The sequence below is a fragment of the Pteropus medius genome, unplaced genomic scaffold (assembly GCF_902729225.1).
Source record: "Pteropus medius unplaced genomic scaffold, Ma_sr-lr_union100, whole genome shotgun sequence".
Classification (NCBI taxonomy): Eukaryota; Metazoa; Chordata; class Mammalia; order Chiroptera; family Pteropodidae; genus Pteropus; species Pteropus medius.
Genome location: NW_024340699.1, coordinates 1707619 through 1779707, shown reverse-complemented (window position 1 = coordinate 1779707; position 72089 = coordinate 1707619). Strand labels below are relative to the sequence as shown.

Genomic DNA, 72089 nt, shown 5'->3' with positions numbered 1-72089 from the left:
GCATTGGTTCAGGATGCTAGGGGTTCAAAGTCTGGATTATGAGGTGGGGCAAGGTGTTTAAGCTTCTTTGTGAAATCACGACAATGGGCATTCAGTGAATATTGCTGGAGTGCTGGCTAGCCTTGTGGGGTGTCTAGTGATGAGTAGAGCATAGGATATATCTTCAGGCAGTGGATCACGGGGTTGTACAGCGTGTCTCAAAGTGCAGGCCAGAGTCCCCACACCAGAATCACCTGCAGGTGTGTTAAAATGCAGGTTCCGGAGTCCCATTCCAAATGTGAATCACAGTCTCTGAGGATGAAGCCCAAGAACCTGAATTTTTTTCTTATATGCACATGAAGTATGAGAACTCCTTCCTCTGTTGGTGAACTAGACTCATCAAAATAGTCTGATGGGGCAGGTGTAGGTTATTCTTCCCCATCTTGGTTACCTGTATGCTCAGAGTCAAATTAGTGGCTCAACTGTAGCTGTGTGGTTTCATAGTGAGCAAATGATTAGGAATCCTATTCCTGGCTCCTCACATTAATTCTCTGTCTTTCACTCTTCTTGTCATCTTTTTTTTTTTTTTTTTTTACAGTAGAAAACTGTCCATTGGAGGAGAGTGCTACACACCTCCAGGTGAGGAAGCTGGCTCGAGCAAGGTAGCAAGTGCGTGTGGGTTCGGGTAAGGGCCCCCCTAGTCAGTTTACTGCCTAGGCATAAAAGCTCAATTTGGGGACAGGCAGGGTAAATAAATAAATGAATAAAAGCAGCTATTTATTGACATCCCCTAGTCAGTTACCAAAAGCTCACTGGGACAGGCAGGGTAAATAAATAAATGAATAAAAGCTGCTATTTATTAAGCACTTAGGCAGTAAGCTATGTGCATTATATCATATCTCATTTAATCTTCACAACAAACCTATGATCAATCACTATTAACCCCATTTTACAGATTTGGGAACAGGGTCTTAGAGAAGTCAAGTAACTTGCACAGCAGGTACTAGAATCCCCACCACTAACTCTAGATCCCACATTCTTAAACACCTACTACTTGTCCTTGGCATGGGTGAACAGTGGTAGTGATTTTCACATAGGACTGGCCCTGAGGCTGCAATCCGAGTGAAAAGGGGCGCCGGGGGCTTACCTTGAAGCTTCTTTTGCATAACTAGCATACTACTTTTACTTAGATTTTATGTTTCAATCAGTTTTTTTAATTTCTAAGATGCATTTATGAACACATTAATAAAATGTGCCTGTCTCGTCTTATTTTATGTATATATGCATGTATTTACGAGAGGTTACAGAAGGGGTCATCAGACGTGGTACAGCCACTGTAAATGAATTAGTGAAACTATTTCACGTCAACTTCATATTGTTTTCTGTTCAGTAATCTTTGTAGATTTGTTGGAATTTTTACAGAAAGAATCCCTCTCCCTAAGTTGATACATATTTTAATAAGTGTGTGTATCATATATAGTTGACCCTTGAGCAACAGCAGTTTGAACAGCGCAAATTCACTTATTTGCAGATTTTTTTTCAATACAATCGGCCCTGGGTATTTGCCTTTTTGGATCCAAAACAGTATTTTTCATCAGTGGTTGGGAATCTTCGCATGCAGAGGGCCAACTGCATGCATGGTTCTACACCATGTTATATAAGAAAGTCGAGCTTCCATGGATTTTGGTATTCACAGAGTTCTGAAACCAATCTCTTGCAGATTGGTTTCAACTGACAGCCAATTTTAGTTAAGTTTTTGGGGAGTCAAGTTATAGGACTGGGCAGGGGGAGCGTTGACACCCCTAACATCCCCCACCAACACACACATCACTCTGTTCAAGGGTCAACTATAATAACAAATATAGCAAACTGTGGAAAGGCCCCTCTTCCCCATCACCATCTAGCTATACTCCCCAGGGATGCCCATTGTCAAATGTTCACGTACGTACACACACACACACACACGCACACACGGTACCGTATAGCAAACATACAACGCAATCTACTTTGTTCACTTAACCATATACGTATCTTGTGTAACATGAGAACTTCCATTTCATTTGAAGCCTAGGAAGCAAGGTTTTGGACCGAGGAAATGAGAGAAGACGCTCAGAGCTGAAGGTAACGTCTCCACCCAAGCGAGAGCACAAGGTCGGATCACCAGTGGGACTGCCAGCTGGGTGGCTCCGCCCTCCCGCGTCTGGGACAAAGGGAGGGAGGAAGTATGCGGCTGGGAAGCTCCTCCGCTCTCGCCTGGGTTTTCCGTTTTCACCCCACTGAGATTGAAAGGAAAGTTAGCACAGAAATCTGCGCCCTCCTGAAACCCGGCCCGGCCGCAGGAACTTCCCCCGTGGCTGGAACCGGGAGCGGGGATGGAGAAGCCGCCACTCGGGTGAGCGCTGAGAGCCGGGTCGCACGCCGGGACCGCCTCACAGCAGCGCCCTCTGTCGGCGACTATGGGAATGGCCCGCATGTGTTGGCCTGTATTTGGTGTTCCTTATTCTGTGCAGACCGGATGGAGGTGTCCAACACCGGTGTACACCTTTGCACCCTTAGGAATGTTAAATTCTTTTGGGAATTCCTAGCTAATTCTTCTAATTCTACTCATCTGCGTAGAGTTCCTAGGGCTATAGGTGTGTGAGCAAATGAGTGTTAGGGTATACGCTGGGTGTCTAAGCGGGTAATGCCTTGGATTGTCTCTGGGTTGTGGCTTGGGTTGTCTCTGCTTGCCTGTGGAGATTTCACTTTCTGCTCTGTCTATGGGCTAGTATCTATAAGCGTCGGCCGTGTCTCTACACATTTGAATCTTATTAACAGTACACATATTTTTCATCCTCCCTAGGGCTGTGTCTGTATGAATGTGCAGGATTCAGTGAGGATGTGCAGGAGTGTCTGTGGGGGGCGGGGGTGTGCATGGAGGCACAATGGGTGGTAATATATTTCCGAAATCCATATGTGGGCAAGGGTGCCCCAGATATACTAAACCTTTTGTCCTTCATCTCATCCTCTGACTTAAGAAGAACCATAGATTTTGCATTGGGGCCCTCTAGCTTACAATTGCCCCATCCTGGCCTGAACTCAGCCTCCTGTGAGGCCTCAGCCTCCTTCGTGACCACTCCTTGGCCTGCCTTCTCCAATCTGCATAGCCCAGGGAAGCTGTCTACTGCTATCTCTAAGCACATTGGCCATGATGTCAACCCAAAGAAAAACAGTTGTCCATCTCCTTCCTTTTTCCCCACCCAAAAGTCATTTCCTCTTAGTTCATTACCTGGGATTTTGATGCTATGTTTCCTCAGCCTTATTGATACACACAGAAGGAAAAAAAAAAAAAAAAAGGAACTTCTTGAAATTCCCCCAGAAGGTTTTGAGAGTTGTTTTCAGTGTTGCAACTTGAAACAAGTCAGCTTCTAGTTTAAGTTTCTATCAGAAAGCTCGGTAGGAGTAGGGTATATAAGCTCCAGTAGCAGCAGCAGCAACAGATGAAGAAGAAACAACCGTTTCATACCCAGCAAACTCTGCAGCTCAGCCAGAAACAAGGTAAGCACTTCCCAAGCCCCTGCCACCCCTTCCCCAGGCCCGCACCACGTGTGTGCTCCCCCTGCACCTGGCTTCATGGAGTGAGTAGATTCCTAGAAGCACTCCTGGTGCTTTACCTGCTGGGACACTAGTGAAAAGTCAGTAATTTGGGGACTAATGTATAAAGTATTAATTTAGAAGCTCAATTAATAATAATTATACCAAGGTCTGTGAACAAATGCATAGTTATAGAAAAGTTTGTTTTATCTTGTTTAAAAATGGTATGCATATAAAAGTATGTTCCTCAGTATTAAAGCCCATCAATTAAAGGACTGTATAGATTTAAAGTGTTTCTTACCTTAGTATTATAAACTTTTTAAAAGCCTTTCATTCATTAGGTAATAATGAATTTAATAAATAATTGAATTCATCCTTTTATCTCATAATTGAATGTTACAGAAAATACTTGCTCTCATATTTGCGATGAGCTTACAAGTCAGTTGTGACAATCAATCAGAATAATAGCTGAGTTATCAGTTCTTTTGGATTAACTGACTTGGGCCCACTTAAAATATGGAAAGCAACTGCAATGTTTAAACCACTTTCTAAAGAATTTTTAAATCTGTAAGAAAAAAGATAATCTTCACTGTACTGGTGTCTTATACTTGCCCAGGTAAATTGCGTGCAATAATTTCCAGGTTAAAAAAATGATTGGGTTAAAATATCATTTGAACAAAGAGACTACCAAACTCTCGCTGATGGCCCACTTTTTTTCAAATAAGGAATTTCAAGATATTAGAAAGAATTTGGGCAGCCTCTTAGAGTTCGTTTTCCTGGGATCTGAAATTTTATGACTTTGGTACATTCATTCACTTTTCTAATAATTGATGAAATCCCTCTATGCTAGAGACTGGAACACTGAGTAGAACAAGACAGACATGATCCCTGCCACCGGAGATCTCAGCGTAGTGGGGAAGAAACCGTACATTAAAGAAACTATATGATCGCACTGGTAGGAAATGCTAGGAGAGGAATGGGGCTCCGTGGGAACGAATAGTCAGGAGTCCTGACTCAGTCTGGGCACCATGGTGGGTGGGTATTTTACATGAATTATTTCATTATCTCCTCACCACATTAAGATGTCCTTTTTACAGATTCAGAGGGTGAGGCTTAACAAGCGACTTGCCTGGAGTCACACAACTAATGACTTGGCAGAGCTGGGATGCCAGTGCTGGGCCTGCCTGGCTCCCACACAGGGGCCCTTTGCATGTGCTGCCCGTGCCTTCTGCGACTATGTCTTTTATTTTTATATAATAATTCTCTCCTCTAATTAAAAAGTAACAAAGAAATTAAAACTTGAAAAAGAGATGCCTAACCAAGTGCCATCATCACGCCCACGTTGGCCCCAGTGTTAGAGAGCCTTAACATGCCACAGGCCCCAGGCTCCCTGCATCCCTCATACAAGGGTTTTAAGAGTTTAGAAAACCTATGAAGTTAAATGAAAAAAATTTTTTCTTTAATCCTCAAGACTCTCAAACCTAGCATGCCGAGGAAATGCGGGCTGTGGGACACAGCTGGTCTAGCGGACCACAGAGTAACCACGTGTTGACTTCTTTCTGGTTTCATCTTAATCAAACCCAGGGGAAACGATCTTCACCCCTGCCAGTCTTCTGTGGTTTAAAATGTAGGTGATACTAAAATGAGAACCATCACCAGGTCTCCCATGATCCTAAAGTGACATTCACCTGAAATTCTCAAATGCATCTGAGGCCAAGAGAGGAAGTGCTGGGCACACAGCCAGTGGGGAAACCCCAGCATTAGGAGAGTGTAAAGGAATTGCCAGGAGATGCCAGGAATCTCTGTTGTCGCCCTCCCCAGAGCACCAGCATCTGGTTTTTACAGGCCTGTGTAACTGTACTACCTCTATGGCATTTCTCTACAGCCAGGAATGACTTCTTGTCTACCCATTGCATACGAAACAGAGATACACCAAATTTTTCCTTTATCTCTTCCTTCCCCAAGGTACAGCCTAACATGTTATTGGTTGCCTTCTATTACATCATCTCATTGCATTCTCCCAAACAACCCCGTGATATGAGTATTACGTCCATTTTATAGATGAGCAGATTTGAGACTCAGAGAGCGATTTGGCCAGCATCACACAACTAGGGAGTGGTGGAACCAGCACTGAAGCCCATAGCTGCTTGACTCCAAGCCTATGAGTGTACCAACTGGTATGCCGTGGCAACTAGTTCTTTGTCACAGCCATAGCCTGGACCAAACTGATAGACATGCCCCTGAAAATGCCATGCCGCCGTGACAGGACCGCTGACAGTGGACGGAGAGGCCTGACTTCTAGTGCCATCACCACCACTCACAACCTCTACAATCTAAGGGGATAAAGCACATGACAAGGTCCCCCTAGGATTAGCAGCAGTTCTGACAAAGCTGTGATTCGTCAGTATTCAGTCACCCCCATCAAGGGGTGCTCATTTTTAAGGTATTTGGCTGAAAATTTTGAGTCTCGTTCTTCATATAATTTAGACAGTGGTTTCTGAAATCACGTTGCTGCCCAACATGGGTGCTCTGAGAGAGGGATGGAGGTGTTTCAGACTGAAATTAAATAATAACTATCTCTACCTAATTCACAGGTAGGGTATAATTTTCACAGTCTGAAGATTTTCATAAATCTGGATTGAGCTGCAATATAAGACGGTGGCTGATTTATCACAAAATTGTGCATTTCATTACTTCATGGTGGATATGTTGATATTTTATGGTCTTCTCCCAGAGAACATCTTGATTTTCAGGGGCTCTGGAACCTGAGCATGGGTTAAACCAGTGGTTCTCAAAGTGCTGTCCCAGGACCAGCAATATCAGCTTTGCCAGGAAGCAGATCCTCGGGTCCTGCCCCCCAGACCTACTGAATCAGACACTCTGAGGGTAGGACTCAGCAGTCAGTGTTTTGGCAAGCCTTCCAAGTTATTCTGACATACACTCCAGTTTGAGAACCACTGGATTACATTATCTAGAAGGGAGTAGTCTTTATTTTGGGAGGAATTACAATCTAAACAAAGAGTGAAGCTAAATCCCTAGAACAAGGTCTGGCAACTAGGTCTTGCCAGAATTTGAAAGATTGCCTCTATATTACCTTCTCCTCCCCTACCCAAGTCTTTTAGCCCTGGGTGTCACTTCACATACTGTCTTGTGCTACAGTGATGCATGTGTGCAGCTTATCTTCCCAACGAGAGGGTAGGTAGTCATCACACTGACTTAATAAGTATTTGTTGAATGAAAGTATTTGCTCCTAAAAGGCAGAATCCAGGTAAAAACCTATGTTACTTCCAATGGCACCAGCTCAGTGTCCTTTACATAGAAAGTACCAAATAAACAACTGCTGAATGTTGATCCAGACAAGTCATGGTCCTCTGAACCTTAGGTTTCTCATCTTAAAAATAAGAGGATTTTATATCAGAAGGCTGGCCTTAGGTCTCTTTCAGCCTCAGATTGCCTATGGTTCTCTATTTGGAGATTTTCTTACCCTGTAATTTACTTAGTGTTAACCTGCCATGTAGAGAAGAAAGAGGAAAATAAAGATTAAATACAATGTGCACAGAATGTGAATATGGTTTCCAAATACTTATTGACATTTTCTCTCCTCTTTTCTCTCTTCTTTCTCTTTTCCTCTTTCTCCTCCTCTCTTTCTCTCGCCCCTGCAGATGCTTCAGCAGCAGTTGGTCCTCTCCTGTTTTTCCCTGGTTTTACTGGCATCACCCCTTGTGGCCATATGGGAACTGGAGAAAGATGGTAACCAGACACTCTTTATTCTCTCCAGAGGTCAGGTCTAGGCCAGGATTCTCAGGCAGCCTGGGGGAAACCAGACTGAAATGGGAAACCTCGCATTGGGGCTTCCTAGCGAGAGCTGTCACTGTGGGGAAACTGGCAGTTGCATGTCCTTTCACTGTTGAAGGTGTCTGTATTGCTTGGCTTTCACATTAGATGACAGAGAAGGAGCTTTTTCTGGAGTGTGGTGGGAAATGAGATATGGACTTTGCCAGTATTACTAAAAATCAATTGTATCATACAATCAAAAGACAAAGTGAGGGTTTAGAAAAGCATAGAGACTGTGCTCTGTCATTTCCCACTCTTCCACACGACATAGCCTCCTCACTTGGCACCGAGATGACTTGCCTCTGACCAAACACTTTGCGGAAAGCATAGCATTTAGACTCCCATGGACTTGGGTTCAAGGCTGGATCTGCCACTCACTGGTTATGTGGCCTTGAGCAGGGCCACCTCTGAGCTTGTGTTTCCTCAACTATAACCCGGAGATTACAAAGTGATACATACTACCTAGAGTATTAACTACATTAACTGATTGTTAGTTGTTCCTGAGACCCTCAGATGCTTCTCATTGAAGCCAACATAAGCGTGTCGATAATGCTGTCTTTCATTGTATAATAATACTTAATATTTATTGAGCTTAGTATCTCATTTAATTCTTACACCAACCATATGAAATAGGGACTGTTTGTACCCCATTTTACAGATGTTGAAAACAGAGGCAACAAAGATTAGATAACTTACCTAATTTCACATACTTGGTTAAGGGTGGAACAGGGACTTGATCTCATCTCTGTCTTTCTTCAAAGCCTGTGCACTTAAGTATTTGAAGAAGGATTTTACAAGGATGTGAAGCAGTTGTTTCCTATGTCCTTAGAGAACTGAGGGAGAAGAAACAGGAGTAAATTAAAAATAAAGACATTTTACCTGATGACCGGATGATAGTCAGGAGAGTACAGCACTGATATGAGTACCTAAAAGGGATTGGAACTATTCCTCCATTCTTAATAATTTGGGGAAAACAATAATGCAACCTTCCGCACTCTGCACCAGGAAGGTTGGAGCATTTTAGACCCTTCCTCGAGTAAAGGCAAAGGCCTAAGACAGATAACCATGCCAGATCCCTTCCAGCCCTGGGGTTTTTTTAGTAAGCTTGGGAACCTTGGCTCTCGCATGGTTAACCCTTAGCAACTTCTGAGTTGGTAAACCACAAAAATTCCAGGAAGTCACTGTGAGAAACCCCAAGAGGGCTTGTGACTTTGGAAATGAGATGAGGGGATGAAGCTGAGCCCTAGGTTCTGGATGCTCCTCATTGGGCTTCCACTTGCGGTTGGTTGTTTCACTGCCCTTGGGCAAGGGTCCTTTAGGGGTTATGACAGGGAGATAGCCATGCTGTTCAGTTGCCAGTGGGACAAAGAAAAACTGGAGAAAGCCGAAGATGTCATGTGGTTTTATGTCAGCTCAGCGGATCGGGTCCGAAGAGTTGGGCCCCAGATCCTCATCTACGTTATCCATTCAGGAGTTATAAATCCCTTTGATGTAAAATGAAAATTTTGTGTTCCATGATACTTTTCATTTGGATGCCAGTAATAAGAGCCACCGGTTACAGAGCATTTAAGGGCACTGTTGTTAAGCTCTTGTATGAATTAACTTGTATAATCCACATGTCAACCTTCTGAAGCAAGTACTAATAGGTTGTTCATTTTATTTATTTATTTACTTATTTATTATTATTATTATTTTTTTATGGTGACATCGTTTAATGAAATCCAATAAGTTTCATCTGTATACTTTAACCGTCAGGCATATATATATTTACACTATGTGTTCACCTCCCATAGTTAGATTTCTTTCTGTCACCACATATGTGACCCTCTTAACCGTGTCTACCTTCTCCCTCCCCGCTCCTCCATACCCTCTCGTAACCACTAGTCTATTGTCCATGTCCATGAGTTTCAGTGTGTTTGTCCTGTTCATTTTAGGTACGTATCCCACATAGGTTCTTCATTTTAAAGTGATGCCTTAAGTGATTCAATGTCTTGGCCAAGCCCACAGGCTAGTATAAGAGATAGAGCCGGACCTAAACCCAGACCTATATGACTCCAAAAGCCAGGAACTTAACCACTGTTAATACTCACAGCAGGCATCATAATTTTCCGAGAACATAAAAACACATCACTGGGCCCATCCCAGAGTTCCTGAGGGTTCAGCAACTGAGACTTTGCATTTCTAACAGATTCCCATGATGATCATGGTGTGAGAACCACTACATTGAACGATTCTATTTAATTAATAATTGATGCATGAATGGAGCTTCGAGGTGACATCTTCTTTGAAATACTATATACTAAGCCATCCCTCAAATGCCAGTTAAGATACAGGTATTGGAGCTCCAATGCAAAGCCAGGGAGACAGAAAGTCTGAGATACAGCTCTTGTGCTTCTAACTTGCCATAAACCTTGCTTAGCCTCTCGGTCTTAGTACCTTCCTCTATAAAATGGGAAGACTAAGACCTAATCAACTGCCTCATAAGGATGTAAATAGCTTTAAAAAAATAAGGAGAGAATGAAAAACTCCATTGGTGAGTTTCATGCAGTAGGAACTAAATCCTAAAATCCCCATGGAAAGTTGTAAGACGGTGTCTCTATGCAGTTGTCTGACACTTTGGCCTGTGAATAGCAACTGAGTTTATGGAGGTGGGCACTGTGCTAAGTGTTCCACGTGCTTTTATTCATTTAGTCCTCGCAGCCAAACCTACGACATAGATACTATTATTATTTTCATTTTACAGACGAGGTAACCGAGGCTCATGGTGATTAAGTACCTTTCTCCAAATTCTCCACCGAGCTAGTGGGGTCAGTCTTTCTTGACATTTCGTGCACAGCCTTATTCCCTATGAGCCTGAAATTGTGCTGAAAGTCTCTCATCTCCACCAGGCCTTCAGCAAATAGTCTTGTGCTGTTTGCATTTTTTCATTGTAACAAGGTCTTCCTCATCCGCCAGCTAATCAGAGGTTAATTACTAATTGCTCCCTGCTAGTTAATGAGTTGACAGCATCTATAAAATTCTTTGCTTCTTTCTTCCACTACTTTGAGCCCAAGTCGAGCCCAATACCCTGAGATCATCTCAGCAAGCCTCTGCTGTTATGAGCAAGGTTGTGCTTTGGCAGTGCAGATGCCCAGGTAGTTCAAAAAACACACAGTCCCAGACTTCACGGAGCTGACAGTCCAGTTCTCCACAATCTGTGCTCTCCAGTTTATGTTGTAGAGTTGGATTGGTACCCTGATGCCCCTGGAGAAATGGTGGTCCTCACCTGCGATACCCCTGAAGAAGAAGGCATCACCTGGACCTCAGACCAGAGCAGTGAGGTCTTAGGCTCTGGCAAAACCTTGACCATCCAAGTCAAAGAATTCGGAGATGCTGGCCAGTACACCTGTCACAAAGAGGGCAAGATTCTGAGCCAGTCTCTCCTGCTGCTTCACAAAAAGGAAGATGGCATTTGGTCCACTGATATTTTAAAGGACCAGAAAGGTAATTCCATCCCCTTGGATGATGTCAGTTTTCTCTTTTGCTCCATAAGAGATACAAAAATTAAAAAGTTTAAAGAAATGATTAATGTAGTTAATGAAGTAATCAAGTCCCTTACTGAAACTACCCAGAAGCTACATTTTTCTTTGCTTTTGTTTTCCTTTGCCAGATACTTTGGATTATCAACCATCAAAATCTCATGTTAAGAAAGTTTCATGATGAGCCTAGATGCTTTTCCTAAGCTTCTCTTTAAATAACGGTGATATTACTAAGAGACTAATAGAAGTTAACCAACATGTATAGTGCATAACTCAGCACTGGGGTGATAACCTTGAACAAAAATTTATACCTCCCTCCAGTGTGTTAGATGTGTTGTATGCTATACAGAGTCAGCATCCTATTGGGACACTCCCAGTCCTCGCTGAACTGCCTGTCAGGGAAGCAGCATCATTTTCCAAGGAAATAAAAGGAAGCTCTTTACTCTTTTACCATTTGGTGGCCTGTAATTAATCACAATCAAAATCTTTCTGGGGGGAGGAACCTAAATATTGATTTTTTTTTTTCCAAATCCAGAACCCAAAAATAAGACCTTTCTAAAATGTAAAGCAAAGAATTATTCTGGCCATTTCACCTGCTGGTGGCTGACTGCAATCAGTGCTGATTTGAAATTCAGTGTCAAAAGCAGCAGAGGGTAAGTGAAACCACTCTGGTTTCCCAGCATTTTGCTAGAACTACTATTTCATTAAGAAAATAAAGATGGCCTATCAGTTAGTGATAGGAGAGAAAACCAAGTGAACTTATTTTTTCAATGCCCCCATCACATGGACATTTAAGCTAATTGCCTGAACAAATCTATGCGTCAGAACAGGATATCACTGGGGCCTGGGAATAGCCCCTATTGTGTTTGAACTCATTCATCCAAATTGCCTGGCAATGCTTCCTTAAGGCTCATAGCACCGTGGGGAGGGGTAAAAGGAGAAATCGAAGCTACAAATGACTTGCCAAAATTGCACCTCAAAAAAACAGAAATAAGAGCTCTAGACCATAGACCTTGAAAGCCCTGAAGCCGACTCCAGAACTCCGCGAGGCCTGCAGAAATTTTTCCAGGACCCCTTCCACTGTTTTCTTCCACTGACACTACTCATTCTGAAGTTCACAGTTTGTCCAAGACACTTAGACTTTCCCTAAGAAGCCAGTTCCTGGATACAGGACCTATATTTTAGCCCCTCTATGTAACTTTCTCCACTCATTGTCTAAGTTCCCAACAATGTAGGATGATGGAGCCAACCCTAGGTGATCATCCCGGTCTTGCCGCTGTTTACCTGAGCAACTTTTGGGGTCTCACTTTTCCATCTTTAAAGTGAAAATGCTTACCATAGAAATGCTTAAACAAGTGCACGAAGATATAGATGCAAATCTTCATTGTGACATGTTTGGTAATCAGTGGGGAAAGGTCAAGTAAAGTGTGGTACGTTATACTCTGGCTTAATGTGTAGTCATCAAAATGAATAACCCAATCTATATGGTCTGTCTTGGAGCACTCCCCATAATATGTTCAGACAGGGAAAAGATGGTTATAAAACCATATGTATATCATTTGATCCTATTTCATAAAAAATAAAATCTATGTGTGTTTCTATAGACAAAATATGTGTGTATGCATATATACATGTGGATATGTGATTGCTTTGAATATTCATAGAAAAAGTCTGGTAAGATACAAGATATGAATAATATTTGTATTCAGGAAGTGAAGTTGGAGTTAAAAGGAGGATTAGGGTTCAAGAGGCACACATAGTTCCTTTAGTTTTTTATAATTAGCATGTATTGATTTTGTTATTAAAATGGGAAAAACAAAATAAACATTTTAATGAGATGTAACCAGAGGCTCTGGATCTCAAATTTTCCAGATTCATTTCGGCCAGAAGTATGTAAGTGCAGAGCTGTTTCTAAACATTTGCACTACCTCTGAAGCCAATCGTGTTCTCATGGGAAAGGCAGTTTCTTATTCCTGATAGGAACTCTCTAGAAATGTGTGACACAGGATATGTCTGTCTTTGACTTCAGCTCCTCTGACCCCCGAGGGGTGACGTGTGGAGCAGCGACACTCTCAGCAGAGAGGGTCAGAGTGGACAACAGGGAGTATAAGAAGTACACAGTGGCGTGTCAAGAGGGCAGTTCGTGCCCCGCCGCTGAGGAGAGCCTGCCCATTGAGGTCTTGGTGGATGCTGTTCACAAGCTCAAGTATGAAAACTACTCTAGCAGCTTCTTCATCAGGGACATCAGTGAGTTTGCTTTATTATATGTGCTTAATAAAGATAGATACCATTTGTCACCTGTTCACAGTGCTCCGTGCATTGGAGTAAAGGATTTACATACATTATCTAATTTATTTTGCGCGCTCCAGAAAGTACAATGTAGGTACTATTATCTGCATTTTAAGGAAGAGGAAATTTAGTCTTTTTTTAAAAAAAAAAGTTAAACAACTTGTCCCATTTCACAGCTAGCAATTCAGACCCAGATCTGCCCCACTTTAAAAAGCAGGCTCTTGGCTACACTTCTTTTCTGCTGCCCAGGCAGCTTCCACGATGAATCTAGGAGCATCCCTTTAAGTATAATATTCCTATTCAGAACCAGAGCTTCTCTACCAATTGCAGTTATTCCCAACCAATCTTTCTCTAGCATTCGAAAAGAGATTTATTTATTGGAATATAATTCCCTCCAAAATGGACACCAATTTTTTTTAATTGGTAGATGGAGATTTTTGTCATTTTCCATTTCCTTTACTATTTATCCACTGAACATGCATCATGAAATAATTTGTGAGAGAAGCACAGAACTGGCTCTAGCAATGTGTGAAGAGGCTGACCTTGGTGGGTTAGGGGAAGATAGAGTCTAGTTCACGTAGGGTGGCCAGGAAAAGTCTCTTTGAGGAAGTAACATTTAGCTGAGTCCTAAAGGAAAGATGTCAGTCATGTCAAGAACAGAGGGAAGAATATTTGTGAAACATCTGCTAAGAGCCATGGTCTTTGGAGCGGTGCTGGGCTTAGGAGCTAAGCGCATTGCTTAGAATGTCTCCCTCCCCTCATCTAGAAGATGCTACGTTACTTGAGGACAGTCTTCGTGACATTCACTGCTGTACTGTCCATGCATAGTTTAATGGCTGACACATCATGATTGCTGGCGCATAATTATTTAATGAATGATCATAGAGACCATGTGACTATAACTGCTACAAGACAAATCAGTGCCAGACACCATGAAAAGACAAAAGAAAAGAACACTAAGTGGAAAATCTCTCACATCCTCAGCAAGAGGCTCAGCTCGAGTCTAGGTTTGGTGCAAAGAGCAGGGTGACCACAGAGAAGGTGGTCCTTCACCGACAACCCAGATATGAGAGTCTTGTTATCTCTAAGAACTTTCTTCTGAGCACTACGTAGACTTGGTTCCACCGCCAAGGCCCATCTGATTGTGCAATGATAAGAAGGACGCTGAATCCCAGGTTCAGCCTTAAAGGATGTGGCAACTGGTGAGGGCTGCCTTCCACAGGCACCAGTGTGAGCCTCACCAGTAGCAAGGGTGCCTCACATCTGCCAATCAGATGCTCAGAGAAGTTAAGTAACGATGGACTCACAGCTGGTCAAAGGTGAAAGTGGGATCAAAGCCAGAACTACCTTACTCCAAAGACCTTACTCCAAAGACTAGGAAAATAAAGGCTGTTTCTTATTTTCAACAGTCAAACCAGACCCACCCAAGAACCTGCAGCTAAAGCCATTAAAGAATTCCCGGCATGTGGAGGTCAGCTGGGAGTACCCCGACACCTGGAGCACCCCACATTCCTACTTCTCCCTGACATTTTCTCTTCAGGTCCAGGGCAAGAACAAGAGAGAAAAGGTAAGATTCGGGTGCCATATATTCTGTGGTCAGGTTTATGCAGACCTACATCAAGAAGAAAATAAATGATAATAATAACAGCTAATTTTTATTTAGTACTTTCTCTATGCCTGAAACTGTGCTAAGGGTTATATATGTATGTCTTACTTAATCCCACAGTAACTCCACAGAGACAGGCAGTGTTATTATCACCACTGTGAAGACAGTGAAGCTCAGAGAGGTTAAATGATTTGCCCAACGTCACCCAGCTAGGAAGTGACAGAACCAGGACATAAACTCAGACTACCAGACACAAAGACCATACACCTTCATTATGGCTGACCATTAATTCTTGGACTCAGAATTGGTCCTAATAGAATTGGGCTCCAGGAACCTAAAATTATTGTTTTGACTGAATGAATATAATGGATGATAGAACATTTATGCTGTCTCATCCAAAATGGATAACTCTCAGCTGTTACACATATTGTGAAATTATTTTATCAAACAGAATGTAAGTATTTACATAGGCTATGATGATGACTTTCCAATTTTCTTGCCCTGCATCAATAATCCCAAGATCTCAGAGGCACTTTTATTGAGCCCCAGCCTCCTTGGACCCCAGTTTGAAAATCACTGGACAAATTTAGCATCTGGTAGAAACTCTAATTCGGTCACTCTCTAAGAATTTTTTTTGCGGGAGTGAGGACTATTCTGGAGTCAATTTTACCTAAATATTATTTAAAATCTTGATGTGTATCTTTCCTACTTAAGATCTATATCATTAATAGTGCTTTCTACACCATTAGAGATTTTGTTAAGAGTTTTACATGATTATCACCTTTGACTTTTACAACTCGATGAGGCAGGCATTAGTACCATTCCTCTTTTATAAATGGGAAAACTGAGACACAGAGAACCTGAGACATTTTCCTGTGGTCACACAGCTAATAAGTAGTAACGCCTGGATTTGAACACAAGTTTGTCTGATGAAAGGATGAGAGTATGGTATTTCTGAATATCCAGGGGACAACTAGAGCAAATCGGTCCCAGTCCCACCAACAGCCTAGTACTCCAGTGATTGCACATGAGAACTTCAAGCAAGGCAGCTCGGCTAGAAAGATGAAAGCTGGACCAATTTCACCCTTAGGCCTTGCTCAGTCGAAAAGCTGCATCTATTTAGAGCTTCTGTCAGTAGGTGGCACAAGTTCTACACACTCCCCTGTGAATTGCAAGCATGATACCCTAAAACCTGAGTATGCTTGTTTTGAGAGATGTGATCTGCAGATATATGTCCAGCCTACCTTCTGACTGCATTGCCAAAGATTTCCCTCTTCTTTGCAGAAAGATAGACTCTTCGTGGATCAGACCTCAGCCAAGGTAGCGTGCCACAAGGATGCCATGATCCGCGTGCAAGCTCGGGACCGCTACTATAGCTCATCCTGGAGTGAATGGGCATCGGTGTCCTGCAGTTAGGTGAGCAGGCCACGAGATCCAGCCCAGACCTGCAGGGCAATGGTGGGGTTCGGTGAAGGAGAGGAAAGAGGGGATGGGGTGCCTGGCACAGCTACCATAGTCAGAAACATACATTTGTTCATTAGCAGATATTTATTTGATGCCCACATTGTTCCAGCCACTGTTCTGGGCTCAGGGATACTGCAGTAAGAAGAACATGTATAGGTCCTGCCCTTCTAGAGGCAAAGGCAAAGAAGAGAGAGAGGTAGCCAAGAGTGAGAGCATGAATGGCTTACAAGCTGTTTCTAGGAATTAGAACCCTATGAGAGGAGTTACTGGGGGGCCATTGAAAGGCTTTCAGCAGGAAATGTCATCATCAGATATTTTAAGAAAACTCTTAAGAGTCTCTGGTGAGCAAGGCACCAGTCAAACCCTAGGCCACATAAGGAAGAGCTGGACCCTTCTGACACAGAACCCCCAAAACCCAATTGCCTGGATAATGAGTCGTGTGAAATAAGAAGAGTTTGTGGCCACATTTCTGATCCTCACAGACTTTGGGCATTCTTTTTCAGGTTCTACTCCCAGAATGAAATCTTGGAAGAAAAGTGGAAAATATGTAAAAGTTTTAAAAGACATGATCTAATAGACCCCAAAAAGATATTTTCTACGTAATTAGCTTTTTTTTAGGATCATAGTGATGTCTTTGCTGTATTTTTATACTTAAATTCTAAATACCCATTGAAACAATCAGCTAATTTATTTATAGAGTTTCCAACTTGCAAGTGCTATTTAAGTAATTTATGTATTTATTTATTATTTAATGTTTTTGTGCCAAGATATATGTTTTACACTCTCATGACCTGATCCATAAGGAATGGGCCCTATTATGCAAAATGTGAATTTATATGTTATTTATACTGACAACTTTTCAACCGAGGCTGCCAGGGCATCGGTTTTATGACAACCAGTAAGAACACAATGTTCTGATGCCAGCATCATAATATGTTTATGATAGATGAGAACACAAGAGATAATTAAATAGACATGGAGACAGGAACCCACTTGAGGAGATGTTAGTTCCCATATCCATGAAGATTCCTTGAAGTGGTGCTGGTAATCCAGGGCCGCCTGCACTTCTAAGCAAGTTTAATCGTTGGATGCTTGTATTTAGAAAGGGCTAAAAAAAAATTTTTTTTAAAAGATTAAAATTGAAGTTCGGCTTCAGCCTCTGTGGCACTCCCTGCCCCATCTATCTGTAAGACATAGGAGAGTGACATAGAGACCTCATAAGTGTCTGGGAAGTAAAAAGATCGTACGATTCAAGAGGGAAGACAAGTGTAGTTATGGCTAAGGACATAAAATTGTCAGAATTGCCAGTTGCTCCTTAATAGCCACTCAAGAAAAGCAGACAGATACGTAGAAATGATCAACAATCACTTACTGGTCAGCATGAGTGAACCTGACAAGCAGACATGACCGGAAAGTGCCGAAACATCGAGGTGCTACTATTAAGTAATGAATGTGCTTTCTGTGAAGTGATTCCATTGGTTTTCTGTTTACTTATTTATTTTTACATTCTGATGATGAATTAATAAAAATGTAACGTTTCTTTGCAGTAATATTTTGGGCTTTCTCAGCTAACTCGGGTCTCCTGTTCTCACATTTACCAGGACTGCCTTTTTTCCCCTCCCATTTAAGAATTATTGCCCTTCCTTGAAGCGATTTCACGTCCAGTTTCGCAGAGTTGCTCTTTCCTTTTATAGGATTCCCAAAGTCAGTGTCTTGCTGAGCTTAGGGACTGTCCCTGTGATCTGACCATGGGGGATTCTGCGAGAACACAGGGGTTGGAAGCTCTCGCTTCTTTCATATTCTATCCTGGAATCACACTCCTAGTTTCCTAAGCATCATGAAATAAAACTCCAACCCATGAAAGCCATGGTCCAGCTTGTGTTTACAGAGGATTTGCCATGTGTCTAGACATATTCTAGCCTTTGGGGTTGAGGAGTTCCAAACAGTCCTCCGTCCTGGCATTACTTATAACACAGAGATGAAAAGTTAACTTTAATACCACTAACTGCCAAAACATTCCGTATATATGGCAGCCTGGGGTGAGAACGAAGGCGAATGGTCAGTGTAACCTGGAGTCGACCCAGAAAGGCTTGATAGAGAAGGGGAGGTGCCCACTTTGGGCTCAGCGGGCAGGGCCTGCTCCTTCCCCTTTGGTGCCTCCCAGGCAAAGAGCAAGTGGTGGGATTAGAAAGAATGGAATGCATTCTCTGCTATCTTCAAAAGCCAAGTGTGCACATCAGAGCTTCCTTGTAATGGCAAGGTAATTACAACAGGGATATCTGTTTACATTCCTTATTTTAAGTGTCCCTTGGAGCCCTTGTTGTCCTCTGCTCCTAACAAGAAATGGGTGGAAGTGTCTGTCATCCTAATCCAACATTTGAAATATATCATCTCGTGTTTATAAGCCCACACTTGATAGCGAATATTCGGTTAATAACAACTACTTGTCCTCCTGCTGGGTCTTTCATCTAGAGATATCAAAACAAGTAATGGGAGTTTGATGAACAATGTTAACCAAGAAAGAAATAATCACATTTTGTAAGTACAGAGAACTGGGGACCTTTCCCAATACTTGCAGCCAGCCTGGGGCAGTGCTCAGATGTTCTGGACCCCACCATGCCCAGTGACTTCTGGACCTCTTAGCATTTTGTTTAATTTCAGTACATGCATTGGAGAGCTTTTCTCTTTGAAAAATATTCCCCAGGACCATCCTTTTTATTGGGAATCTGGCCACTACAAAATGTATCAAATGTCCTAGCAAAAGAGCTCAGGACTGGGAACCAGGAGGCTAGGCTGTAGCCGGGCCAGCCCTGCTGTGACCTTCAGCACTAAATACAACTTGCTGGTTGTCAATCGGTACTGACTCCCAACTTCCTTCTCCCCTAAAGCTCCTCCTCAACTCTAAGGTAGGCAGACTAAGTTATCACTTTTCCAGCCACCCTTCTACCCAGCAAGGCCATGAGGCCCAGTTCTGGCCAATGACGTAAGACAATTCTGCTAGCGGTTTTCCAAATAAAAGACAGCCATGGCTAGCATTGCCCTTTCCTTCCTGCCTTCTCTCTTGAGCAGATAAAATTTAAAAAGTCTCAGAGTATATCTTGTGACCAGGATGAAAGTCATTGTGCTAAGACTGTAAAGATAGAAAGACTTGGTGACTCTAGTGACGTTATCAAGGAATTGAATCAACCCCTGTAACTACCTACCCCCAGATTTCTTATGTTAGAAAAACAGACCCTTATTTGTGGGTTTTTTTTTTTTAATTGTGGCAAAATAACACATAACACAGAATTTACCACTTCAACCATCTTTAGGTGTAGAGCTCAGAGACATTAACTACATTCACATGGTTATGCAACCATCATCATTGTCCATCATCCATCTCCAGAACTTTCTCTTCTTCCCAAATAGACTCTGTATCCATTAAACAATAACTCCCTTATATTTATTTTTTAAAACATAAATTGAATAAACCTAAAAGTAAATAAAGACATTATCCTAAACAATCAGATCACCAGCCAAGTCAGAAAAAAGGAGCCAGGCCAGCAAAGGGAGGAATTGGCATCAGAAAACCTGGCTCTGCCCCTTACAGCTGGCACGACCTTCGGGAAGCCTTAGAGCACTCAATTTCCAACGATGCTTGTGGGGGCCTGGTGATGGCCTGCTTCCCTGGCAGAGAGGAGTCACGGCCAGGAAACCTGTTCCAAGGGCAGCCTGAGCATCAGCAGGACTTGTCTGGAGAGGAAGGGGTCTTGGGCAAGCAGCTCCCATGGAAAAGACCCCTCATTCACTCAACAGATATTTTTTTGAGCTACTGCTCTGTCCCTAGCACCACCCTCAATTTTCTAGATAGAGAAGTGAAAAAGACCTTGCCTCACAAGGTTTCCAGTCTCCAAAGGACAAAATGCTTCAAATTCTAAACACTGGAGAGTTAAGGGCACTGTAAAATGAGATAGTCAGTTCAATGTAATTGGCATAGCACTTGGCCCTCAGTAAGCACCCAATGAATAGTAGCTATATGCACTGACTAACGAGCTCTGTGATCTTGAGCAAATTACGTAAACACTTCAAGCCTCAGTGTTCTCATCTGAAAGATAGGATAATAACAGTACCTACCTCACAGAGAAGTTGTGAGGGGTAGATGGAATAACACTTAGAAAGTGCTTAGAAAAATGCCTAATTCATAGAAAATCCTCAGTCGAAGCTTATTGTTAATAATCTTATTACATTACTTATAACCAGAAAGAAGCATAATTCTGGACCGTGTGCTTTTGGGGGGTGGAGGGAACGGAGGGGCTGTTGTTAGGAGGTCCTGATACTTCTAAGAACTGGTTTGGGATGGAGGGAGTGTTAACCAGCCAATGAGGAAGAAAGAGGTGGCTCAGTCAGATGAGATTTAAAAGCCTGCTCAGTGGAGAATCCCTTTCTTATAAATAAATTTGCAGAAACATCGCCATGTCGGGGATACCAAGATGTGATAAACCTAGTTCCTGCCTTCAGGGATGTACAGTCTGGTGAGAGAGAGGAGTGGGGCAAATGTGGTGAATATATTAAAATATAGCCTGGCTGAAATAAAAGTACGGGCACCCCAAGTATTTCCTTCTACGAAGGTTTCCAGCTCCCAGGAAGAGCCCTTTCATTCCCTTTCACCTTCCTGGATGCAGAAACCTACCAATTCACCTTACCTATAAATCAAACTTTAATCATCTGTTTCATTCCAACATGGTCCCTCTTCCAGAACAGAATTTGTGAGCAAAATGTATTTGGACAAGACTTTTTCCAGAGGGTCATATTATACCAAGGAAATGAATTCCCTCTCTCAAGCTCATAAAAGGCAAAAATAAAATCAGCATTCTCGCTGACGGCAGAGGAAAGCACGCGCTTAGACTGACACCCCTCCCTCTGCAGGATGTGCGCTCGAGGGAGCTGATTTACATTTACCTTCACGCAAGTCTGGGTTCCGGAGGCGCGGGGGTCCTGGCAGCCCGCCACGCCGGACGCCGCAGCCTCTCCTCGGGTGGATGCCAGTGTGCGGTGGGCTGCAGGGCTCTGCAGCTACTCGCTAATCTCCCTGTCTCCTTTTACAAGGTGCATGAACAGTCTCTCCCCTGCCCTTGGCACAGCCCACCTGGCGTCTTCTCTGGCTGTTTGTAGAAGGGCCGTTGCTAACCTGCCCGTGGGAGTTTCCAGAGGACTAACTGAGCATCATGCCAGTGACCTTGGGGTTTGGAAGACAGGGAAAGTGAGGAAACAAATCTTGGACAAACTACAATGTCCAGTGAGCTTCCTCCTTCCTATACCCACCACCTAGCACACATACAGGTGAAATGGAGCTCAAATGGCAGCAAGCAATGCATGGGAGGAGTCCAGTGCCTAGGGATGCACCAGGCCCTGGAGTAAAGAGACCTGGGCTCAAATCCCTACTCCTCACTTACCAGCTACATGCCCTTAGGTGATTCCTTAATCTCTGTGCCTGAGAGTCCTCACCTTTAAAATAAGTACTCTATTACCTCCCAGGTGCCGTCATTTCTCAGGGATGCTGTGAGGGTTTAAGGAGACCGGCCTCACAGCACAGCACCGGGCACCTCGTAAACCCACTGCAAATGTTAGTTGCAGCTGCTGTTTTTCTAAGGTCAGACCAAAAAGGAGAGGCAATCCTAATCCCACTGGAAATGAAGGCTGGTTTGGAACACGTACATAAGCCTTCTAGTTCTAAGAAATCTATGTCCTCCTGCCCAACAGTGTTCTCCTGGGTATACTGCCAGCACACCGCAGTGACATCGCCCCAAATCACTGTACCCAGAGCAATGCTCCATTTCAGTAAACCATTGCATGCTCAACCTTATGAAATATTCTCCAGCCATGGCTTTCCCCTTTCTCTGAAATCTCTCCTTTTTGCACTTTTGTGATCCTTAGAGGCTAACCAGACTAGTTGTCCCCAACTTGTTAGAGCTAGGATCCCTTTGTCTAAATGGAAATTTTAATTGACGTCCCCAACATACATCGGGACTGAAGAGGGTAATGGCCGAAGGGGCTTTACTTATATCTGCAATGTTCTAATTCCTGGCAAGAAGAATAGTATATTTCCTGCATAATTAAAAATTAATTTTTCATAAAGTCTTATATGTACAGCAGACAAAAGCAGGGCTGCTCTGGCTGAAGCCTCCCATTCTCTCAGCCCTGCCTCCCCATTCACCACTGAGAACCCTGGGGCCCCACCTCACTACCCCTAAACACTGCAGAGCACAGTTTGAGAATCTCTAGCTTCACAGATGAGAAAACTGAAGGCCAGAGAAGTTTGCTGCCTTGCCTAAGCACCCAGAGCCTGGCTAATGCCAGGACTCAAACTGGAACCTGGGTCTTTTGATTCCCATTTTGCCCATTCCTGATATATTAAGCCATCAGTCCCAGAAGATTGCTATTAAAGTGACCAGCCTATCACCTGAGCAAGGCAGCACATGAAAATCTAGGAGCTTTCACAAACATTTTCGTACTCATCAGGTTCCCAAAATAGTCCCCCGGCTCCTTGGAATATGGTGCTCAGAGGGTCCTAATGAAGACCCTCTGCTCAACCCTATGGGAGAGTAGAAAGGAAACAGCCAGGGCATGCCCCATCAGACAAAAGTCAGAGCTGCTAGTAGCCCCAGAACATCTTAGTCCTAATAAGAAAAAAGTGTCCTTTCTTCTGGACAGACACAGCCCCATGTCAGGCTGCCGGCTTAGGGAGTGGGGAGCAGGCTGGATTTCCAGCCCCACTTGCTTCCTTGACTAGGGACCTTTGTGCAGGACAATCTACTCAACCATACTGGACATCCCTGGTCATGGTGAGAGTAGTAGGTGAAATTGAGTAGAGGAAATTGAAGGAGAGGGAGGGCATTCATTCATTCATTCATTCAGTAAATAATTACTAAGTGTTTACTGTGCTAGGCACATAGCTGCAGGAGACAGTACATGAGAAAGGTGGGCAGGCTGACTGCCCTCCAAGATCTTACATCCTTGAGAGAGCTAAAGACAAGGCCACAGTCAATAACAGCACAGTGTGGTGTAGCACAGGTGAGGAAAAGGGCTCCATGGAGTTATCGATTAGGGTGCTTCAGGCTGCAAGTAAGAAAGACCTCACTAAAAAGTGGCTTGAGCAATAAGGAACAATCAAGCCAATCCAACAAGAGCTCTGGAGGTAAGGTGTGGTAGGATGTAATTCAGCAATTTAATGATGTCATCGAGAACATGGACTCTTTCCAAACTTTCTTCTCCACCAGCCTCAGTGTGTGGCCTCTCATCCTCATATATTCACCTGGAGATGGTTGCTGCAGCTCCCACCATCATTTTCCATATCATCACACCTGAGAGTTGGAAAGGCAGGTCTCCTCTTACTTTTTTTTTTTTTTTTAAATCAGGGAAGATAATCTTTTCCAGAGTCCTCTAGCAGATGTGCGCATGTCCTACCGACAAGGGAGGCTGGGCAAGGAAGAATTTAGCATTTTTACCCTCTAAAGTAGGAGGCAAGCTGAGAGTAGGAAAGGAGCTGAGAGTGAGAAATCGTTGTTGGTTAGGCAACCAACAGTGCCTCTCACCGGAGTGCAAGGGAGGAACACAGAACCTAGATTTGAAGGTGGGCATCTGTGGTAGGCAAAATCGTGTCCACCCCAAAGATGTCCACGTCCTAATGCTCAGAACCTGTGAATATGATGAGACTATCTGAATTATGCAGGTAGAACGAGTAATCACATAAGCCCTTAAAAGTCAGAGACACGGTAAAGAGGAAATCAGAAAATTTTGAAGCATGAGAAGAATTCGACATGCCGTTGCTGGCTTGGAAGGGCCACATATCAAAGAAATGAGGACCTCAATCCTACAACCATGAGAAACTGAATTCTATCAATAACCTGAAAGAATTTGGAAGCAGATTGATGCCCAGAGCCTTCAGGAAGGAATGTAGCCCTGCTTTGTGAGACACTAAGCAGAAAACCCAGCCACGCCCAGCTGGACCTCTGCCCTTCAGATCTGCAAGATAATGGGTATTGTTGTAAGCAGCTAAATATACGGTAATTTGTTGCAGCAGCAATAGAAAATAAAACAGGATCCCAAATGAAAATACATCCATGCTGTGACTTTAAGAAACCAGCAGAAATCTCCTTTCAGCTGAAGCATAGTGTGGAGGAAGTAGAAGGAAGAAAGGTGGGGAATAAGGATAGGGAGACCAGTAGGAACTAAATCAGGTGAGTCCACAAATATCAAGCTGGGCCATTATCGTGATGGCAACAGAAAGCCATTGAAGGGTTTCAAGCAGAGAAGTGATGGGGTCAGATTTCTGTTTTTACTCAAGTTGATACATGAAGAACTGATTGGGAAGAGAGAGAAGAGAAGTAGACCAAGGAAAGGGCACTATAGTGGTCCAAGTGAAAGACTACGACAGTTTGGACTGGAAAAATGCTGATGGGGATGGAGATGAGAGGACAACATTCTTTGAAAGAAACGAAGGAGAGAATTGACAGTAATTATTGATTAGACATAAGTGATAAGAGAGAGAAGAATCGAGAATGAAGCATGTTCATTTATTCATTCAACACATCATTAGCACTTTCCATAGTACATAGTCCAAGGACCAAGGTAGATACAGGATGCTGCCTCAGCAAAAACAGACATGGTCCCTACTTACCTGGAACTTAGGAAGTTTCTGACTTGATCTACTTGGTCAATGGTGGTACCTACCATTCATTGAGAGAGGAAGAACAGGCCTCCGTGGGGAAAAAACAAAGAAAAAGGAATAACAATGATGAGTTTCACTTTATGTCTGTAGACATAGATATGAGACAACTAATGGAGGTATCTAGTAAGATTTGAGATATGGTTCCAGAGCTCAAGAGTGAAACCTGAGCTGGAGATAGGTTGCTGGGGATAACCAGTGTATACAAGAAGTATATACTTCTATTCAGAAGACAATGCCTATGAGAAGAAAGGTTACAATTGGGAAATAGGGATTTGACTTCCAAAGCTTTCTCCTCCATCTTTTTGCCTTGGGACCAACCTTGAATGAGAGATTAACCAAAAACTGGGACTGTCCTCTACAAATCATGCTGGCTGAGCCTGGCGCCAAGAAGCCCAGGGGTGTTCACTAAAGGTTAACTGAATGAATGACTCAAGAAGACAAACAAATGAAGCTATAGGGAAAACATTTGCTCTCTGCTTTTCCTAAATAGCTCCACTGCCCCAGAATTCAGACTCCCATGATTCGGATGCTTGAGTTTAATGCCAAATTTTCACTTGAATTAGCTGCTCACTTTCAAAGTGGAATCTCTACTTGGATGACTAACGCTCCTTTTAGGGGGAAGACCAAGATGTCAGATGTTCAGTGTTTCTAAATAAGCAGACATTTAATTTCACCAGGCTGGGGTGGTTGTAGAAGAATGGGCAGTAAGGAAACAGGATGTAACATCCACATGTGCACTTGGCTATTTTTCACCCCTGGAATTTATATGAGGTATGTATAGAAGTTAATCAAAGGTAACCATTTCATATCCCATAGGAGACCTTTGGGATTAGAAACCAGGAGAAGTAAGAAGTATGCGTAGTGGTTAGGAATATGCTGGTCAGACCTGTAGAGGTTTTAACCCACTCTGCCATTTACTAGCTGTGTGACCTAAGGCAAGTAACTTACCCGCTCTGTGCATCAATTCTCTCAGCTATAAATTGGACACAATAATAGCAACTACTGCAAAGGGCTGGGGTGAAGATGCAATAAGATAATGCATGTGCAGAGCTCAACATAGGGCCTCACATATTACTAGTTCTCAACAAATGATAGCTAGTGTATTAGTTTGCTAGGGATGCCGTAACAAAGTATCACAAACCAGGTGGCTTAAACAACAGAAATTTATTGTCTTATAGATCTGAAGGCTGGAAGTCCAGGGTCAAGCTGCCAACAGGGTTGATTTCTTCTGGGAATTATGAGAGAGAATCTGTTTCATGCCTGTGTTCTAGCTTCTGGTGGTTTGCTGACAATCTTCGGCTTTCCTTGGCTTCTGCTGCATCACCCTGATCTCTGCCTTAATCTTCACTTGGCATTGTCCCTGTATGCATGTCTGTGTAGACAGTTTTCTTTTTGGTAAAGATCTATTTGCTGTAGGGTGGATCGTGAGCCACCCTTCTTCAGTATGACCTCATCTTAACTTAATTGCATCCACAGTTACCCTATTTCTAAGTAAGGTGATATTCTGAGATACTGGGTATTAGAACTTCAACATATGAATGGGGGAACACAATCCAACTTACAACAGCTACTATTATTACTGTTAACATTATTATTATGCTCATATCAGTTTACCAAGCAAACACACTTATCTTTCTTTTAACTCTTTATTTTGAATTCACTTCACCCTTATGAAAAAATTGTAAAAATAGAACACAGAATTCCCTTATAAATATTACCTGGCTTTCCCTAATGCAAACATTCTCCATAGGACAATTATCTAAGCCAAGAAATTAACATTGGCATAATACTATTCACTAATCCATAGACCTTATTCAAATTTTGCCAGTCGTCCCACCCATGTCCTTTTTTTGGGCCAGGATCCAATCCAGGGTCTAATACCGCGTTTAGTTTCATGTCCCCATGAAACAGCTCTCAAATCTAAAATGGCTCCTTGGTCTTCCTTAATCATTCATTATCTTGACATTTTTGAAGAGCAGTAATCAGTTATTTTGTGAAATATCCTTCAGTTTGGGTTTGTCTGATGTTTCCTCTTGATTACAGCCAGGTTCTGCATTTTTGTCAAAACTCTCACATCACACGAGGGGTAGTGTACCCTTCTCAGTGATTTGTACCAGTACCAGGAGGTAGATGGAATCACTGTGTCTCAGGACCCGTGATGTTAATTTAACTTCGATTGCTTCTTTTAGGTGGAGTCCACAGGTTTCTTTCTCACAAAGTTACTATTTTTCCCTTTTAGAACAAATATGTCTTGTGGAGAGATACTTTGAGACTATGTTTATATCCTCTTTCTCATCATGCTTTTACACAATAATTTTAGCACATGCACTGATGATGCTTGCAAGCAACAAGTTTTGCCTAATGGTGATTTTTCTGTTTCCATCATTCTTTCACATTTATAAATTTCAATTCTACCATAAAGAACTCTGTCCCTTCTTCCTATATTCCTTTTTTTTAATTCTTAAATTTAAGGTTATCAGAGGCCATTGTGTTAATTCCCAGGATCCTTGGTATCTGATTCTTGAGTCTGTCCAGTTCTGAGGTATTCACTTACGTGCCTGCATAAAGGGGGTGGGCGGGGGGGAGAAATCTCCTTCATTTTGCATTTAAACTTCATGATTTTAGTTCTCATTAATAGAATCTTTGAGGGAAGAATGCGCTAAATGCTTTGGAGGGTGGAGAGGACGTTTAAATTATTCAAGAGAACTGCTTTTACACAATTTGAATGTACCCGTTTATACATAAAAATTAATGCTAATTAGATATAATTTCCATCTATTCATTAAAACAAATCCCAAAGCATTCCAGAAATCCTTAGTTAGCCTAACGTTATTCTAGGCACTTGAAAACAAAATTGCTTTCTTAAAAAAGAAAAATCATGACTTTGTCTTTTATGAAAACACTTATTCACGCGAATGGTGGGGCCTTCTTGCTCTTCTCACTCCCCCCACCCCTTCCCAATATCCCATCTTCTTTCCTTCTAATCGATCAGGTATTCATTCAACAACCACTTACTGAGAACCTGCTGTGCACCAGCCTCTTCTCTAAGTGCTGGGGCCAAAACAGTGAACAAAATAAACCTGAACCCCTGCCACAACGAGCATCCAGTTTCGTTGGGGGAGATGAACAACAAACAAAATAGGAAATCCTGTAAGTGGTAGCTGCTCTGAAGAAAGTGAAGCAGAGGAAGGGGAGAGAGAATACCAGGGCAGGGGAATCTCACATTTAGATAGCGTGAGCAGGGAAAACCCCTCAGATGAGGGACCTGAAAGAAGTGAGGGAGAAGCCCTGTAGCTGGGGAGGGGAGGGTCGGGGGAGTAAAAGGAAAAAGAGCAAGTGCCAAGTTCTATTTTAGGGGCAATGACTGAGCCGAATTTGCTAATGGGAGGGGTATATAGGAGTCTGCCCCCAAACTGCTCCACCTTTGCTATATCTACACACCCAAGTCTTAAGCTTTTAGTGCCTTCCAATTTACCTCCCCACCCACTTAATATTTTTTAAATTTATTTTTCAATAACAGTTGCCATACAATATTATATGAGTTTGAGGTGTACATTATAGTGATTAGACATTTATATACCTGATAAGCCTACGTAATTATTACAATATTATTGACATGTAGTTTTGAATTATTTTCTCACCTGAAAGAATACTATATGTATTTTAGATAGGCGGATATTAATAAACACATACACGTGCAATTGTCAGTGGAGGTAAGGGGGGCCGTTTAGGAAAAGGAGAGACTGTCTTGCTCAAAAAGTGCAGAATGTGAAAATATTTTCCAATCAGCTATAATTCTAAAACTGAAGTCCTTCCCCTGTCCACACATGTCCCTGTGAGGGACAGGCAGCCTCTCTGTAAGCTTTAGAGGAAATGACTTTCCACTGGTGATTCTAGAGTTTGCAAATGTTGATGTGCCCTGTTCTACAAGCCCCGGGTTCTCAGTCATGGAAACTAGTAGATCTGATGTGCTGCTGTGCTGAGATATACAAGGCACGGCTGGCTCCCTCTTCCCTGTGTGCACCCCTGGGTGGCCATGTGTGTTTGATCCCACCCATGGTCTACTCTAGACAAGCCTTCAGTATTCAGATCCCTGTTCCCAAACAAGGACAACCAAGCTTGGGATGGCTGTCCAGGCACAGAGCAGCCTGCTTTGCAGGGTAATGCTTTAGAAGAAATTGTGGAGATTTAATCATGCGAAATGTTATTGAAGAGATCGGAATTTAAAACATGCTGGTCCAGCAACTGAGTTTTATTTTTTTTAACAGCTGAAATGGGTATAATTCACATACTATGCAACTGACAAAGCATATACCTCAGTGTCTTTTAGTATATTCGTAGACTTGTGCATCTGTCACCACAATCAATTTCAGAATGTTTTTAACACTCCAGAAAGAAACACAGCACCCCTTAGCCATCAACCCCCAATCCCGGCATTCCTCTCCGACCCCAGCAGCCCTAGGCAACCACTAATCTACTTCCTGCCTCTCTGGGTTTGCCTATTCTGTACATTTCATGTACCTAGAATTATACAATCTGTGGTCCTTTGTGACTTCTTTCTTTCTCTTGGCATAATTTTTCTAGGTTCATACATGTTATAGCATGTGTCAGTACTTCACTCTTTTTTATTGCTGAACAATATGCCATTGCATTGATATGCCACATTTTATTTAACATTAATCAGCTGATGACATTTATGATGTTTCTACTTTTTGGATATTAGAATAATCCTTCTGTGAATATTCGTGTACCTAAGGGTAATTTTAAACTTATATAACTCTTGATTTATGGCTTGGGTGCATCCAAAGAAAGTGAGTACAAAGCAAACTTTGCTTGATTGGTAATTGCCATTCCTAAGTCATGTTTTCCCAAGGAAAACATTCCCTAACAACCTGATTTGAAAACACCAAGAAAGCCTCACCTAAAATAGTTTGGTCCTTTCAGACATACAATTTATCATATGCCAACTAGATGCAACGTGCTGTTTGTGGTAGATTAATAATTTTGAAATATTGAACAATGTTTTTCCTTATTTTTTTTGCACTTCTTGCTCCTCTTCTCATTTGTCATTCATTGCCTCAGGGAATGAATTAGGGAATGGCTAATTCAGATAAAGGAAAGCAGAGAAGAAAATAATCGGCTTTTGAGTTTTGAATCTCAAAAGCCAGGCAGTCAATTTGGTAACTTACGTGATGAGTTTGATCAAAGTTTCCTGTCCCTCTGCACCGATTAAGTTCTTCAGGAATTGAGGAAGAGGGGGTGTGTGAGGAAAAATGAATTCAGGAGGGGAACATGACAGACCTCGTGGAAGACTGTGAGATCAGAGACCAAAGTGAATACATGCCTCACTTCTCAGGTGCTCATCACGAGAGGTGCCAAGACCTCAGAGAAAAAATGCTGAATGGTGTGCCCAGACAGAGTCTTCCCTTGGCTCAGCTTCACACTCTGTGAAGGCAGAGGATGACCTTAATGCTGCTGAGAGTGGCTCTGAAGAAGTACAGTGTTTTAGCACCACTGAGTGTCAAGGCTGAGAAAAGCGCAGGAATTCTGTGCATTTAGCAGAAACACTACTTAACAAGGAGCACCTCCAGACCTGACTTGGATGATGTAGCAGTGACCTATGTGGACCAGTGTCCAAGTCCAGAGCAGATTTTGAAGACCTTAGCGGATACTGGCGTGGTTAAGTAACGACTAAGACCAGATACTTTTCAAACTCCAACCCATGTTCTCAATGTCTTGGCTTGACATAAGCCCCCAGTGCTTAGACCCAACACTGGAGAAAGGATAGGGAACTCCAAATTGATGAAAATTAAGTTTATACTTCTCAGAAGAATAGGGACTCTGAAAAGATATTTTCTTATAGAAAAAAATATAAGCATATTTCTGAGTTAATGGTCTATGATTTATATGTGTAGGTTCACTAATATTTCAATGATACCAAAAACATGACTCCAATGTTGTCAAAGTACTTATTCCATGGTTCATATTTTATACCTTTTCTAGACATGGCCCACCTCCAAACTTTACTACCTTCCTGTCCTTGGATCTGACCTCGCCTTACCCTCTTCCTTACTATATTAGACCCTCCTATATTGCATATCCCATACTTGGAGTTATTTAATGCCTTTAATCTTTAATTCATTTAATCTTTAACTGAAAGTTCCATGAGGAAAGGGACCATATCTGTCTTATTCACCTGGCATTTAATATACACAATGTCTGATACATAATAAGCTCTTAATAAATGGTTAAATAACTTTTTCCTATAGAAATACACAAGTGCACAGAATATAGTAGAAGGATGCTTACTGTAGCATTATTGATAATACTATAGATTCAAACTTAATGTCCATTAATAGAAGAGTTAAGTAAATCAGAGTATGTCTATAACATGAAATAATATGCCTAAGCAAAACAGAGAATCTTACAATTTATTTCAAAGTCAAGTTAAATATTATTCTTGAGTTGTGTCCTGCTTTAGATAATCAATGCTATTGCCTTCCTCTCCATATCACATAGATATCTGATTTGATGCTATTTTTTGAGAGACTAAAATTCAAAAATGGAAATTCTTCATATGTTAATGAATTTACGAGGGCCAGGCACCTTGCAAACACTTGATGTATGTTATCTCGTTTTGAATCTGTATAACCACCCTTTGGGGTAGGTATTTTTATAACAATTTTACAGATTAGGCTCAGGGATTGTGGAATAGAAACCATAAAATAATCCTCAATGGTATACTTCCTAGTTTTTATACCTTTGTGTAATCCCCTCCCTTGAGTGTAGAAAGGACCTGTGACTTGCTTCTGACAGAACACGGCAAATGTGATGGGATGTCACTCCCATGATCATGTTCTATAAGACAACTCTGTTTCAGCTGGCTGGAGTCAGACACTCTCTAGCAGGTTTGATGAGCTAAGCAACCATACTGGAGAAGCTCATGTGGCATGGAATTGTGGGAAGCCACTGGAATCTGAGGGCAGCTGATAGCCACCAAAAAGTAGGGAGACTTCAGTCATACATTCAGTCATATATATAGCCTCAGGAAAGTGAATTATGCCAGCAACCTGAATGAGTTGGGAAGCAGATTCTTCCGCAGTTAAGCTTCGAAATGAAATCCAACCTGGCTGACACCTGGATTGCTGCTCTGTGAGACCTTGAATAGAGGCTCCAACTAAGTCAGGCTCAGACTCCAACCACAGAAATCATTTGTTATGCAGCATTAGAAAACAAATACAGGGAGGTTAAGTTTCTAACCCTAGATCCACAGAAGTTGTGGGACTGGATATCCAATCCAGATCCATTGGCTCCCAAGTCCATGTTCATCAAGACCATGCACTGAAGTGGTGCTTTCAAGAATGTTTCATATCGAAGCCTGCACGCCAAAGCATGACTCAGCTGTCATGAATCTCATTACAACTGGAAGCATTTAAAGAAGCAAACGTTAAAAATAATGACATTAAATAAGCGCATATTTTATGGCTTGTTTGTTTACACATTCATTAAAACCACATTTGTCAGAAACATAACAAGTTCAGAAGCTTACTATGTACCCAGAATACAAAATAAATAGAAATATGGTCTCTCCTTCCAGAGACTTTCTACTATATGGATCTAAAAAAAAAAAAAATGAGCTAACTGAAGCACACAGAGCCACTGAGATATATCTTGTCATTTTTGTACATATATTTCCTCAGTACAGAGAAGTGCCTGGAAGGAAGTACATCACAATGTTAATCTATAGGTAGTGAGATGATGTGAAATTTTTAAAAATTATTTGTAGTTCTTAAATAAAAAGAAACAGCCCTTAAAATAAAAATAATCATGTATAGCTATTAGAGATCTTTAAACCATTAGCTCTTACAGATCCACTAAACAGATCCATCAAATCCATCAAAATGATGATACACTTTTCTTCCTTGAGCAAAGAGCCATTTAGTGGAAAATAAACAATACTTACGGTCCATATTCTTTTGAAATATATTTTAAAAATATATACACACATGTCTTTTTAAAATTGTGTAATGATTGCAATAATTCTTGACTATTCCTTCATTATTTTCCCCTCAGTAGAAATTTAGGCTTATTTTTTGTTTTTGTTTTGGCTTCAACTAAAATTTCAAAAACTTTATAGCAGCGCATGTTCTGAAAGATGCAATTGCAATGCAGTGCCCGAGAATCAATTTGCATGAGATGAGCCCAAGGAATGCTAGAGAAAGGAGTTCAGAGGATTGGGAGCTGGGGAAATATCTGGCATCAAAATTCACCCACAAAATTCAGCCCACAAAATTCAGCCCACTAGATAATGGGGAAGAAGTGGCAATATATTGAGAGAACAACGAATGCAAAATCCTCTGTAAAATGACTCTCTCAGCTACCCATATATGAAATAGCTAGAATGGGATGTTCCCACTATAACACTCCCCAGAGGAGAAATGAAAGGGGGCCTTCGATCTATCCTCCTGAATACACAGACATCTAGCTCTCCCCTCACACTGTCACATGCATGGTCATACTGGATCCTTCATCCAGGATCAAGCCTCTGGACAGGAGGTTGGCTGGAATCAGAGGGCTTTTTCACTATGGGTAGAGGTGGAGTGAGAAAGGCTCTTTCTATGTTGACTTTGATATGCTGAGTTCTCTCTTCTTCAAATTAAATCTCTTACCAAGTGGTGAAGCCCAGAGAGCTGTTTGTCAGGTATAATCCTGCAGATGCATGTTCGATAGGGCAGGGATCATGTCTCTTAGGCACCACTGAAGACCTGGCACATCGAACAGTGTCTGGCAGGCACATCATAGGGACTCAGCAGTTAGTTGAGAAATGATGCAATGAAGGAATGTGAACTTCACTTTAAAAATCTCTAACCTGAATATTATCAAGAGCCTCTAACTAATCTTGTCTTTTCCACTTTTGCCCCTCTCTAATAAATTCTCTACACAAGAACAAGAATGATCTTTTTAATAGCAAATCAGATTCTAAAATTAGGTCATGGTAATGGCTGCGCAACTCTGTAAATATACTAAAAACTATTGAATTGCACACTTCAAATGGGTTAATTTTATAGTGTGTAAATTATATCTCAATAAGGCTACTAAAAAAAATTCATCATTCTCTTACTTAAAACCCTCCACCGGCGTCCCTCCTCCCACCCCCATTTCACTTAGAATTCACCAGGTTACCTATGTGATCTGCAAAATCCTACCTATCCTCTCTCCATGCTTATCTCCCACCAGCCACAACTTACCTCCCACTAGTCCTTGCATCTATCTGTCTACCTTGTTCCTGCCTGAAGGTCTTATATTTGCTCCTAGCTCTGCCCACAACACTCTTCATCATATTCCAAATGTCTCTTATTATTCAGGTCCTCTCTATTTAGCTCATGATATTGTGAATCACCACCCTACAACTCTACCACCCCAATCACTTTCTATCATAGTTTTATAATACCTCTCATTCTTTAAAAACTATCTTACCAGTTTTTTTCTTTATTGTTTCCCTTACTTGAATATAAGCTCTGTGAAGATAATTTCATTGTTTATCTTTGAAGAACAGTGCCTGAGATAGATAATTGGTACTAACAAATATATGTTAAATGTTGCCTGTCTAGTTCCTGCACAGACAGTTTATTCTGCCAAGTCTATCAGGAAAAAAAAAAAACAAAAAAAAAAAAAAAAAAACAAAAAAAACATGTATCTTAGTATATTTTTATAAGAAAAAAAGTTTTAAAAAACTTATTCCTTTTGAATAACTTTGATTTCTTACATGGCATGGCAAAATTAGCAGGCTTCTATCTGAGAATAAGCTGATTTCCAAAGTTAGACTAAAATAATGTTAATATTACACTATAAAAGATGTATTATAATGCTGCTAAAGTTTCAAACATGTCCACTTTGGGGCTTGGGGATCAGGGTAGGGTATTCCAGTCCAGATCATTACTAAATGGCATTTGTAGACTTAAAACCATTTGCATACTTACAATAACATCTAGACCCTAAGAAGTGTTTTCTCATTCTACTTTCCTTGATTATTCAGAACTCTTAGAAAGCCAAGGTATACTTGTAAAATATAGACTTAATCAAGAAAAGTTTCCCTCATACTATACTCTTGGTAATTACAATTTCGGGAATGATACAGCTCACTGATAACCACACATTCTGAATCACTTTTAATAACATCTAACATTCACATAAGCCTTTGTGTTTCAAAGTACTTCAACATGAATTGTCTCATTTGACCTTCACAACAGCATATGGGAAAGACAGGTGTTATTATTAGTACTTTTTTAAGAAGGAGGAAGCAAAAGTTCAAAAAATTAGAGACTTGCCCAAGGTCCCACCACTGGCAAGGAGACATTCTAGCCAAATGTTTTTCTGACAAATACCTTGTCCTTTCTTCTTAAGGCCTCATTTTGGGAAACTATAGCTGTTCTCTTTACAGATTATGCAACGAGATGTGATAACAGTTAAAAATGCTTCAGGGAATTAAGAACTGGGAACAGGATCACTGACTCATGGAAGTATCACTAATGCTTAAGCGACCCTTTGATATTCTTAAGGACTGCATTCCCACTGTTTATCAATGCTCTTACAAACCATAGGTTCAACTTTAAAGCTTTTAAGAAGAAAATCTCTGTTTTAATAAGTAACATTTTATATCAGGAACTATCTTTACACTAGCATTTAAATGCTTGCTTACTTCCACAGTTGTTAAAAATTAGCGTGGGAAGTTTTTTCTGATTTTACATTCTAAATGGAACCTCACTGACATTTTTAGATAATTGACACCCTTTTCTACACCCACAGGATGCCTAATATTGATTTGTTCCAGTTCTTAGTGCATTAATTTCTCAGAAGCCTTTGATAAATCTATCAAACTAATCTCCAAAGATTTCTCTGTAAGGTCTAAATGCTTAGCAAGACCCATTCAGTTTCTCCAAAGCAATTCTGAAAATGGGTATACCTTACATATATATCTAAGGGTTTAATCTTTAGAGATACCTCTTGGGCTGCTATTCCAGCTAGTAATAAGATTAATGAATATTTATGTATAAATACTTTAAGGGAAACTGTAACAAATTATTCCTTGAGAGAGTTTTGTTGATTACTTGGGATGAGAAAACCCCTCAACTGGTTTAATCACGTTTTATTACTATTCGTGGCAACAAATTGTCGTTTAAAAACCAAGCAATAACCTAAGTAATTTGCATTTTCCTTTTTTTTTTTTTTTTTTTTGCATATCCTTCTTTTCTGGTCCCTACCCTGCACAGCTCCATCTCCTCCCCAAAAGACCACCATTTTACTTTTTAAAAATGAGGAATATATCAGTTGCTTACTGTAATGGCCTGTTTATCTATTGTCTTTAAAATTAAATTACTCCAATAGATAACGTTTGTCTAATAACTGATTTTCATAAAGGACATGAAGGGCTACTAAATATCAAACTGCCCTCTAGATCAAAGATTTAATGATGTTCTGCACTGTTTAGATTACATATACTTTATTAGGTACTAATTGTTTGAAAGTTTGGAACATATATACAGTAGTCCCCATATCTGCAGGGGATATGTTCCAAGATCCCCAGTGGATGCCTGAAACTACGATAATACCGAACCCTATATATATACTACGTATTTTCCTATACATACATAGCTATGATAAAGTTTAATTTATAAATTAGGCAGTTAGAGATTAACAATAATAAAGTAGGACAATTATAATAATATACTGTAACGTTATGTGCTCGCTCTCAAAATATCTTATACTGTACTTACCCTTCTTGTGATGTGAGATGACACAATGCTGACATGAAGAGATAAGCTGAATTGGCATAGGCTGTGATGTTGTGTTAGGCTCATCTTGACTTTCTGACCATATATCAGAAGGAGGATCATCAAGCCATATCATCTTCCACTCGTAAATTTAATGCCTTTTCCGTCTTAAGCACTTACCATGCACTGTGACGGTAACTTTTGTAGTTTGAGGTACGACTACAAAACTAGCACGAATTTTTTTCCTTCTTCACAACCTTATGAAGATTCAAAATTCATTCTTACTGTAAACTCTTAGCAACTTCAGGTTATAATTTTTTTTCTTTCTTTCAGTCAAAAACTTTCACCTTTTCAACGGAAATACTTTACAGCTTCCCTTTGGTGTTTCCGAATTGCTGGCATCACGACTCTTGCACTTTGGGGCCATTATTAAGTAAAATAAGGGTTTCTTGGACTTAAGAGCTGTGAGACCGTAACAGTGAAGTCTGATAACCAAGATGGCTACTACGTGACTAACGAGCGTGGAGCGTACACAGTATACACAACGTGCAGACGCTGGACGGGAAGGACGATTCACGTCCAGGGTGGGACAGAGCAAGACTCACGAGATTTCATCACGCTACTCAGAACAGCATGCAATTTACAACTTATGAATTATTTCTGGCATTTTCCATTTCATATTTTCGGAAGATGACTGAGCGTGGGTAACTGAAACCATGGTTAATGAAACCACGAATAAGGGTATCATAAAAATAACTTGCCATTTTACCAGAATATACATCTGAATTAAATTATCTCTTGGCTTCATTATGTGTGCCACATACAAAGAAAAAAAGTAATACATCAGTATACACGTCCAATAAGAGATGCAAGACAAACCTAAATTTCCATACTCAATGAATGTAGTTAACTGCACAAGCACATGTGATCACAAAAAACTGACAATGACAATGTTCTCTCAGAATTGTTTTATTTAGCATATACCAGCTAATAATCTTTAGTTTGGGCACCATCTAATGGCAGAAAATGTTTTTTAAAAATCCTACTTTGTTTCCTGAAGCTTGCTAATTTTTTCTCAGTTTATGTTTAGAATGTCTGCTCTTTCTTGACCTAAATAAAGTGTTACGTTTTCTTTAAAAAGATTAAGCTCTCTCCATGCCTGCTTTGGAATAAACTGCCTTTTACAATGGGGAAATGTACCAATAAAATGAATATTCTATTCTATCGTTAAGTATTTAAATTTAGCCTCATATATAAGAAACACGTTTTAATTGAATCATTTTAATTATTTAATGGTTCTCAAACTCTTCTGCATTGTATATCCCTACAATAACCTGTCACAAAGAAAAGTTTCTTTCTGAAAACATGGTGCTTATTAGAATTAAGTAATTTAACGTTATCTAATTAGCTGCTAAAACCAATTCTGAATGCATAAATAGTGAAATACACACTTTAAAATCTATACGCATGTAATTTTTTCAAAAGGCCTTTGCCTAGACCTAAAGTTTGTTTTGTGATTGAATAGAGGCAAAATATTTAGGATAACATAAAAGAGATAACAACCAATATTTTAAGAAAAGGTATTTATTATTTACACCACTGAAATAGTCCCGTAAGAACGATATATACCATGTTCCTGTGAAAGGATCAGATTCCTTTCAAATACAAGAACTGTATAAAGCAATACTGTTAACACAAAACAGTGGCCACATTACACATCTGCAGGCTTAAGCATTGCAAATAATTTTTTAAAGCTTATGGCTAGATATTTCCACTGAAACAGTGTTTGCACTTAGACAAGGTATAGCTGGAACAGAACAAAACCTTTTTGTTCATGCTTTCTAGGGCTTAATCGATGATTTGTCCCATTTAAAAATGTATTGCCTTTAACTGCTTTTATGACAATGGTTTTAGGCAGAAGTGCTTCTACTTAGTCACCAAAAAGAAACTCTTGTTCCTTAATTTTACTCTTCAGTCTTGTTTTCTAATTTTCATACTATGACATATCTGTATCACGGCTGACATTTTCCAGTTTTACTCAAAGAACATGGATACACATACAGACCAAACTGAGACAGCTCAGAATTTAGATATGTAAATAGTGGAGCAAGAAGAGAAACTGTGTCTATGACAAAGGAATGAAAAAAACTCTTGGTGACTTTAACTTAAACACCAAACTAGGTTCCTTACTCAAAAGATATTTTTTGGTTTTAAAAGGAAGAGCAGTAGTTTTCAAGATGGGTTTGGTCTAAGATTTAGTCAAACACCACAAGGAGGCAAAAACACAAGACATAACTTGTTTCCAAAGTCACAAAATGACATTGTTGAATATACATTTTTGTCCACTTTTTTTTGTGTATGTGGGAAAAAAAACTCAGTACTCAATGCTGGAGAAAATATTTTTCAAGAGTAACAGTATATTCTTACCGGGGAAAAAAGGGGTTTTTTTTTGTTTGTTTTTGTTTTTTAGCATATTGCTATGAGCTTCAAAAAATATAAAATTAAATTTACAAAAAACTGGAAGACCAAGTATAAGCAGTCTGGTATTTGCTTCAGTGTCCAGCACTATTATAATGATTTCTAGCATTAAAGCAAGAAGTTCATGGATCTCAAGTATCTTCAATAACTGCCAGTATAACTTGTAACTACTGTCCTTGCTTCTTTGAGAGATACCTGCAAGAAATAAAATAAAGATGTCTAAGCCATATCATGCTAAATTCACAATGACGATCTAACTTTCCTCTCAAAGTAAAATAGTTTAATAACAAAACTTTTCAAGATGAGTAATAACTGCTAACAATTGCTAACATTTTTTGATTGTTCATGTGCCAAGCACTGTTCTAAGTACATGTATTAATTCATCTAGTCCTCACTACATCTCTATGAAGAGTTTTCTGTTAGAACTTATTCCTATTTAACAGACACAAAGAGGAATTTGCCCAAGTTCACACAGCTAGAAAGTGGCAGAGTTCAGATTCAAAACAAGGCTCTGGAGGCTGTACTCTATCACTCTCTACGGCCTGACTGCTCAACGTGAAAGTAATATATTAACTAGTATGGTTAATTTCCAAAAAAAAGAAAAAAAAAATCCTCAAACTCCATTTAAAGGTCTTATTTTTCTTGCATAAAGATAGTAAGCCAAAGATACTAAAGGACTCTGATCAAGAGTATAAAGATGCAAAGAAATTAGTTTACTAAGCAAAGAAAATTTTCTTCATATTATTTTATAGGAATCTATTGCTAAATAAAAATCTTTATGTCTCCATTTCTCACATTTATGAATTACTACACTCAGGAGCATGGGGGTGAGGAAAAAGTTCTTAATCAGAACACCTGCACAAGTTTTGATAGTGCAAAACTTGCTCCCTTTTGGCACTGTGGCATTTACAGCTATCATTTAGTTATATCATCTACAATTTGGAGATGGGGATAAAAATGCCTGCCTTTTATCTTCCTAACAGGCTTATGAGACTCTAAATAAGAAGCTTTATGTCAGAGTGCTATCAAAAGCCAAAATTGAAATTTGAAAAGCCAAAGTATTGTTATTACATGAACAGTTTTTTCTGTTGCTATTAGTGGAATCAGATCTTAAAGATCTAACTCCAAAAAATTACTTGTGGTATAGTACTTAATAATTCTGTCCACTTCTCTAGAGGTTCTTCCCTGCCTCAAAATCTTGATGTACAGGTTAAGATAAAAGAAAAAATACTTTCAGGGGAGATGTCACTAGATTAGAAAACAGTTTTAGGATTTACCAATTTTAAATAAAAATTAAGACTTATGTGTAAACCAGAATCACCAATTTTTTCATTCTTAATGTAGAAAGTAAATGAATAAGCAAATTAACACCTACCTTTCCCAATATTTGTGATTTAGGTCCAAAAAGTCATCCAATTTTGCTATTTCCTTGAGGTACTGAGTTAATTTTAAAAGTTCTTTGTCTTTATCTCGATTTAGATGCGCTTTCATAAAAGGCCTTATCTATTAGGAAACAAACATTACCCAATATTTCACACTGCAATAAGAAAACCAGTACAAATCTATATTATTCCATCATTTAAATTAAGTTAATAAGATTAAACTATCACCAAGGGTGTCAATACTAAAAATTATTTTTATATTATCTTGGTTTAATAAACTGACAGTCATGGTATACTGTTTACAGTACAAGTTAAGAGTTCTTTCACCTAATTTACCTTATGTTATCTTTCCAGTCTGAACCTGACAACACCAGCTTTCCTACAGCACTTGAATACTACGCGGATTCTCTTTGCAAAACTGCTTGGATTTTTTTCCCTTTCTATCAGTCCAATTGCTTCTTATTAATTGAATAATCTCATTCTTGTTGCTTCATTCAGAAAAAGCTAACCCAAATATAAGCTTGATCTTACAGGAGAGATAAATTTTAACATCGATGATTTTCATTTCAGTATTTACCTATGAAATTTTTATACAGCTATTACAACATTTATATAACCCATTTTCTCTTCTATTTTATCATATGCATTTATCACTAAAGTCCCCATGAAAATATTTTTATGTAAGAGTTTTCCTATAAAAAGAATATTTATATTCTAAACTTTTAAGGTTGATATATATTTTATGGTTCATTTTAAAAAGTATAAAAGTCAGGATGGTAGATGGGGTAGAGAACTGTATTAACATATCTTTATTGTGATTTGGAGAAAATGCCATCTGGTCATTAGTTACTAATTTTACATAGTAACACTGAAAAACATTGTCACCTGATGAGAACAATGAGCCCAAAGGAGTCTATACCACGTCTATCAAGAGAAGGGAAGGTTTTAAATTTATAATATACTTTCTTCTCTGTCATTGGAAAAACAAACCACCAGCTTGAAATAGACAGAAGAAAAATTTCCCATAGGTTCTATTTGCATCAGAACAGCCTGGTGCCAGGGACCTCCACAGCTGTAAGTCAGCTGGGCTCCTGCAGCTTTCAAGACACCAGTAAGAGCTCTGAGTGTGAGCAGAAGCAAGCACTTGTAGGTGATTCTACTTCCAAACAGGTAGCATGGACAGCGCTATTCAAAGATATCAAGGATCCAGCTTGTGAAAAAGTTCAGGACTGAGAATAAAAATATCTTAATGTCTTAATTACTTTAAATGGGACTCTACCTGCATTAGTACTATAACCTAGAGCTATCTTTTACATCTTCATATTGTACCGACAAGAAAAACATAGGTACTAGAAATCTTAAGATCCAAATTTCTCTCTTGCCAATTTTGTGATGTTACCAGAATTAAATGTCACTATCACGGCTACACGAGACTCCATGTGACTTCATGCTAAGGTCATCACTGGCCTAGGAACCAAATCACTTAGATTAGAATTTAAATTCTACCATTAACCAGTTACACACAATCTGGGACTCTCTGATCCTCAGATTGTTTCTATAAAGTTAAAAAACTAGATAAGATGACTAAGGTTCCTTCCAGCTCCAGCATTTTATAATTCTATGATCTCTGCTTATACTGTATGAATTTTCAAAAAACTTCTTAGTTTCAGTTTAAAACAGCTACCCAGAATATCAGAAATTCCAAGATTTGTATCCTTAATAAAATGTGATACTTTCACTTTTAGTTAACAGTGAATAAGCTCACGTTGCTCCACAGTGCTAATTAAAAATAAAGCACCTGGATGAGTTGGTTAACCAAGGAGACAGAGTTCAATTTTATATAAATTTTTCTAAATACTTAAGCTATTCTTGCCTGTGACCATAAGAATACAGTACTTCCAAAACTTAAGAAATTAAACAGTACTTAAATTCTATCATATATTCCAGATTATGTGAGCATAGCAAGTAAATTATGTCTTACCTTTAGTCCATTCTGTGGGTTCATTAGAAAATTTCTTCCTATGTCATCAAACATAATGGTGTTTTTTTTGCTGTAAAATTCTGAAAACTTTCCCCATATAACACCAAGAGGCTTTACCTTAGAATAAAAGTTTAGATTTAACTCAAATTTTATCAATAGTTAACCCTTTCTTAAAAGCAGAGATACTGCAAAATGCCCTGCAGAACTACGCCAGCACGTTCCCTTCCTCTGTAGGGCAGGAACGGCTGGCTGTGTGAACAGACCAGAACTGAGATGTCACACACTTTAAAGCACGATGTATCTCGAAATACTAACTTATAAAAGCTCTGTTCATGTCTAACCGAACTAAATCCCATTATAAGACTTTCCATAATTTCAACATAAAGATTTGGGGTCAAAGGAAGAGTAATTATTCAATTTAAAAAGTAGGAATCTAACATAATTGTTCAGATGGCTGATGAACAGTCACATGACTTACCGGGCTAATACATGTTCCCTCAGAGCCTGAGAGTCACATGGGGTCTGTTTTCAAAACCAGAAAACCTTAGTGACAAACAATGTACCTTGGCTCCTTTAATACACAATTTAAATATTTTGTAGAGGAAAAACTGATTTTGTCTTTAATTCAGTAGCATAGATGCGTCATTTCTAAGGCATTTGATTGCTTAACTTCAAAAGCACCATAATCTGTAAATTTTTATTTCTGAATTCTTAAAATGATTCTTCAAAAACATAATTCCTTTTGCATTTATATCTGTTGGTACTTGTATAAAGTCTGTAAGAACACATAAGAAATAACAGTGATTTCTTGTAGGAAGTAGTGGTGGGCCCAAGTGGGAGAAAGACTCAATTTTTTAAAAAAAATTATTAATTTCTAGCAGAGAAAGTACTTTTTGCTGAAGGTAGGAAGGGGCCTCATTTATGATATGAGATTATATGGTAATAACTGTATGAAATTAAATGGTAGTAAGAAAATAATGATAAGGGTTGTCATTTAAAAATGTTTTTTCTTCTTCTATAATTTATTTTAAATTGAAGAAAGCCTATTTTCTTCTTAGTGTCCTAGCTGTGGCAAAGACTGTTACTGAAATATTTTAATTTTACCAGAATTTTATTGCTCTAAATTTGTTTACACTACTTGTTTACTACTGGGGGGGAAAAAAAACCCAAATACTTGAAAATAAATATACAGGAGCTGACACAATAAGCCAGATTCTTGGTTTTCTTAGCTAACAAAAAGTCTCAAGAAATATGGCAAGAGCTTTATGTCACCTAGGGTTAGAAATCCTACATCCTCTTAAATGCTGCTGTCATTTTGTAATTAGGTTAAACGCCACTTGTTCCCCAAACATGGACTACTTTGTTCTCAATGAGAAGTAATATTGCTGACTATAGGAAAAAAACTGAAAACACAAAGGAAAATTTTAATTTACTTATAATCCAATCAGTACCAAAGATAACTCTATATTATGATAAAATTTTTTTACCTTCAGTCTTTTATAAACAGCAGCCTCAGAGAGTTAACAGATTTTTTGTTAAGCTAAGGGGAACCCTGAACCAGGCAAAGGTTAAGAACTATTTTCTGACAGTTTGCAAATCCTGCTCTCTAAAATACTTTAATGATGTATCATAAAAAAATTTTAAAGTACTAAATATTCTACCACATCATATGATTTAGCTGCATCTCATTATATGGATGAATAAAAATTTACATATCTAATTCCCTGTTCAGTTAGTGAGGATTTTTCTTCTTATAACTTTTCATTATTATAAACACTATGTTTAACATTTCCCAAACTTTTCTTTACTGTTTAGATTTTGTGAATGTACTTTAGTAGGTAATAAATTATATAATCCCCCAGATAAATGTAGGATTTCCTTTACTAAACAAATTCCTATGTACTTAAAACAGTTCTATTTATGATTCTGACAATTATAATACTGTCCCCTCTAAACTTTCCTAACATGGTAAGTTCTAATTCCTATTAGTTTGTGTGTTTCCAAAAGGCATGGATCATGTCTCCTCATCTCTTTATTCCAACAGTGCCTTTCACAGGGCCTTCAGAAACTAGGAGTTCAGGAATAGTAATTCAATAACAACTACTTGTCAATTACTTTGATGAATAAACAAAGTAAAGGACCCTAATCTTTTTAGTCCAACACTTTTCTCTGATGGTTATTGCTCTTCTCTAGGGCTTCACATATTATCACCCAATGTACATTCATGATGATGTATGTTTTTATTTAATAGTTTCCTACAGAGCAAGACAAGTATATTTTGGGTTGTTTCTAGCATCTTCCTTAATAACATTCAATATTTTTTCTCATCTACTCTATCTTTAGCAACACTGTGCTGCTATTACCATAGGAGAATTATCCAGAATTATAAATGACCTTTCCTGCATCAAGATCCTTAATTTTATCAAAATTCAAATTTAAATAAATAAATAAATAAATAAATAAAATGAAATTCAAATGCATTAACCTTAAAACAACTTTCTATGGCAAAATTCAACTGATACTTTATTATCCACGCAGATGTATTTCTAAACTCTTTCTGTAGTTTATTCTATAATATAATACAAAAGTACATTAGAAAATAAGTCTTTAAAATGACTTCTTACATCTATTAATCCTCTCCTTGGTGTATGCACTGTTATCATAGCAGCACTGTCCAACATGAAGGTAATTTTATAATTTGCATTTGTGCTCACTCCCAGCTCCTATAAATACAAATATTCATCTGATTAAAACATAATAATGTGGAAAATTCTGGGCTTTCTGAATGCCCCAGCTACGATTTCCCATAATGCCAACTTTCTTCCCCTCTGGCTACTACCTCTTGCTTAACGACTGGCAAGTACTTTAGTTTCACTTAGTTAAGTCAATAAATGGCATTCCAAAGAAAATAAACTAGAAACAGATTACTTCTCAATTAACTATTTTAGAAGAGCAACACTCCTTTAAGTATCATACACCGAAACAAAAGAAGGAAAGGAAAGCATTACTGTACAATGGGGAAGAGGAGGGGGAGCTTTGCTGTATTTTTTCTTGAAAAAAAGACTTGGTATTCGATAGAATCCACCATTAAACAGACTTTAAACACACCTCTAACTCCTGATACTGCTATTTATTTATCCACTATATGCCCTCCAGTGAGAATGAAATGAATTCAAATAGGAACTTGTAAAAAGACAAATGCAGTTTCAAAACTCTCATTTTTAAATGGATTGTTTTCTAACACTTACTTTCATTTTAGCTTCAATCCACTTCATATTTGTTGCAGCTAAAACATGAGGAATGATAATATGAACATATGAACAAGACATGAAAAGCTTGAATTTCATTTAAAAAATCTTCTGTATAAATAAAATAGTTAAGTTTTCTAAGCAAGACTAAAAGTTCAAATGCATCACAACTAATAATCCCTAACATATTTATTTTAATTTTCTTTTAAGTATTTACAAAAATAAACTTATTTTAGTGTGTCTTCAAGATAATAAAATTTAAACATCTTTTACCTAAAAGATATAGGTAACCAAGGCTCAAAAGAACTTTGAACCTAGGAAATTTGTAAATCGAGACCTTAAGTCCCTTTGTAAAACAGCCCTTAATTTAAGTTTAGAACTGATTATTCTCTATCAGTTCTAAACTTAAATTTAGGGGATCTGGATCCCCATTTCTTCTTTCCAAGTAATGCACAGGTAGTATGTCAACATAAACAGATTAATGTTATGTGTCAAAAGTTAATGTTAAAGACTACCTTGGTCCAGTGAGTTCTGCCAGGCTCAGCACACTCAGTACTGAATCTATAGCAGCTTTTAACAGGGAGTCAGACACAATTAAATTCATAAACTAAGTTATGTATCTGCTTATGTCACACACCAACTAGTTTTGAGCTCACTGATATTAAAATCCAATCCTCAGGTTTATGTGCCTTCCTGGTCTCAAGTTACCGGACTAAACCAAATAGGTATTACCAAGCAAAATGTTTTCAAAATGGGAGAAAAGAGTTCAATTATTTTAAGAGTGTGTGTGTTTTAAGGGTAACAGAGGTACCTGTGTTCTCAAAATAAAAATATTTAGAGTACACTCGCACGCACGCACACATACTAAAAAGAATCACTTTCCATGCAAAATTGGCTAGCTGAACTAAAATTTTAGAGACCGATGTATCTACAATGACAACAATCATGAGAGGGGAAAACAATTTTTAAATTCAGTATATATTTTGGGTCTATGATTTTCAGATGAAAAACAAAAAGATTCACAATAAAAAGGGTTTCTAATTAATAGGTAACCATTATATTACCAAACATGGATTAGGTACTATACCAATATTTTTATTCTTACAACTACCCTGTAATATAGGTTTATTTATCTTCATTTCTCAGATGAGGAAGCTAAGGTTCAGAGAGATTAACTGACCTTTCCAGTGTCACATGGCGAAGACAGAGCCAGAATTAAAACCCTAGTCTACTTAGCTCCAAAATGAGGTGCCATTTTAAACATATTACCATGAAATATCATTGTTTACAAAAATAACTTATTTTAAACATGATTGTAAAAAGTTCCCTAACTTTCTAAGTCTAATAACATTTAGAGGGTAAACTTTGTTCTCAAATGTCATCTCAGACGTCAGAGTTACTCAACAAAACTTTGTTTCACAGGAAGCTTTCTTTTCTGTGACTTATAAACTAGAAAATTATGTATTTAATCTTAATGGCTGTGAACTCATATTAACACTGAACAATGGAGAGACTCTGATTGTAAGGAAAAGTACAAAAGAAACTTACGAACTGTAATACATCTATGTGGCCTCTCATCAAAAACCCATTACAGGGGATGGGGTTGGACGGAAGTAGATGAGGTAAAAGGGGTCAAATATGTGGTGACAGAAAGAAATCTAACTATTGACAGTGAACATATACATGCCTTACTGTTAAATGGTACACCTGAAACTTACTGGATTCCATTAACCAATGTCACCATAATAGAAAAAAAAAAAGAGTACAATTAAATATAGCATCTTGGATTAGATTAATTTAATTCACAATTAGGATAGCCCTTCTCTGCTTATGATATTGCTAGAAGCAACTTTAAATATTTGTGGGGAGGTGAGATATAAATCAATACACTGCTTCCCCCTTTTTGAAAAAGTCTTGCCAAAAAAAAAAAAAATTGTCAGTTGAACTAATCAGTGTGTTCAATAACGTAAATTTACTTTTTGAGAACTCCTTATCTTCATCTTATCACATATCTGTAAGTTCCTGGAATGGTCCATAGGCCACAATTTGAGTAATACTGCTTTAGTCCATTTACTAATTTTCCTTAAGTAAATTCATATTGCTTTTATTTCTGAAGAACATCACCGTGAATTTTAAAAATACCTATCTTTCGTCAAGTGTTTTAAAACTAGAACTAAGGAGAAAGCAAAAATATCCTGAAGCATCAAAGATTCTACAGTTAAGATCAGATATAAAAGTTCCTAATAAAAGTGAGGTCTTACAAAATAAGGCCATTTTTATTTTGACTCTATAATCTACTCTCTTTTTATATTTAACTATTTCAGTGTTATTTAGCAAATATATATATGTTTATATTATGATGCGAGAAAGTCAAACATGCTTAATCAGAAATTTGCTAACTCAAAAGAAAAATATCTCATATTTAAACAAAGATCATTTAAGTCACACTTTATAAAGCAGAATAAGAAACCACCTTATTTCCATGGAAATCTAAACAAAAAAAAAATGTATAGCTTACACCAAATAACAATGTCATAATCCTCATATGCAGATGTTAGGAATTCATGAAGATATGGCCGCATTAATTCTACGCCAGTCTCTGCACAAGACCTATGGTCTAAAAGAAAATCGGCCATAGATAATTATTAGTTTATTATAGTAGACAGTACCTGATATCAATTAACTTAGGAAACGTAATACAAATACTCAAATGCAAGCTACTTCAGACTGAATTACACTGGCTGACAAAGAGAGGTCTTCAAAGCACACAATTTAATATACTTGTGATCTAATTTTAATTGATAATTTTATTCAATCTGTGAAGAGCAACAGCCAGAATTGAGGCTTATATAGTAAAGTGTTATTTTTTTTCTCATCTAGTCTCTAAAGTGTAGATGCTACTTTATGATATGAAAAACAAACTAGGCCCACTTATACCCACTTTTAGCCATTCATCTTCCAGATACAATCGCATTTCACCAAAATGACAGGCCCAATTAACTTATAATCAAATTTTAAAATAAGTATGTAAAAACTTATGACATGTACTTAAAGTTTAGGATTAGAGGTAAATAAATAAATAGGTAAATAAATAAATATCAGAAGTTAACTAATCATTGCTTCATAATATTAGAGGATGAAATGAACATATTTCTTGTTGACATGAGACATTTTAAATTCACGAATCTGCAGGAAACATAATTAAACAGAAAACCGGGGACAAAATATCAAAAAATATTTTTAAATAATCCTTATAAGAATTTAAATGTTACTCAACAGAGAATGACTTGGTTAAACTATGATGCACCCATAAACTAGAATTCTGTGTAACCGAAAAAATATATACATATATATTTAATGCACAATGAGTAATATTTAATGACTGAGATGTTTAATATACTATTAAGTAAAAAGGATATACATACAAACACACCCTGGGAGATGCAGACGAAAAGGTAACAGTGGTCATCTTTGGGTCTCAGAATTACAGATGACTTCTTTTAGTCTTATCTGCATTTTCTACAATGAATGACTTATTTTTACAATAACAAGAAAAGCTTTCAAGTATTTCATATTGCAAGGAAAAAACAAAAGAAAAAAGTTGTGGATAACAGAATATGAATCGCAATTGTAGCTGACTTACCAAATAATGTATAATCCACATCAAGTACTAAAAGCTTTTTCCCTTCCCTGGGAGGATTCAAAATTTCCACTTTGTACTCTTTTACTCTGCGAGAAATTTTTAGTAGGTTTTCTTCCCTGATGGAAAAATAAAATCAGATGAAATACTCACTTTTTCTCACATTACAAGTAATTTTCTTTGATAGTGAAAAGCACTTACCTATTTTCTACTTCAACTACTTCATCTTCAATATCAAAGTCATTGACAACATCATCATTGTCAGGAGGTGGACCTAAGACATCCTCCTATTAAGATAAAAAAGTTTTGTTTTACCATATTATCTTAACATAACGAATACATGCATAGTATAATAAGCAAATGAGAGATGAGTTCAAGAGTCTTTCAAGTATACACTGTGGAAAAATTTCCACATTTTATAATTTGTTATATATGTTCACTGGGCAGATTTACCATGTTAAATTTGACCATCTGCACTAATACTATACTTACAGCTCACTATATACTAATAAGTTCTCCAGTATTTGTTTTTTGAATTAATCCCACATTCGCTATGCAACTTTTATTTTTCATTGACTGCTAAACTGACAATTTTACCACAATTAAAACTACCATACAGAAGGGTAATATAAATCATAATATCTTCAAAAGAATAAATGGTAACAAAAGTAAACATTTACCAAGCTCTCCTCACGAGTTCCCATCATCATGATTTTAGTATTTGGTTTCAGTTTGAGAGCTCCAAGCTTAACATCATTTTCTGCAGGTTTGCCTACAATACAAGCAAATGACTGTTTTCTCACTAAAGTTCAGGTGCTAGTTTCACTATCCCATTATACAAAACCCTAATATTAAAAGATTTGGTACAGTTTCCATAGCAGTTTTTTTTCCTCCTTAAATGAACAAACTGTTACTGCTGAATTAGCAACTTCTAACACAGTAAGAAGTACCAATACAAGGTTTGATTTTTTCCCCAACTCCACTTTAAGGAACACCGTTATGCAACTAACTAACCAAAATAAACTCATGTTTTGATTTGCCTTGTTGTTCAAGATAAAGATAACTTGTTTTCCAGAAAGTCTTGAATATCGTGTGCCTAAGATAAGTGTAGATTTCATGTTACTCAAAACTCGCCCTTCACTGGTACTATGACGAACAAAGAGACTACAAAAGTTCCTTTTAGAGTGGATATGAACACTGCCTGTAATTGCTAATCTTCATTTTAAATCATCATTACTTTCAAAATAGAAAAGATTTGGGGAAAGTACAAAGCCCAAGCTATAATGAAAAGGCTGTGCTAAAAGGTAGATGTCAAAACTTATATTATTTTACCTGGTACTTCTGCACCAAACGTTTAACAAGCATACACCAACTATTGGAGGATGCAAAAGTAATCTTAATTGTGGTAGTATGTTCAAGTAACCTTTACATTCTTACTTATATCATACAACAATTTTAGAAATATTCTTATCAAAGAAATCTCCAAGAGGAAAAACTTATTAAGGAGAATAAATAGCTAATATAAAAATTTGTATCAATGCAAAAAATTTGAAGTGAGGAGAAAATTACCTTTAACTTTAAGTCCAAGCAACTTTTGGCGTTCTGGTAGCACTCCTGTGAGCGTCTTGAGAAACTGTTTGAGATCTAGCACAGTATCATCTTCTGAAAGTGTGGTCACTGAATATTCCTGTCCACCCCATTTTACAATGATAGGGAGAGCCATCCTTGAAACATAGGTTGAAGCAGCTTTTGTTCAGGAAAAAATACCTAGAAGAAAGGCATGTACAAATAATTAAGTTAAAATAAACATATAAAAGATGTATCTAAACCTATACATTTAAGTTTTATAAGCTGTGCAGTTTGAGTTCTGTTTTACAACATGATGACAGAGAAACAGAATGTCAAAAGTTATTAGGACTCAAGGTTAAAATTCCCCCATCCTCCCAATTTGGCTTAGAGTTACTACTTTTTAATACTCTATTAATAGATTCTCTCTGTTCAACCGGAAAGCTGCATTAATGAGCTACCTATCTTTCCCTCTATATTTGATCAGGTTTATGCTACAGGCAACTTTCTCCTTGATGGACCATTGTTTATTTAACATTTCAGAGGTAGTCTGGTGAGTCGTTAAGAAATCAAACTCTAGATGCAGATTATTCAGGTTTAGATCCCAGCTCTCCTACTTGTTAACTATTTGACTTTGGGAAGTTATTTGACTCAGTGCCTAGTTTTCCTCATATGCAAAATAGGGATGACAATACTACTTACATTTATGGGTTCATATAAAAATTAAATTAGTTAATATTTATAACTCATGTAGTACATGGCACAGAGTAAACATTGTAAGTAAGTATAGGTTAAATAAAATTTTAAAAAACTGGAACTGAAGTGTTACAGGCACTGTGCTAAACAGTAAATGGCCATTATTTGTTTCATATTTAATAAATTGGACAGCTTTTACACAGACAATCTCATTTAACAAGGTTGTTTGATGAGAACTGTCATTTTACAATTAAAGAAACAGGAGTTCAGAGAGTCTATGTAATCTCTGTTCATGGGCACATAGCTGGTAAAAGAACAGATCTGACTAAATCTGTTTTTTTCTCTACACAACTTTCTCTCTTGAATTGGACCTACAGGAGTTAAAGCATCAAAGATCAATAAATACAAAACCCAAAGGCACAGATATAAGCGCACAAAGATGATATAGCAGCTGCTATTCTCATTGACAACATTATGTAGGTCTCTTTGCCCACAAAGCTTTCTACCAGTTTTCTTAAGTTTATTCCCCCCATAGGTCAGAGAACTAGATTTTGTAATCTCAAAGTACTGGTATTTCCAAATGCTGTCACTTTACTGAAACCTTTAATTGCACTCTTCATGTATTACAACCAACTGCAAGCAGCCAAATTCTGAATCCTAATAGGAAAAAGTAATTTAGAAACTTAAGGTGTCTTCAGTGTGTGGGTTAGGAGAGAGCACTATAAATTCACTTATATTTACTTTCATGTTTACAACCTGCTCTACTAAAAATTTAAATAAAGTGTGTTACTTTAGGTCAATGTGTTCCATTTTAGAGAGAACTTGCTCTAACAAATGTTATGATCCTCAATAAAAAGCCAAAAGGATCTGTCGAGTCAAAATCAAATATAGTCTTAATACTATTATACAGATTAGAAAACTCAAAAAGTAGTAAAGCAACTTGCCTAAGATCACACAACTAAAAAGTAGTAAAGGTGGAAATTTTAAATAGCACCAGGAGCCAACATATCGGGAATCGTGGGGAGGGAATTAATTTATCAACAAACCTAGTAAAAGGCATGTGAAGCACTACTCTCAATTCCTACTGAGGACGGCACTGTAGCAGCAACCGAGAGGTAGTGCAGAGGAGAGAGCTGTGGAAGTGTTTGGTATGGAATAGCCTAGAAAGAATGGAGACCCCAATATCCAAGAGGGCCAGGGTATCTTCAATAGGAAGAGGGAGAGATGCTAACGCCAGAAAAGGGAGGACTTAAGTTTGGGGATGCAAAGCCTACTGGGGCGCGGGAAATCCTTGACCTAGGCGAGAAGGCCTGATGGGAGGGTGGCGATCCCTGCAACCAGCGGGCCAAGGCCGGAGGCCTGGGCAGCAGAATAGGATAGACGCGACCCGGGGCGCCCACAAGCAGCTCCCGGCCTGCTGCGGCCGGCGGCAGTAGAAGTCCCAAGGACAGCAAAGTTGCGGTTCCCCGGTCTACCAACATCTCCGCTGACAACACAGCGGGGTGACCCGAGTCCCCTCACCTGCAGCGTGGCGGAACCGGCAGCAGCGGACGCAGGAACCGACCGCAGCAGAGCGGAAGGCGACCGGAAGTGAAAGGCAGGGACCGGAACCGGCTGAAGAACCGGAAGTTAGGCTTTGAAACGGAAACGCGTTGCAGGCTAGACAGTTCTTCCCCTTGTTTCTCTTGGGGGCTGTAATCCTAGATAGCCGCTGGCAGGGCGTCTTACGGTGACGAGGGAGCCAGGCCTTTCTGAGACTGTGACCACTATGCAGATGCCCGCAACCTCTGGACGGCTGCCGGGCCTCATCTGGTCTGCGCATGCGCTTGCTAGTGGGCTCGGAGTTGGGAGGGTGCTCGGTGGGTAGGACGTCTCCGGTTTTGTTTCGCTGAAGCCGAGGTGGGTAGGGGATGGTGCAGTGGCTTCCCAAGGTGTGCTGAGGTCTTTGTGGAACTCGGGACTCGGACTCGTTGGCTTTGTTCATGCTCCGAATGAGGCCTGAAAGGTGACCTTTGAGGACTAAAGACTTGAGACCCTTCCCTTGCACCAGGGTCCCCTAACAGTAGTAATTTCGGGAGCTCAGAATTCTACCCATTTTACCCAGTCCAAGGGGAAACAAGACTGTCAGGAAAAGGGAAGGAGCAAGCCTAAATTACTCAGGGAACCAAGGAAGCAAACCTCAATGTAAGAGCTACTCCGGAGATTATGGTATTGTATCGAATTGTATCTTCACCCGCCCATCTCCACTTCTGTTTTATCTTCCCTCTGCGGGAAGAGCCAATTACAAACCCTGACGAAAGAATACCGGACTTTGAGGAAAATTCAAAGCGATCCCTTCTGGTTCATACAGCGACCTCCCAACGTGCATCACTTGCTGTTAGCCAGAAAAGAAAGGGGAAAAAAATCGCAATATTGTTGTATGTGGTCCCAAACAAAACCTAGATTTTAAAAAGAAAGGAAAAACACGAAAATAATATTGGCCCCCAAATAGTCAGCAGTCTTTGAGTTACCTGTATTTTACCTTACACTTGACAGCAAAGTAACATTCATTTCCCTTTGGCTGTGATGGAAGAAAGAGCAAAGAGCCAAGTTTTGTTTCTTAACAGTGTTTTAGTTAAGACACGCTATTTTATGTTCTCTCCTTGCCTCTGTCTTGTTAATTTTAAAAAACAGCTTTTTTTTTTGTCTTTCCTTCAAAAACAAACAAAAAGGACGAGAAAATTCCCCCATTTAAAGAATTTGTACAAAAATTATGCATTAGCAATCTAGCCAAAGAAAGAGTTAAAAGACAAGGGACTGGATTCTGGAATGAATTATGTTTTCTTTCAACCCAGTCTCTTCCTTGCCTTGTTCACGTGCTAACCAGCTGCTTGGCCACTATATATTTTTTTGCTGTTATGACTAGAAAAGCTTGTTTTTGTTAATCATCAAGGTCAACTAAAACCTTTAAGCTTCACTAATTCTAAGAAAAAGTATTTGTATAGAGGTTCTTCTAATAGTGGAATATCTATTGTACAAAGGATCCGATAAATTTGGAATTACTCGAGTGTAGATTGTTTAACAATTGCCAAATGTTTAAGAGTAGTATTTCTCAGAGAATAATGGTAGTAGAGTATTTTGGACAAATGGTCCATTTAACAGATAGTTTTAAGTTATCTTTAGTCCAGATCTCAGTTCTTCCAAGTCAGTTTCTATTTAGCTAAACATTCATGAAATCAAAAATGGACTGAAAGATATTATTAGAGTAAAGGAACTGGAAGCTCAGTAACTGGGAATGAATACAAATTGGACCTAAGAAAGGGCTCAGCAACTCACAACTACCAATAAGAAGAGAAATTAAACTTCTGCCTCCTGTTGCTCACTAAAGCCTATCTTCTAATGCATGGAGGATGATATCCTTGTGCTTCATTCATACTTCTCTGCAGCAACTAAAGATGCCTGGGAATTCCTCCATAGGGTGTCTACAGATTATAAGGTCTAAGACTAAAAGAAATATAGAACCAGTTTCACAAAAGCAGATGATTAACAGCTATCGCTGTGACCGTGTTTGGATTGGAAAACAAAAGGACGTTCCTCTACCCTGGCCAGAAATCCATCACCACCCTGCTTTTATTTCCATCTTCCCCTGACGTGTTTTCTTCCTTTCCTTTTCTCTCTTAGGCCATTTTCTTTCCTTCCAGTTGAAAAACAATTCTTTCCTTTTTTTAAATTTGGTTCACCGTATCACTTTGTTTCTCTGTTCTAATACGAAGGATCTTGCCTTCTTCCTGATTGTGATCAGTGAGCTAAAAATGGTTAGACAGCAGTGACAGACTATAGGCCCTTAATTCAGCCTGGCAAGTTTACTACCTCTTTTTCTATTGAACTTCCTTTCCCAAATGACTATTTTGAAACCTCATTCTCTTCAAACTTCAGATCTTTCGATTTACATCCTTGCTCTTAGCAGATGATGTTGTCTTATACTTTGCAAAGAAAACAGAAAATCTCAAAGAGGAGTTGCCTCAACTTCAGACATGTAAATCTACAAACTTAAGTTACATCTGCGCTTGTTCTCGCTTCTTTTTCTTCTGTTTCAATGTGGCAGTTTCTACCTGAAACAACCAACCCTTACATTTGTGTTCTGGCTCTTCCTTCTCAGAAAGCTTTCTATAAATCCAATATCCCTCTCTCTTTCTCTTCTGTCTTTAACCTTTCTCTTTACTGGCTCATTTTCATCAATGAGAAACGTGATATGGTATCTTACCATCTTTTTACAGGTGTTTCAAAGTATTGTTTTCATTTGTCTAAACTTGGCATAATCTGTAATTGTGTATTTCTTTCAGAAAATTTGTTTGGTGGCAGTCACTATACTATAAGATTTGTGAGGAAACAGACCATGTCTAATTTATTCACCATTGTCATCTCAGAGCCTAGCATGATGTTGGCTGAAGCCACAGCTCTGTATTTGCTAATAGATGAATAATGGATGAATAGAAGAAATGAGAGCATGTTATACGTATAATAAATACATATCAGTGAATGATTATAATTTGTATGACTGGATACACAGGAAAATTCTGAAATACCGAAATGTTAACAGCACCATAGGATACCCTCAGTAAGTATTTGTTAAATAAGTGAATAAATGAAGTTATATTTTGATGGCATCATCAAACAGGTAATTTTCATTTTGTGTATATTTTTCTATATTTGAATTTTTTACAATAATTTTGTCTTTTTTAAAAAGATATTCATGAAAGCATTCTTTTGTTAAAAAATTCAAATAATATAGGTATTTCTTTTCCACTGTTAATTTTATGCCTATTTTTGCAAAATGTTTCTACGCTTTAGATATACACACGCATATATATATATAGTTTATATGTGATATTTTAAACTAAAGATTTACAGGAGGTCACAAAAAGATCATATGTACCTTTCACCCAGTTTTGTCTTATGATTACATCTTACGTAGCTATAGTATAATATCAAAACCAGGACACTGACATCGGTGCAATGTGTGTGCATATGGTTTTATATCATTTTGTCACATGTAGATTTATATAACCACGACTACGATCAAGATACAGAACTCTTCTACCATCACAAAGCTACCCCTTGTGCTACCCCTTTATAATCATGCCCATCCCCGTTCCTCTCACCATTCCCAGCCTAGATCACTAATCTGTTTTCCATCTCTATGATTTTGTCATTTTCAGAATATTACATCAATGGAATCATATAGTATTGGCCTTTTTCACTCAGCATAAGGCACTTGAAATCTAAGTTATTTTGTGTATTAACAGTCTATTCCTTTTTATGACTGAGTAGGATTCCCTGGTATGGATTTACCCAAATTTGTCTAACCATTCACCTATTCCACATTTTGGTTGTTTTCAGTTTTGGGCTTCAACAAATAAGTAGACTGTTTGTATGTAACATAATGATTGATTAGTTTGCCACTTTATTGTTTTCTGCTTTTTCCTTTCGTTTTTGGTTTTCCTATTTTTCCTGTCTTTCTGTTGGTTACTTGAACATGATTTTATAATTCTATTTTGATTTGTCGTTAGTGTTTTTTAATATATTTCTTTGTATAAATTTTTTAGTGGTTGCTCTAGGTATTACCTTATAGATACATAATATATCACAGTCTACTGGTGATGGCATTTTGCTAGTTCAAGTGAAGCATAAAAACCTCACCTCCATTTAAATTCCTTTACTCTCCCCGATTTATTATTGTCTTAATTTTTTCCTATACGTACATTAAGAACCATATCAAACAATGTTAAAATTTTTGCTTCAGTCATCAAATATAATTTAGAAAATTTGAGTCTACAGCCATGCCACCCTGAACAAGCCCGACGTCTGATCTCGGAAGCTAAGCAGGGTTGGGCCTGGTTAGTACATGGTTGGGAGACCACCTAGGAAGACCAGGTACTGTAGGCGTAAAAAAGTAAAAAATAAGGGATTGTAAGCTGACGAGGTCCTTGCAATCTGTGAGGTCAACCAAGGTTTGCCTCGCCAAAAAAAAAAAAATTTGAAAAGGCAAGTCTATTGTATTTCCCCATGTTTTTACTTTTTCCATTGTTCTTCCTAATGTCTCAAGATTCTTTTTATAATTTCTTTTTTGTTTAGGAAATTTCTTTTAGCTATTCTCCTAGGATAGGTCTGCTGGTAACAAATGCTTTTAGGCTTCCTTTATTTGAGAATGTCTTGACTTCTCCTTCATTACTAAAGGATATTTTCACTGGATGTAAAACCTGGATTGACAGTTCTTTTCTTTGGGCCCTTGAAAAATGTGCTTCTTCCTTCTGGCCTCTATAGTTTCAGAGGAGAAATCTGCTGTCATTCAAATTGTCAGTCCTGCTAATCATAAGCTGTTGTTTCTTGCTGCTTTCAGGATTTTTCTTTTTGTTTTTAGTTTTCACAAGTTTGACTGTCATGTATGTTGGTGGAGATTTACTTTTGTTTATTCTCTTTTAGGTTCATTCAGCCTCTTTAACCTGTAGATTGATTCCTTTTGCCAAATTTGGGAAATTTTCAGGCATTATTTATTTAAACAATTTTGTTTTAGCTCTGCCCTCTTTCTCTTCTCCGGGACTCTGATAGCACAAACGTTAGATCTTTTGGTCTAGCCCACAGATCCCTGAAACTTAAATTTTTTAAATCTATTTTCTTTTTATTGTTCAGATTGGCTCATTTCCATTGTTCTTTTAGGTTCTCTGGTTCCTCTGTTCTCTCTATTCGTCTGTTGAGCCCATCCATGGATTTTTCTTTTTTTAATTTAGGATATTGTAATTCGTAAGTTCTAAAGTTTCCATTTGTTTTTTCTTTATAGCTTCTATTTCTTTGCTGGGACTTGTTTGTTTCAAGCATGTTCATATTGCTTATTGAAGCATGTTTATTCTGGCTGCTTTAAAATCCTCAAATAATTATGACATCTGTGTTATCTTGGTGTTGGTATTTGTTGATTGTTTTTCTCATTCAAATTGATATTTTCCTGGTTGTTGGTATGGTGAGCACTTTTCTTTTGTGTCCTGAACATTTTGGGTATTACATTAGGAGACTCTGAATCTTATTTAAATCTTCTGTTTTAACAGACCTTTTCTGACACTGCATTGGTCAGAGAAGGGAGATGTCAGCTTGTAACTTCCTGGTTTGGGTAGAAATCCAGGTTCCCCATTATGCCTCCTTTGATACCCCATGTGAGCAGGAAAGGACACTTCATTACTGTTGTGCAGGAATAGATTCTCCACCAGGTCTCCACTGATACTGCCTTGGTTGGAAGATAGAGGAGTGCCTCATCATTATTCTCCACCTGGCCTCCACTGACGTTACGGGAGATGGGGAGGAAGGTAACATGTTACCACTGGAAGATGGTCAAAGTTCTGGCTTCCCAATCAGCCTTCTCTGACACCATCCTGGCAGTGGGGCTAGAGTACCTAATTACAGCCTGGCAAGAGAGAAAGTCTAGGCTTCCCACTGGGCTATTGCTGACATAGGTGAGGATGAGACCACCACTTTTTTGTGATATTTGAAGTATGGCAGTGTGTCAGGAGACTCAAAGAACATTCCTGTGTTCAGTGATTCACTAAGAGGACTCTCAGGACTCAGTTTACAGTTGTATTCACAGACAAGATTTATAGCAAAAGGTTACAAAGCAAAATCGCCAAATGTAAGAACTGAATGAAGTGAAATGCAGAGGTAACCAGGCACAAAATTCTAAGAGTTCTTTCCCAGTGGAATTGCCCAGGATGCACTTAATTTTTCCATCAATGAATTGTGACAACAGATATGAAGTGTTGTCTTCCAAGGAAGCCCAAGTTTTTTTTGGCCGGCTGGTATATACATACCCATTGCCTAACACTAATTTCAGACTCCCAGAAGGAAAGTAAGTGTGCAGCATAAACCACATCCTTTATATGAACACTCTAGGCACAATGAAATACTCTTATCATTTAAGAAAATTTTAATAGCATAGGGAACTGTTTATCAGTGAAGTACCCAGATGCCAGCCAATAGTCAACCTTGCAAGCAGGGCTTTGTATGAATGGCAGGCTCAGGCTTCTCATGTTAACTCTTTTCTGCGTAAGTGGTTATTAACTAAATGTTTTTATTTCTTTGCTAGGTTATACCTTTCCTGGTCCTTTAGGGAGAGCAGATTTTGGGGGGCTTTTTCTGTCTGAGTCTGCTGATATTTCCGGGTTGCCTACATCTCCAGCACCCAGTCTGAGAAATATGAAGCAAAAAGAAAACCCAGGGAACTCACTGCCCTGTCTTCAGGTAACTAGCCAATCTGCCTTCTCTCCACCTTTCAGACTTTTTATATTTGTTTTATAATACCATCCAGGGTTTTTAGCTGTACTTAGCAGAAGGAATTGGGGAGAAGTGCAACTGCTTCATTTTGTTCCAGAACTAGAAGTGTCTGAATTACTTTTATAATGAGGAAAAAAGTGATTTTAAAATTTTCACTTTGAAAACAAAACATATGTATATGCAACAGGCTTAATTTTTTTTTGTTAGATTAAGAACACTTGACAAATCTATTCTCTTAAAAAATTTTAAATGTACAATACATTATCATCGAGTATAGCATAAAGTTGTACATTAGATCTCCAGAATTTAGTTTTAAGCCTGAAATTAGCAGGCTTAATTTAAATATAGGGTCTGAAAATTACCAACAGGAGGGAAAAAATCATGATTTGATTCTACTTATTCTAATGGTAGAATTCATTTCTCCTAATTATCAAATAATGTGTAGTCATTATAGAAAATTGATTTTACTTTTTATGTAGTAAATAGAATGCAGATATCTAAGTTAAAAACTATAGGTGGCAGAAGATCTGGATTCATTTAATTTTGCCATCATTTTATAAGGAAAATATCAAGAAAAGAAAAATTTTCCTGTAGTAAAGAACTAAAACAAGTCCCCATCGATGGCCTTGCGGGTAGTTTTCTATGCACAGTGTTGAAGGTAAAATTCCTGCTCCTTTTTTATATCCAAAGTCATGTGCATAGGAGATAACAGCTTCTCAAGCATGGGAGAAATAATCACAGATGTCCCTACTCACAATTTCTAGATTAACAAACTATTTTTGAGATGAAATTTTTAGTATAATATATTGCTGCCCAATCAACATTCCATTTGAAAGCTTAAACAAGAACATTAAATTATTATTATGTTACAGTATTCCAAATTATGAGGGCAATTTTCATTTATTTGTTTCTTTATATCCACAGTGATTCATAAGTGGATAAATTAATATCTCCCATGCTTCAGTAAATAATAAAATGTCTAGACTGTTAAACAATCTAAACATTTACAACATGACAAAGCAAGCTTTGATCACCAATAAACAATCTGTAATGAACAGGTTACCATTGTTTTATTCATTATACATTCCATCATCAGGAAACATTTCTTTAGCAATGCATTTGTGTATGTCCATAGAGGGTTCTAGAAGAAGCTTTGCCTAAAATTATCCTCTTGACCTTTAGGTAATCAATTTCCCTGGCCTCAATCCCTGTTAAAAATGAGCTTATTGAATAACCAAAAGGTTTTTTAAATTCTATATTTCAGAGTCTGTGGGGTTTAATTCAGTAGTTCTCCAGCAACAGCCTATGGACCTGTGCTAGATTACAACAGTTTCCACCAATCTTCCACTTGTAAAATGAGAAGTATAAGGATCATATAGTACATTGTTCATAAAACCAAATGGAAAAATCATGTTCTTTCTTTTTATTGATAGCTGTTATTACTTCTCTCATGTGTGTATTTATCTTTCCTAGAATTTCCAGAGCCTCATTATTCATACCGAAATAAACTTCATAGAGAATTTACATTTAGTTTTAAACTTTCATTGATAACATCAAAGTGGTACATTTTTTCTTGATGCTGTAAAAATATTCCCTCTAGTGATTTGTATTGAAATATTATTTCTGGTTTTAAATAACGAACTTAATCAAGCTATCTTGAGCCAAGAAAGTGTGGGAGGAGGAGGAAAGGCGGCATTAGGAGGGGGTAGTAGCTGACATAGGGTATTAATTGAATGTTGTTGAACCAGGAACCAAGGCAAGTTTAAGATCCTTAATAATTAATCCATAGATGTTATCCCTAGAGTACTGTTATTTATATGACTCCCACTCTCTGTGTCACTCAGCTCCAAATCTCTAAATTCTGGGATCAAACCTATTGGTCTGACTTAGATTATATGTCTCTCTCTGGACCAATCAACTCTTCCAAGACGTCAGGTTTTCCTGAGCCCGCCGCTGATACTGGGGAGCATTCTCAGGGAAGAAGACCTCTCTGTAGGTCAAACAGCCTCTCCTGATGTGTCTTTAACACTGATAGTTAATGGCATCCTCTTCCTGACAGGTCTTATGACTCTATTCTGTCCTAACATTCTAGTTAATTCAACATTCATTTATCCACTCTATTTCTTAATGATAGTCGCATTTTAACAGTAAGCAAACCCATTCATTTTTTTCTTCATCTATATCTCAGCAGTTTGGATTTACATTAATTTTAAATTCTACCACCTGTAAATATATTTTATGCTGTTACTGTTACTAGCATGAATAAGAAGTATTAAACAGTTCCAAATTATTTCATGTTCTCAGATATTGAAGTGGTTCATATATTAAGTTAACATGAATCCATTATTTTTTTTTAGAATTGCTCCCTCTGAATTTGATTACATTTTAATAACTCTAATTTTGACATGGCAGTTATTATTCTCTTTTTGGTATAGTGAATCTAACCTATATATCTTTTTTCTCTTCATTTTTCCCCCTTAATAATATTCCTAATTAACAATGATAACAGCTATTATTTATGCATATAAGCATCTTAGATGTATTATTTCATTTACTTCTCACAACAACTTTATAGATGTCAGATTAGAAAGTTTTTACCCTAAAAAGAAAAAAAGGCAAACTGTATATTCTGTATTTTGCTCATGGTTCGAAAAAATCACTGGCAGCAATCTTTTTAAAACTGGAATTTGTTGCTTGATCTTCTGCCTCTGACCTTAGTAACTCATTTGCTATATCTTCAACAAGACTGGGAAATGCAACCTTAGGACTCCAATTAACAGCCACAGATGTATCATTGGCATTGCTTTTTAGACATACTGATTTTTTATTTCCAGTTAGTGGTCAGCTTATCTGACATCTGGTACTATTTCCTACAGATTTCTTCTGTATCAGCTGATGTGGACATGATGCTTTTATGACCATGAGAAATGAAACTCCAAATATTACTTACTTAGCTGCTTACTTGCTATTTTTGTTTTTGTTTTTGTTTTAAGAAGCTGTTCCAGTGATCCTTTTATTTCTATATCCTACTTTTGATTCTGTTCTCTCTCTGAACTGGCTTACTCTTTGATCATTCTGCTGGTTCCCTGACTGTTAAGTTAACTAATCACTGAAACATGTCAGTATCAGTATATCTAAGAATCAGAGAGTGGGGATGATTGCACAAAGTGTAAATGTAGTAAAAGACATTGAATTGTAAACTTTAAAATAGTGAATTTTATGAGAATTTTACCTCAATAAAGAAAACCATTTAATATTCTATGAAATCTTCGTTGTCTGATTCATTCCTTATATACAGTAATTCCAAAATCTCCTCATCCATGTTCTTTTCTCCAAGAAGAGCAGCCCAATCTCTCATCTTCTGCAAGTTTTTTGTTTATTAAGTTTACTCACTCTTTCTTTCCATCCTTTAACTTTTTATGAAAGCAGATTTATGCTTTCCTGAAGATAGGCATTTTCACCCAAACCATTCTTTATTGAGACCTTGAATTATTCATTTAGGTGATATATTTTTAAGGCTGCATTAGTTGCAGCTACTTAAAACTGGATGTGATCTGATGCATTTTTTTTTAATTACAGTTGACAACGATATTATTTTCAGATGTACACATAGTGATTAGACAATGATATACTTTATGAAGTGATCACAATAAGTGTAGTATCTGGCACCATATATAGTAATTCTAAAGATCAATCTTTCTTGTAATATCAGCCATCAGTTCAACTTGTTGCAAATTTCGTGCAACAAGTTGAACTTTTTCCAGTTATGCTTTTACTTTTCTTTATCATGTCTTTTGTTGAACAAAAGTTCTTAATACTAATAATGTTTAATATTTTAACATTTCCTTTTTGTATCTTGTATAAGAAATTTTTACCTAGCTTAGGTCATAAAGATAGTCTATATTTTCTTTTAAAGTTTTTAAGTTTACCCTTTATATTTGAAATTGAATTTTGACTATGGTATAAGATAGGAATCTGTTTTTACATGGGTTTGTTTTTCCCTTGTGTAAAACAAGCCTGGAAGTAGGCAATCTAGCAATTCCACTCCAAGGTATATGCCCTAGAAAGAGACTCTTGGACAGATGCACCAGGAGACATTTATAAACATTCATTGCAATATTTTTCATCCCAGAAAAATAAATGGCAACAACAGAAGGAATTTAATATGAACAACTAGTTACAGAGTGTTAGCAGAGCTGAAAATGGGAAGGTGAGGCATCTCAGAGATCACCAGCTGCAGGGAGCCACTATCATCCATAGGAAAAAAAGGTACAAGGAGATAGTGTCATTGGAACCCAGGAACCAGGGTATATGGCGGGATCTGGAACTTAGAGGAGGAGCCTCCAGCACAACTGGATGGACTATGCAACCAGAGTTGTCAGAAAGAACTGGAGCTATGGTAGAGGCTGCCCAGCAAGAGCTGGAGCATGGAGGAATCACAGCCACTGCCAGAGATGCTGCCCAAAGCAGAGAGGGAAGGGGAGGAATATTCTGCCTTCTCTCTTCCCCTGGCTCTCCAGTCCACTATCTGTGCCCCTACCGGCCAAATGTATTCAGAAGCCAGTGGGTAAGGTAACTTGAGAAATGCAGATACAGGGTCAGCACCCTGTGTTACAGAGATAAGCAGGAAAGGGCAAGAGACAGATCTGAGTGCTAACAGACCAATGACAGGCTCAAAACACCTCCCATACCTGGCCCTAATTTACTTTCCCTTTCTCATTTCCACCACTCCCTGTCCCCTTGTACTGTTGTCTCTAGTCATGTCAGATTATCAGATATTTTCAGGCTATGCTGTGCACATTCCCATTCTCTAGCCCTTTGTTCAGGCTATGTTCTCAGCTTAGAATGTTTCCTTGTCTCCCTTGAAGTCTTACTCACCCATCAAGTATTAGTTTGTGTCCTTGTTCTTGAAGCTTTTCTCCCCAGTCACATTTGTGAACTTACCTTCCCAGTATCCTTTTATCATTGGGGTTTCCAGATTGTGTCCTTGGTCCTCTTTTTATCTCATGTTACTCGATCTTTGTGGGGAGTCCATCCCCATGACTTTCACCGTCCACTTAGGTAGTGCTGATTCTCAAATTTGTGTGTTTCCTAAACTCCAGACCAACATATATAGCTACTGATTAGACATTTCCACTTGCCTGTTCCATAATGCCTCAGATTCGGTCTTCTAAAACTTAACTCATCACCAACCAAACTCCCTCTCCCAGTATAATTTTCCTCTATTTTACTCAGTTGCTCATGGTCAATATTTGGAAATCACCCAATTCTCCTTTCCTCTGATCCCTTTCCCAGTTATAATGAGTCACACCAAGTCCTCTCAGTGCTACCTCATTTACATCTCTCAAAGATGCACTCTAAAAATTTGGCAACATATATTAAAAGTCTTATAGGTAGGCTCTAAGTTGAATTGTTCCCTCCCTACCACCAAGTTCATATGTTAGAGTCCTAACACCTAGTACATCATGATGTCACTTTATTTGGAAATAGGATCATTATACCTGAGGTCATACTGGAGTAGGTAGACCCATAATCCAATATGACTGGAGTCCTTATAAAAACGAAATTTGGACGTAGACAGGAACACAAGGAGAATGCCATGTTGACATTAAGACAGAGATTGGAGTGATGTAGCAGACGCGAAGGAATGCCAGATTGCCAGCAAACCACCAGAAGCTAGGAAAGAGGAATGGAACAGGTTCTCTCTCAAAACCTCCAAAAGAAATCAGCCCTGCCAACAGCTTGATCTTGGATTTCTAGCCTCCAGAACTGTGACAAAATCGATTTCTGTTTAAGCCACCTGGTTTGTGGGACTTTGCTCCAACAACCCTAGAAAATCAATACAATAGTTGCACTCTTTGACCAGGCTTTTCGCATGTAGTAATTAATCCCATGAATTGCACAAGTGAACAAAGGAGTTCATCATATAAGGATTTTGACAACAATAGTGTTTATAATTGTATAGCCAGAGAAGCAACCTAAATGTTTTACAATGGGAGATAAAAGTTTATAAATTACAGTATATTCAAACAATGGAATGTCAGGTAGCTTTTAAAAACATGATGTACATATAATAGAAACATTCACAGTATAGTTAAGTTGCTTTTGGAGGACTACAAAAGAATATGGTGACTAGCCCCAATCCTGAAGCTATCTAAAGGCCAAGAATCACCTCATTATCATAAATTCAGGTGTGGTGACAAGGAGTTCGTTACTCCTATCAGGCAATTACTAGGGATTTAAGAGCTCTGTGCCAAGAACCAGGAACAAAGACTATATGTATACATACACACATATGTGTACGTATATGTATGTGTGTATGTATTTCTTATTTATAAATTTATTATTATTATATTACATTCAGGGTGTCAGAAGGCCCCAGAGAATTATCCATAGCTCAGCATGGGGCAGGAACAGCAGAATGGATTACCCTATCCCATCTCTTGGTCTCACCACCACTAGACTAGAGCAGAAGGAAGTAGCATTCTCTACAGTGTCTTCTTTGCTCAGCTTTACTGACAGCAGGAGCTCCCTCCAAAGAAGCCTTTCCCAAATCCTCTCTCTGCTTACACTTTTGCACCATTCGATGACCTCATCTGGCTAAAGGGGCCTAGGGTCTTGAAACTAGTTTGTTTACATTCCAGTTATGCCCACAGAAAAATTTGCTTCACCTCCATGGAGGCATCTGAATCTACTGTTTTGGTACCTCACTTCACACTGAGGCAGAAAAGTGTCCCATGTTAACATCCCCTGAAATATGTAAGTGGAATGTATACTCATTCCCCTCACCATGCTTTGCCTCATTCTTCACTCACCTAGCAGACACCTATCTATTTTTCAGCACTTAGGATAACTTTCTCTTCCTTCCATCCTGTGACCCCACAGAGTGGGCCAATCTCTCCCATTTATATTTCCATGGTAACCCTTGCCTCCCTTTATCATAACTAATCTGTTCACTCTATATTAAAGCCATTTATGTGTTTGTTCCCAACCCCAAGGGACAAGATGTTCTTAGGGACAAGAACACTTGAGATTTGCTGTTACATATTCAAATATTAACAAAATTTAAATTTCCATTAGAAATAGCATCAAAACAAAATATCTAGAAATTAATGTAATAAAAAATTTGCAACACCTCTGTCAAAAAGAAAGTCTCAGTGAGATCATGTAAATTTGGTTCCAAAATTGATACGGAAATGCAAAGAAGGAAGACCTTTTTTAAGAAAACAAAAGAAAAATAGTTGGGAGGACTTGCTCTACCACATATCAAGGCTTCTTATTTAGCTAGAGTAATTAAAACAGTTTGGTATTGGCACAAGGATAGACAAACAAACCAGGGCAAGGGAATAGTTCAGAAACATCTCAGATATGCACACTCAACTTATGACACAATGGCTCTATAAAGCAGGGGGAAAACAGGTTTAAAGGAAGCATTAAACATAAAAATTAAATTTAAAATAAGAATTTATGTTCATTTAGAGAATGAAAAAGGAAGCTACAGAACAAGAGATTTTTACACTGGATATAATTGACAGGGGGCTTGCATTCAGAATATAAAAGGATTATAAAACCAAAATCAAAAGACAACTCTGAAAAAAATTGGGTAAGAGAACTGAGCAATTCACAAAAGAGGAAGTCCAAAAGGCCAATAAACATATGAGAAGGTGCTTAACGTTATTAGCAATTAGGGACATGCAAGTTAAAAACCCCACTAGAATGGCTAAAATTAAAAAGACTGGCAATACCAGTTGTAGGCTAGAATATAGAGCCATAGGAACTCTCTCTAGATTGCTATTGGGAATGTAAATTGGTGCAGACACCTTGGAAAACAGTCGGAGTTATCTAAATGAGTGGAAACCTACAGACCCTGTAGCCCAGCATTTCTCTTCAAGAGAATAGCTTAATAAGTCACACGCACAGACACACGCACACACAGATAAAACAAATATTCAAAACTTTAACAATGGTTGGATCTAGGTGGTGAATATATGAGTGATTTAAAATTTTTTTTTAAATCTGTATATTTGAAACTCTTTAAAGTAAAAGTTGGGAAAATAAAATAGTTTTGGAGAAAATCTGAAAAATCTAAACCAAACAAAAGCTGACTTGTTTTTATGCGTTTTCCTCCTATAGACTCACATATTAGTTCCACAAGAGGTAGAAAAAGATAAATTAGTTTTGTCATTAAAACAATATAAGTTCTATTATTTTTCCAATTAACCATTAACATTTTTATTCAGCACCAACTATGTGTATGCATCTCTTATAAATAGGGTGTTATAATTTTATGTCTGACTTTAGTACAGAATAAATGTTGCCAACCAAATACCAAAAACAGAAGGAAACTAGTAACATTTATTGAGGGCTTACTTTGTACCAGGAATATTAGCATATATCATTTCATATATTTTTTATTATAATCTGTGAAGTAGATACTAACATTCCTGTTTTACAGATGACAATTGGAGATGTTTATAAATTATGTACACTTGATGCAGGATCCCACATCTAACAAGGGCCATCTGAATCTAAAAGTATATCTATTCATATACTGCTGGTAGGAATGTAAAATGGAGCATCCACTTTGGAAAACAGTCTGGCAGTTCCTCAAAAAGTTAAACATGGAATTACCATGCGACCCAGTAATTCCACTGCTAAGTATACACCAAAGACAAATGAAAACGTGTCCATGCGAAAGCTGGTACACAGATGTTCATGGCAGCACTATTCATAAGAGCCTAAAAGTGGAAAGAACCTAAATGTGTATCAGCTAATGAATGGATAGACAAAATGGGGTATATCCATACAATGGAACTTTATTTGGCAATAAAAAGAAATGAAGTACCTGTACAAATGGATGGACCTTGAAAACATTATGCTAAGTGAAATAAGCCAGACACAAAAGACCACATCTTGTATGACTTCATTTATATAAAATGTCTAAAATAGGCAAATCTGTAGAGACAGAAGGATTAGCACTTGTCTGAGGTTGGGGAGGGGAGGGGTGTGACAAAGGGAGAGTGACTGCTAAGGGATATAGGGTCTCTCTTGGAAGGGAGGTGGTGATGAAAAATGTTCTAAAATTGATTGTGGTGATGATTGCACAACTGTGAATATACTAAAAACCACTGAATTGCATACTTTAATATAGGCTTATGATATGGCATGTGAGTTATATCTCAGTTATATCTCAAAAAGGATGAATCTTCCTTTACTGAACCATGTTGCCTGAGAAAACTATAGTCATTTGCCTCGTAAGGATGTTTTGGTCATTGATGGACTGAATATATGACAGTGGTCCTATAGATTATGATGGAGTTGAAAAACTCCTATCGCTCAGCCCTGGTAATGTTGTGGCACAATGCATTACAGTTGCCTGCAGTGTTCATTACAGTAACATGCTCTATAGGCTTGTAGTCTAAGAGCAATGGGCTGTACCATGCAGCCTGGGTGAGTAGCAGGCTGTACCATCTAGGTGTGTGTAGGTGCTCTCTGTGATGTTCACACAATGAAGAAATTGCACAATGACAAAGGATGCATTTTACAGAGCATATCCTGTTGTTAAGCCAAGCATGACTGTTTAGTTCCTCTCCTAGAACTGGTTTTCAAAATCAAACCATGAGGGGAAGCTAAGTTGAATGAGATTTTATGTATCATTTAGACTCTTATTCAAGAAAATTAATTTTGAATTGATTAGAGAAAACCTCAAAGTGCTCAGAAAATATTAAGAACTATACAATGAGTGAATAAATGAATACATAAAATTCTCCTTTCCCCCACATTTCCAATGTCTTCTAGTCAAGTTCTTTGGATTTTGGCCCCATTATGTGAAATCTGTTATATGAGATCTTATCTCTAGATATAGAAGGCAATATATAACGAACTGACTATTATCTGAAGATATGCAACAAAGCGCTATTTCTATGTGATTATTAGCAATAGTTGCTCCTATAAGGAATTCAAGGACTAGCCTTTGGGAATGGCTAGAGCTGTAACAAATATGCACTCTTCCAGACTTTGTGTTGACTTCCTCCTCAATGTTGGGTACACTTAGTCAATAAGAAGATTGACTTCCTATTTAGAATCCTAGTTTGCCATTCCACAGTCATAAACACTCCACTTCTTTCCTTCTAGCGCCCTAAGTTAATTCCTTTTATGACCAACCCTGTGGCATTTGGGTATTTACTTAAGCTTGGTTCCAAGTATTTACTATAAATTTTGCTCCTGACCTTTCCTGATTTGGGTGGGTTTGGGTGCTTATAGAAAATGCTTTACACTGTGATTACTCTCTTATTTGAGCAGCCCTCTCTAATAACCCACACCCATTCTTTTTTCTTTGCTTTTCTTTAGTTTGATTTGGTTACCTGCTTCTGGCAACCTGAAGCTTTCCCCAAACTGGATCAGCAGCAATATAATAGCAGTAACCCTTTCATTACCAGAGTAATTTTCTTTACTTGTTTTGAACTTCAGCATTTACAGGCAGCTGCTATAAAATTCAAAGGCAAAAAAGACGTAGCTTTTTCCTGCTTTTACAAGTCCAGAATACTTATAGTGAGGGTTATAGGACTTTGAAGTCAATTTTTTTCCCCCATTAAAAAAAGGAAACATGAGAGCTGAGGTAGGTCTTTCCTCCATTTAAACAAAACACACCAATTTGGTAACAATACTAAAATAATATTTTCAAGATTCTTCAATTCACCCTAGAAGTATAAATAAATCCAATTAGAATTTAGCATTATATAGATTTTGTCTTCTTTGTAATATTTGTGGCTTTTTGTTTTCTTGACTGAGTCAGTAGTAAAGCTGTTAAATTTTACCAGGAGGAAACCAAGGGATAAGGCCTTGCTATCTTGGGCAGTTTCCTATTCCAGTCATTAGACATGTGGTCTCTGTAATTTCTTACTTACCAGGCTATATAAAGAGACTCATAAAACTCTTCCTGAGATGTGGCAGGCTTAATAATTATTTTAAAGTAGTCTGAGGCACCAGGATGAAAGGTGGCTCTAGAGAGTTATGAACACAATTCCCAGAAATTTTAAAAACCTCATTTCTATAGAGCTATTACACTAGTGGAAGGGAAGTTACTCTGAATTTGATTGACTGCCTCCAGTAATTACATTTTTTAAAAAAAATGTAGAGCTTGTTTTTACAATTTTAGCAAGATACAAAGGTTGCTCAGAATTGGGGGTTTACCATTTAAAGTACAGAGGCCAGAGACTTGAATTTCCAAGGAGGGCCCCCAACATAGAAATCTGGATTGAAATACATAAATTTCTCTTGTAACATGCAGAAGTCGAGGCTTCACAATTTCAGGATGATCCAGTATAGTTGCAACATTTTACCTGCAGGGTGTGTATCTTCTATGTAATAGTCACTGCCAACATCAAAGGCCAGACTGGTTTCTAGTAGTGACAGGCTCTCCAGGAACTAACCAAAGAATGCAAGGAACACTGTAGGGGTTTTTTGGAGGGTGGTGAGCAGGAATGAGGTAATCTGTGAAGGTCCTGGTAAAGCAGGGCAGTAGATAAACGGGATTAATGATCCTACCGAAGCCTGGAAGACTAGCAACATCCTTGATTCATTCTGTGCACACACTACCTGCTTTCGGACTTTGTATTGTGGGGAAGTGAGGAACAACTCCCGCCCTAAAGGTGTGTTGACATTTAAATTAGGGTAGGAATACTGGTCAGTGTTAGTGACTCGGCAGAACTTGGACCTTGGGAAGGGGGTGTTTGTGTGTGTGTGTGTGTGTGTGTGTGTATGTGGTGGTCGCTGTCACATAGGCGTGTACTCAAAAGACAAGACAAAAAATACCATTTAATTTCATATTACAGTAAAATTCTTTGGACATTCTTGGAATCAAGGGGTCGGAATTTTCCAATTAAGGATACTCAGTGAACAGTTCCAATTCATTTATTCACTCATCCACTCATTTAACAGATGTTTGTTTAACACCTATTCTGCGCTAGGCATTGCTGAGCCATCACAGACGTGGTCTCCGACGCCGTGGGGTTGACAGTCTTGTCCAGTCACCGAGGGAGTTAAAAAAAATTCTGGCATCA

The 72089-nt window shown here is 38.4% G+C and overlaps 2 protein-coding genes and 1 pseudogene across 3 annotated transcripts; 2 read left to right on the top strand and 1 right to left on the bottom strand.

Moving 5' to 3' along the window:
• The first annotated feature begins 2725 nt into the window (after positions 1–2725).
• Positions 2726–17802, top strand: IL12B (interleukin 12B). The gene is made up of 8 exons (XM_039876930.1): positions 2726–3516; positions 7215–7302; positions 10594–10869; positions 11440–11557; positions 12934–13151; positions 14603–14760; positions 16084–16215; positions 16767–17802. The coding sequence occupies exons 2-7, from the start codon at positions 7215–7217 to the stop codon at positions 16213–16215; spliced, it is 990 nt and encodes a 329-aa protein (XP_039732864.1). The 5' UTR covers positions 2726–3516; the 3' UTR covers positions 16767–17802.
• A 20505-nt stretch (positions 17803–38307) lies between these two features.
• UBLCP1 (ubiquitin like domain containing CTD phosphatase 1) lies at positions 38308–53391 on the bottom strand. 2 transcript variants are annotated; one of them, XM_039876885.1, is made up of 11 exons: positions 53254–53391; positions 51040–51237; positions 50151–50242; positions 49672–49757; positions 49474–49589; positions 48349–48447; positions 45831–45868; positions 45207–45305; positions 42583–42699; positions 40595–40722; positions 38308–39414 (listed from the first exon to the last, which is right to left on the bottom strand). In XM_039876885.1, exons 2-11 carry the CDS (start codon positions 51191–51193, stop codon positions 39387–39389), a joined length of 957 nt encoding a protein of 318 aa, XP_039732819.1. In that variant the 5' UTR covers positions 51194–51237; positions 53254–53391; the 3' UTR covers positions 38308–39386. The 2 variants fall into 2 exon arrangements, with proteins under 2 accessions (XP_039732819.1, XP_039732828.1); XM_039876894.1 differs by lacking the exon at positions 45207–45305.
• Positions 53392–57541: 4150 nt separating this feature from the next.
• Positions 57542–57657, top strand: LOC120616846 (uncharacterized; annotated as a pseudogene).
• Positions 57658–72089: the final 14432 nt, after the last annotated feature.

Coding starts and splice junctions, on each gene's coding strand:
- IL12B (XM_039876930.1), top strand. CDS start 7,215: ATGCTTCAGCAGCAGTTGGTCCTCTCCTGTTTTTCCCTGGTTTTACTG. Junction 13,152..14,602: donor CTTCTTCATCAGGGACATCA/GTGAGTTTGCTT, acceptor TATTTTCAACAG/TCAAACCAGACCCACCCAAG. Junction 14,761..16,083: donor GCAAGAACAAGAGAGAAAAG/GTAAGATTCGGG, acceptor TCTTCTTTGCAG/AAAGATAGACTCTTCGTGGA.
- UBLCP1 (XM_039876885.1), bottom strand. CDS start 51,193: ATGGCTCTCCCTATCATTGTAAAATGGGGTGGACAGGAATATTCAGTG. Junction 50,243..51,039: donor GCTTGGACTTAAAGTTAAAG/GTAATTTTCTCC, acceptor CTTGTATTGTAG/GCAAACCTGCAGAAAATGAT. Junction 49,590..49,671: donor GTAGTTGAAGTAGAAAATAG/GTAAGTGCTTTT, acceptor TTTTTCCATCAG/GGAAGAAAACCTACTAAAAA.